This window comes from Lolium perenne, chromosome 6 (assembly GCF_019359855.2).
Source record: "Lolium perenne isolate Kyuss_39 chromosome 6, Kyuss_2.0, whole genome shotgun sequence".
In the NCBI taxonomy this organism is placed as follows: Eukaryota; Viridiplantae; Streptophyta; class Magnoliopsida; order Poales; family Poaceae; genus Lolium; species Lolium perenne.
Genome location: NC_067249.2, coordinates 73359447 through 73422340, shown reverse-complemented (window position 1 = coordinate 73422340; position 62894 = coordinate 73359447). Strand labels below are relative to the sequence as shown.

The window sequence follows — 62894 nt, the reverse complement described above, 5'->3', positions numbered from 1 at the left end:
ACGGCATCTTGAGATGAGAGAGAGGAATAGCATTCTCTCCCAACAAGGGTCTTGACATCAATGGGTACATACGGCATCATGCATTCAATGTACTTCTCCTTGATCCAAGAGTCATTGATGTGGGTGGCACCAATAAGCCGGAAGGAATCGGCAACGATGAGAAGTCTTGAATACATGACTTGATGATCTTCATCCGGTAGCCTCATGAATCCTTCGGCTTGATTCCGAAGAGCATTATACTTGTTCCGTCTCGTGCTCTCACTTCCAATGCAACTAGCGGCCAAACCTTCCCAAGCTTCCTTGGCGGTGGTGTAGTTCCGAACACGAGGCAAATCCTTTGTCCCCACACTAGTTTGAATCATGTGCAAGGCGGTGTTGTTGAGTTGACTATCAACCGCTTCTCTTCTAGTCAACTTGTCGGGGTTGTAAGGGTTGAAGCCTTCCAAGATGATTCTCCAAAGTTCAATGGAGGCACTGCAAACATGAGAGCGAAACTCAAATCGCCAAGTATCAAAATTCTCAACGGAAAACTTAGGTGGGTCGTCCCGAATGTTCAAATGGGGATGGGGAACCGGTATATCGGGTGATTGGAAAGGTGGAGGTACTCGATTGTAGCTCTCACTTCCACTAGTTCCCTTGGGAGATGCAATGGGGGGGTTTGTCAGTGTTTGAGTTATCACCATCCATGGGTGTGGTAGCGGAGGGTAATACCGAAGTATCACCCTCTACAACCGCATCCGTGATATTAACCTCTATGGTGGGAGCCACGGGACGGGGAGGCGTCAAAAGCTCGGAAATCATTTTTCTCATGCTTTCCGTTTGAGCATCCATGTATGACTTCAACGAGTTGATATCATCCATGGTGACCGGCCTAGTCTCCCCTTCCGATGGTCCATCGTCCGGCATACTCTTAGGCGGTTAAGCCCGAAATAAGAGCCGAGGCTCTGATACCAATTGAAAGGATCGTATGCCGCACCTAGAGGGGGGGTGAATAGGTGCTAACCAATTTTTAGTTCTTTTTCAATTTAGGCTTGACACAAAAGGTAAATTCTCTAGATATGCAACTAAGTGAATTTACCTATATGACAAGGCTAACAACTAAGCAAGATATATCTAAGCAATATAGAGATATAATAGGATAGAGGTAACCGAGAGTGGAGCACGCGATGACACGGAGATGATTCCCGTAGTTCCCTTCCTTTGCAAGAAGGTACGTCTACGTTTGGAGGAGTGTGGTTGCTACGAAAGCCAAACCAACAGCCACGAAGGCTTCACTCAGATCTCCGGTGAGCAACGCCACGAAGGCCTAGCCCACTTCCACTAAGGGATTTCCTCGAGGCGGAAACCGGGCCTTTACAAGGTTCTTGGGGCACACATCCACAACCAAATTGGAGGCTCCCAAATCTGTTACAACACAACAATCAACAACAATACATCAACACAAATCAACTAGGGAACCAAATAGGAACACTAGCATGAGATCCCTCAAACAAGAGAGGGGGAAATGAAGAACGCTTCGGTGAGGATGTAGATCGTGGTCTTCTCCTTCGATTCTCCAAAGCACAAGTGATTTGGGTGGTTGAGGGAGGAGATCTGGCGATTTTGGTGTTCTTGGTGGCTCAGCAATGGAGGATGAAGTTCTTAGGGTTTGAGCAAGCTTCCAAGGTAGGTGAAGGGGGGTATTTATACCCCCCCAGCTTTTCTGCCCGTTGGAGATGAAACGCCGGCAGTGCCGGCCATAAATTCGAACCAGCAACCAACAGGCAGGCCGGCAGTGCCGGGCCAGAAACGCCGGCAGTGCCGGGGTGCACTCACCGGCAGTGCCGGCCTGGAATTGCCGGCAGTGCCGGGGTGCACACACCGGCAGTACCGGCCTGGTGTTGCCGGCAGTGCCGGCCTGGGCCAGATTCCAGGAACCTCCTTCTTTTCTTCCTTTTTGAGTGAGTCGAGATTTTCCTGTGATATCTTTTCCTAAACTGTAGACCACTTAGCACACGGTTAAATTGTCACCGGTGTTGTTAACAAACACACAAAACTCAGAGATCATGAAATGTTCTTTCAACCTTGACAACAGGACTGAAGGTATCTTCATAATCAATGCCATAACGTTGTTTGAATCCTTTAGCAACAAGGCGAGCCTTGTATCTGTCAATTGTTCCATCAGCACGCTTCTTAATACGATAGACCCACTTGCAGTCAATAATGTTTTTATTTGAACTTGAAGGAACTAAGTGCCAAGTTTTGTTATGCAGAAGTGCATTATATTCCTCAGACATAGTCTCACACCATCTAGCATCTTTTAGTGCCTCATTAAGTGTCTGTGGTTCCCCCGTTGCTGCAAACATCCCATATCTGATAGTACCATCAGTGTACTATTTTGGCTGACGAATACCCTGTTGAAGTCGTGTGCGAGGACGCAAAGATGTTGTCGGAGGGGGATTACTGGTTGCTGCAGAAGTTACCACAGCTTGGGTGTGCACAGAAGATCCTGGGGAGACAGCAGAGCCAGACAAATCAGCAGTAGGGTCATTATTAGCAGCAGAGAAGCTGCCACTTGTCGCGTCGGGATTGGCAGGCGCTGACGCGGTAGGGCTGTCGCCAGCAGCTCGCGTGTGGTCACGCGCCGGAGAGGGGGACCGTGCAGGGGAGGCAACGTGGCGAGTTGACAGCCGCGGAGAACGCTGCGGCGACAAGGACCGCGCGCACCGGCCACGAGGCGGATCGCCTGACGCCTCGCCTGACATGCCTGCGGTGTCTGTGGCGCGATCCGAGGGCGCATAACCCACAGGTCCCAGGATCGAACCTGGCTCTGATACCATATTAACGATAATGATTCTAGGGTTTAACGACGTACCCTCCAGGGCGTCGGTTCCATGTTAATATAGGATGTAAAGCCCATCAAGCCTTGTACAGGGAGAGTCCTACACGTATTGGACTACTACTCCATATACGGTAGACTAAAACAGAAATAAACAACTAATACAAATATATGTTTAACAAGGAGTACGCAATTGATGTCTGCCCCGAGCGGCGTACGAATTTTTGTCATATTAGACGGTGCGTCACCCGAAAGGTCTGAGGAGGAGACTAGAGTGGGTAAATAGAAACTACTAGATTTACATTTTTATCAAATTTTACTCTTGATAATATATAAATTTCTCTAGATATGCGACTAAGTGAACAACCTATATGACAAGGCACAAATCAAGACCAGTACAAGAGATAAACAAGATACAACATAAGAAAAAGTAAATGATAGAAGTAACCGCCAACAAGAGACACAAGATGTGAGGTTATCAAAATTCATGTACCACTCAATAACCATGCTACCTAGTATCTTTCACTGCTACTGTTATTTCAATCAACTTCTTGAGCCATTATCAAGAAAAGCTCAAAGTTCCACCTATCATTCTACCTACTATCTTCCTTTTAAGGTATCCTGATCAAATTATTCGCAAAATTACAGAAACCTCATTAAGCCTTACATACGGCATCAAGCAAACAATGGGCTGAGAAAAGAAACCAAAACACTATTATTTGTTCCCAATAGCAACAATCCATACAAATATCAATGTGAACAATAAAACTTCATTGACGTGTCTCTGACTGTCTGTTGTGTTGTTAAGATTTTCCAAATCTCTGAAAGTATGAAGGTGGTGTTTGTTTCTTCCCATTCAGTTAAACAGAACACCCCAACCAGTTAATGATTTACCAACTGCAACAATTTAACACTGGCATAGCTTTTCTTTTCTTTTGTGGGGATAACACCGACATGGCTACCTTCTGACGTTTCAGTTTTACTTCAGTGATTCATAAAACGTAATTGCTAACTCAGCGTTCATGCGTGATACATTAATGGTAATTATGCAAAGGTTTCATGGATCAGGAAGAAGAACATAAGGTGGTGTCGTGGTACTATTCCAACTGGAGTAGACAATGTGGAAGATGGGGCTCCATCCTGGCCAATCACAGTGAACTGAGTTCAATCAAACGGCTCCAATGAACTACACTTTGAAGGAAACAGCAATCTTATGTTTCTCAAACAAATCTACATGGCACAACAGAAACCAAAGGATGCACAAAGGTATACGGAATGAGGAATTTAACTAGAAGGCACACTGATAACATGTGTTTTGCTTTCGATTTCCATGCATAGGATAGGGAGCAGCACACAGATACCATAGAAGACAGGCATCTCTGGCTTTATCTCAAGCTGGTTGAGAATTTTTCCCACTGTAGACTGAAGACAGACATCTCTGGCTTGATCTCAAGCTGGTTGAGAATTTTTCCCATTGTAGACTCCAATTTGGCCATCCACGCGGATCTCTGGAAGCAGAGATCGTTTTTTTTTTCTTTTTGAAATGGATAGCAATAGCATAGCAATAGATCGTCCACGTCAAAAGAAAAAAAAGCAATAGATCGTCCTTGAAGTAGTAGCTTAATTTTATGAATTGACAAGCACGCACACCACAGAAGCTTAGTTGGGAAAAAAAGATGACCAAGTTCAGACATGCTCAACTTCACCTGATTATTCAGGTGCAGATGTGACGACCCAAGTTGTGACCGAGCGTTTCATCACTACATGGTTCAATTCGTTATGGGGTGAGAGCGATTCGAACTCGAGACCTCAGAGTCAACACGGTTGTACGTGCTAGCCAACTGAGCCACCACCCTTTGTATGCTACCTGTACGAAACAGTGCTACTTCATAGGCGCTGCGCCTCTGTTGTGACTGAAAAAGAAAAAAAAATACCAATTCTCCGAAGGTGGTGAGAATTGAGTAGTAGCTGCAACTAGTGGCCTATGGCTATTTGATTCTTCCAATTCAGTTAAACAGGACTCATTGAACTGTAGGAGAAAATATTTAACACAACGGTACAAATAATTAGCTATGCTGATTAACTGAATACACCCCAGGTAGTAACAGCTAGACTAGCTACATTAACATAATTGAACCTGAGATCCACGTTAACAAACCATAAGAAATGCAACGATCACTAACATAGCTAACTGCTGCCATTTCAGTTTTGCTTCAGTAATTCACAAACCTTAATTAGTAACTCGGCCTTCATCCATGCGTGATAGATTGATGGTAATTTTGAAAAGAAGATGGTGCTGTTCCAAGCGTGACGCCGCTGGAATCGTCGTCATGTTCAAGGATAGAGTATACTAGCAAAAACAGGGCGCGGCGCCCAGAGTTAAAGAATTATTGATGTTTCTTTTAGAATTAAAGGGGCCACGTCCCCTGGTTTCATTTAAGATGCAACCACAAGTGTGACAGATTTTGTGAAGTACAGGAAGGCAGAAACAAGAAAATGAAGCGGAAACTCGATTTTATAGTTTTTTAGAACTGAAGCTTATGTGCTCGCTGAATGAGTTTCTCAAAGGCAATCTCCTGGCGCCAACGATCAACAGGATTCATCAGTGGGCAGCTGGACGGATTTCCAATGACAGAGCGCAACAGCAGAAAATTCAGGTACATGCAATCTTCAGGAGGCCCCCACGATGATGGTCCAGAAGTAGCAAATTCTTGTTTAGAAGAGCTAAGTGTTTGTCCATGCAAAGAACCTTCCAAGATCTGATTGTACTCCAATTTTTCTCAGGATTTCCTCGACACCTAGCCATTTTACTCCCTGAAAACACATTCTATTACACAATGGCCATATGCATCATAACGTTGCGGAGGAAAAGATGTCCAAAACTGAATTATTATTTTCACTGAAATGTTATGTTCAAAACTGAATAAATGATACTTTAAATCATTTTAAATTACGGCTGATGTGGAAGTCTAATAGTAAACAGATGGTAAACAATGTGCTAAAATAGTTAGAAGTGCCTTGCAAAAAACAATTGAAGTGATTGGGCTATTGTTCTGTATCGTGGGAAGATCCAAGGTATGATTACCTATGTATGTTCGATTGTACATAGGCTGTTGAATTACAGCAGTTTCAAGATCAGTGTCTCTGAAAATTCATTAGAAATATGATAAGGAACATAACATAGTTGTGATACCTAAGTGGATAACGGCATCTGCACTGGATTACATGGTAAATAATATCGTGTCATAAGATGTCGGTTCATATATATACTGGACTGGTCCAGACGGCAATGGAGGATGATTAAGGTGAACATAAGCCAATGGTAAGTACTTAATTTCACAGGATACTGCAACTATATAAGTGCGCCATTTCGAAACAGTGAGGCAGTGCAATGTGGGCTTCCGCAATTTGAACCAAAGAGGCACTGAAAAATAAATTAGTTGCTGCTTAACAAAATGACTCACCTATAATAGGTGGTAGCTAAAATGGAAGGTACAAATGAGTTTCTGCAATATAATTTTAATACTCCCCAAATTGTAAAGAATAGACCATCCTACCAACGCATTTAGATAGGGACTTTCCATGACGATTTAGATTTTTTGAAACATGTTTGAACCCACAGGGAATTGTCTTTACTGAGATAGAAAATGTCTTTACTGAGATAGAACATGAATATCATCAAATAAGGAGCAAGAAATGAGTTCTAACATGACTGAACAGAACCTTATAAACGAGAAGGTTCAGATCCCACGGCACAAAATAGTTCAAGAAAGCAACAGAGCCAAGACATCATTGGGGTGATATCCAAGCAGTTTGAAAACGTTTTCAGCAGAGAAATAGATCTAGTGGAGTAACCAGATATTTGCTTAATTAAGAGAACAGCAGAAAATTGTTTCAAAGAACATTTTGCTAGCTTTCCATAGATGACAATAACAAAATGGTACCACCGGATACACCACAACAGTGCCGCCACAGCACAAACGATGAAACGAAACGAGGCACCACATCCAACAAGGCTTAGAGCTGACTATCATATCTCTGAAATAGAGCTCCAGAACAGAGACTAGGAAGTACGCAGCCTAGGCTCTCTCTCCACGGATGCGGCGGGCGAGCTGGATGTCCTTGGGCATGATGGTGACGCGCTTGGCGTGGATGGCGCAGAGGTTGGTGTCCTCGAAGAGGCCGACGAGGTATGCCTCTGCGGCCTCCTGGAGCGCGGAGACGGCGGAGCTCTGGAAGCGGAGGTCGGTCTTGAAGTCCTGCGCGATCTCCCTGACGAGGCGCTGGAAGGGCAGCTTGCGGATGAGCAGCTCCGTGCTCTTCTGGTACTTGCGGATCTCCCTGAGCGCGACGGTGCCGGGGCGGAAGCGGTGGGGCTTCTTCACGCCGCCGGTGGCCGGCGCGGACTTGCGCGCCGCCTTGGTGGCCAGCTGCTTGCGCGGCGCCTTGCCGCCGGTGGACTTCCTCGCCGTCTGCTTCGTGCGGGCCATCGGGATGGGAGGGGGCGCGGGGTGAGGAAACGGAGAGCTGCTTGTGGGATTTGGGAATTGGATTGTGGAAGAAGAGAAGGAGGGTTGGGGGATTTTTATTGACAGGAGGAGGCGGCCGGTGGGCGCGAGTCTGAAATTTTTGGCGCTGCTTCTGGAGGGGAGGGGAAGTGAGTTTGGGGCGTTCGATTTGAGAAGCATGGACGGTGAGGATTTGGTCTCGGGTGAGGCACGCGGATCGTGAAGCGCGATCCGTGGAGATGGCGGCGTGGCATTCCTGTGGTCTGTTGCCTGGCCAGTGGCTACAGCGTCTCAGAGCATCTCCACTCGTTTGGCCTCCCCATGCCGAAATTCGGACTAAACAGCCACCGGATTGGACGAAATAAAGTCGTGCGGAGAACTATACTTCCAGTCGTCAACCCGGAGTTCGCCAGACATAGTCGAAATTCAAACAAATCGTCGTCCCGCTACAAAAACGGCCAGTTGATCGGCAAAAGGATCAGTCACAGATCGACGATCGGAGGAAAATTACACTGAAGCAGGGGCGTCGGCAGTCCCGCCTGGCACGACGGTGTCCGACGGTTCAGTTTCCTCACACGCCGTGGTCGAAGCGACGGCCGACGTGGAAGCGGCGGCAGTCGACGTCGTAGACGGTGAGGACGGCGAGGTAGGAGCCTGAGACGAAAAAGGACCGGCCGGAGTGGGTCGAAGAATGTCGGTGTGATGGCCCTCGTACCAAATCCTCGTCTCCTCGTCCATCACGTCCGTGTTGCCGCCCATCAGAAACGCCAAGTCTGTGTTCCTCTTCTTCGCCGCCGTCGTCGTCGTCTTCAGCAGGGCGATACGGGCGCCTTGGTTGGCGAGCATCTCCCTCCACCTGTCGTCGAACTTGTCGTCCCTCCCGGCAGCGTGCGTCCTCGCGTCGGCCCAACACTTGTCGAACGACGCCTGCATCCTCTCGGCGGGATGGCCCATCTTTTTGAGGTCTTTCAGCTTCTTCTGGCCGAGTTCCGGGCGGCCATCCAACGAGGCAGGCGACGGAGCGTCGGGGTTGTACTGTTCGGTCTTGCTCTTGGAGAGGTTCTTGCGGGTTTCCGCCCACTTCTCGCACTTCTCGATGCTGGAGAAGACGTTCAGGAACTTGAACGTCAAGCCGGTGTCATCGTGGTACATGTCGAAAGGACGTCGCATCTGGGGAAGAAGAGAATGGCGAGACGGGTCAGCTCACGGCGATCACTACACAGGCAGACACGGCGATGACAGCTAACCTTTTGTTCGAAGTCGGCGCCACTCACTGGGCGAGTCTCGATCTCCTCCTATATGATGTGCCATTTGTTGCACGCCATCTGTATGATCCCCCAATGGTGCCCATGGCCTTGTCTCCCCGGTTCATGATCGTCTTGTTGAAGTAGGGATCGACGAGCTTTCATTTGTCGAACGCCTGCTTCACTCGAAGCCAGTACGTGTCATACGACTGATTGGCCCCGGTTATGCCGTTCATGTACACGGTCATCCAAGCTTCGGCGAGGCGCTCCTCTTCCTTCGGCGTCCATTTGATACGCGGTTCGGCAGGCGTCGAGTCCTTCTTCCTCTTCTTCTTTCCCTTCGTCAGGTTGTCGTCGGCGACCTCGGTTTGAGTTGGCTGTTCTTCTTCTTCTTTGACGGCTTGGCTTCCGTCGGCCACATCTTCCCCCCAGTCGTAGCGCGCCGCGATAGCTGCCGTCGCCCTCGCCTCCTCTTGCGTGAAGAACCCCGGGCTCGCAGCGGCGGCCATGGAGCCGGAGCTGATCATCTCCTCCATCACCTCGTCGTTCGGCGCCACCATCGCACCGAACGGGAGTGGCCCTCGTCGCAGGGCCGGCGAGATGCCCTCGTGCTGGTTCTCGTTCAGGTTGCCGACAGCGAGCTCGGGCGGCGACGGCGTGAACCTGGACGTTTGTCCGTAGGTGGCCTCTTGGAACATCGCAGGCGACGACGGCGAGAAGCTCGAAGGGGAGAAAGTCGACGGGGAAGTGCTTGTACCTTGCATCGGCCATTGGCCGGGGAACATGGCGGCGCCACCACCGCCGCGAGAATGGCCCATGCTCATGGCCATGGAGACCTTCCTCGCTTGTTCGTCCTGGGCGGCCGCCGCCGCCCTCTTCGCGGAGAGTTTTTTCTCCCTCTCCGCCCTGCCGCTTGTTTCGACCTGGCGCCGGAGCTCGTCCGCCGCCCAGTGTGCGTTGGACATACCCGGCGGCCGCTCCTTCGGCGCCCGCGGCTTCCTCGCCTTCGGCGGCATGGTGGTCGACGAGAAGACGAGGAGGAGAATGGAGATGCCTATCCACAAATTCGGCGGGAGAGAATGGGGATATGCTAGCAAGTTGGCGGGAAATGGACAGGATTTGGCTTTCCAGTCGCCTGATACGTCTCAAACGTATCTATAATTTCTTATGTTCCATGCTAGTTTTATGACAATACTCACATGTTTTATATACACTTTATATCATTTTGATGCATTTTCAGGCACTAACCTATTAACAATATGCTGAAGCGTCAGTTCCTGTTTTCTGCTGTTTTTGGTTTCAGAAATTTTACGCAGGAAATATTCTTGGAATTGGACGAAACAAAAGGCCACGTTCTTATTTTTCTAGGGGCTTCACGGAGTCCGAAGGAGAGACGAAGGGGGTCCACGAGGAGCCCACACCATAGGGGGACGCGGGCCACCCCTTGGCCGCACCGCCAGGTAGGGACCCCACCTCGAGACTCCTCCGACTCTGCCCCTTCGCCTATTTATTCTCTTCGTCGCGAAAAACCTATTACCGAGAGCCACGATACGAGAAAAGTTCCAGAGACGCCGCCGCCGCCAATCCTATCTCGGGGGATTCAGGAGATCGCCCCCGGCACCCTGCCGGAGAGGGGAATCATCACCGGAGGGCTCTACATCACCATGCCCGCCTCCGGACTGATGCGTGAGTAGTTCATCCTTGGACTATGGGTCCATATCAGTAGCTAGTTGGTTGTCTTCTCCTCTTGTGCTATCATGTTTATATCTTGTGAGCTGCCTATCATGATCAAGATCATCTATTTGTAATGCTACATGTTGTGTTTGTTGGAATCCGATGAATATGGAATACTATGTCAAGTTGATTATTGATCTATCATATATGTGTTGTTTATGATCTTGCATGCTCTCCGTTGCTAGTAGAGGCTCTGGCCAAGTTGATACTTGTAACTCCAAGAGGGAGTATTTATGCTCGATAGTGGGTTCATGCCTCCATTGAATCTGGGACAGTGACAGAAAGTCTTTAATGCAATTGTCTAAGGATATTTGTATTGTTTACATTACGCACAGTCTTTAATGCAATTGTCTGTTGTTTGCAACTTAATACTGGAAAGGGTGCGGATGCTAACCCGAAGGTGGACTTTTTAGGCATAGATGCATGCTAGATAGCGGTCTATGTTCTTTGTCGTAATGCCCTAAGTAAATCTCATATTAGTCATCATGATATGTATGTGCATTGTTATGCTCTCTCTATTTGTCAATTGCCCAACTGTAATTTGTTCACCCAACATGCTATTTATCTTATTGGAGAGACACCACTAGTGAACTGTGGACCCTGGTCCATTCTTTTACATCTGAAATACAATCTACTGCAATCATTGTTCTCTGTTGTTCTTTGCAAACAAACATCATTCTCCACACCATACGTGTAAACCTTTGTTTACAGCAAGCCGGTGAGATTGACAACCTCACTGTTAAGTTAGGGCAAAGTATTTTGATTGTGTTGTGCAGGTTCCACGTTGGCGCCGGAATCTCTGGTGCTGCGCCGTGATACGCGTACAGCACGCGTCCGTTGGGAACCCCAAGAGGAAGGTGTGATGCGTACAGCGGCAAGTTTTTCCTCAGTAAGAAACCAAAGTTTATCGAACCAGTAGGAGCCAAGAAGCACGTTGAAGGTTGATGGCGGCGGAGTGTAGTGCGGCGCAACACCAGGGATACCGGCGCCAACGTGGAACCTGCACAACACAACCAAGATACTTTGTCCCAACGTAACAGTGAGGTTGTCAATCTCACCGGCTTGCTGTAACAAAGAATTAGATGTATAGTGTGGATGATGATTGTTGCAGAAAACAGTAGAACGAGTATTGCAATTGATTGTATTCGATTAAAAGAATGGACCGGGGTCCACAGTTCACTAGTGGTGTCTCTCCGATAAGAATAAGCATGTTGGGTGAACAAATTACAGTTGGGCAATTGACAAATAAAGAGGGCATGACCATGCACATACATGTTATGATGAGTATTGTGAGATTTAATTGGGCATTACGACAAAGTACATAGACCGCTATCCAGCATGCATCTATGCCTAAAAAGTCCATCTTCAGGTTATCATCCGAACCCCCTCCAGTATTAAGTTGCAAACAACAGACAATTGCATTAAGTATGGTGCGTAATGTAATCAACGAATATATCCTTAGAAATATCATTGATGTTTTATCCCTAGTGGCAACAACACATCCACAACCTTAGAGGTTTCTTTCACGCCCCCAGAATTAATGGAGACATGAACCCACTATCGAGCATAAATACTCCCTCTTGGAGTTACAACCAAAAACTTGGCCATAGCCTCTACTAGCAACGGAGAGCATGCAAGATCATAAACAACACATAGATGATATTGATAATCAACATAACATAGCATTCACTTATTCATCAGATCCCAACAAACACAACATGTAGCATTACAGATAGATGATCTTGATCATGTTAGGCAGCTCACAAGATCCAACAATGATAGCACAATTAGGAGAAGACGACCATCTAGCTACTGCTATGGACCCATAGTCCAGGGGTGAACTACTCACTCATCACTCCAGAGGCGACCATGGCGGTGAAGAGTCCTCCGGGAGATGATTCCCCTCTCCGGCAGGGTGCCGGAGGCGTTCTCCTGAATCCCCCGAGATGGGATTGGCGGCGGCGTCTCTGGAAGGTTTTCCGTATCGTGGCTCTCGGTACTGGAGTTATTCTCGACGAAGGCTTAAGTAGGCGGAAGGGTAGGTCAGGGGGTGCCACGAGGGGCCCACACCACAGGCCGGCATGGCCAGGGCTTGGGCCGCGCCGCCCTAGTGTGTGGCTGCCTCGTCGCCCCACTTCGTTTCCTCTCCGGACTTCTGGAAGCTTCGTGGAAAAATAAGATCTTGGGCATTGATTTCGTCCAATTCCGAGAATATTTCCTTACTAGGATTTCTGAAACTAAAAACAGCAGAAAACAGCAACTGGCTCTTCGGCATCTCGTTAATAGGTTAGTGCCGGAAAATGCATAAATATGACATAAAGTATGTATAAAACATGTAGATATCATCAATAAAGTAGCATGGAACATAAGAAATTATCGATACGTTGGAGACGTATCAGCATCCCCAAGCTTAGTTCCTGCTCGTCCCGAGTAGGTAAACGATAACAAAGATAATTTCTGAAGTGACATGCCATCATAATCTTGATCATACTATTGTAAGCACATGTAATGAATGCAGCGATTCGAAGCAATGGTAATGCAATGAGTAAACAATTGAATCATATAGCAAATACTTTTCATGAATAGTACTTTCAAGACAAGCATCAATAAGTCTTGCATAAGAGTTAACTCATAAAGCAATAAATTCATAGTAGAGGTATTGAAGCAACACAAAGGAAGATTAAGTTTCAGCGGTTGCTTTCAACTTGTAACATGTATATCTCATGGATATTGTCAATGTAAAGTAATATAACAAGTGCAATATGCAAGTATGTAGGAATCAATGCACAGTTCACACAAGTGTTTGTTTCTTGAGATGGGAGAGAAATAGGTGAACTGACTCAACATAAAAGTAGAAGAAAGGCCCTTCGCAGAGGGAAGCATTGATTGCTATATTTGTGCTAGAGCTTTGATTTTGAAAACAAGAAACAATTTTGTCAACGGTAGTAATAAAGCATATGTATCATGTAAATTATATCCTACAAGTTGCAAGCCTCATGCATAGTATACCAATAGTGCCCGCACCTTGTCCTAATTAGCTCGGATTACCAGGATTATCACCGCAATACATATGTTTTAACCAAGTATCACAAAGGGGTACCTCTATGCCGCCTGTACAAAGGTCTAAGGAGAAAGCTCGCATTGGATTTCTCGCTTTTGATTATTCTCAACTTAGACATCCATACCGGGACAACATAGACAACAGATAATGGACTCCTCTTTAATGCTTAAGCATTTAGCAACAATTAATATTCTCATATGAGATTGAGGATATTTGTCCAAAACTGAAACTTCCACCATGGATCATGGCTTTAGTTAGCGGCCCAATGTTCTTCTCTAACAATATGCATGCTCAAATCATTCAACTCATGGTAAATCGCCCTTACTTCAGACAAGACGAACATGCATAGCAACTCACATGATATTCAACAAAGAGTAGTTGAGGGCGTCCCCAGGAACATGGTTATCGCTCAACAAGCAACTTAATAAGAGATAAAATGCATAAGTACATATTCAATACCACAATAGTTTTTAGGCTATTTGTTCCATGAGCTATATATTGCAAAGATAGAGAATGGAAATTTTAAAGGTAGCACTCAAGCAATTTACTTTGGAATGGCGGAGAAATACCACGTAGTAGGTAGGTATGGTGGACACAAGTGGCATAGTGTTTGGCTCAAGGATTTTGGATGCATGAGAAGTATTCCCTCTCGATACAAGGCTTAGGCTAGCAAGGCTATTTGAAACAAACACAAGTATGAAGCGGTACAGCAAAACTCACATAAAAGACATATTGTAAGCATTATAAGACTCTACACCGTCTTCCTTGTTGTTTGACCCTTACTAGAAAATATCTAGACTTTAGAGAGACCAATCATGCAAACCAAATTTTAGCAAGCTCTATGTATTTCTTCATTAATAGGTGCAAAGTATATGATGCAAGAGCTTAAACATGAGCACAACAATTGCCAAGTATCACATTATTCAAGACATTCTACCAATTACTACATGTAGCATTTCCCGTTTCCAACCATATAACAATTTAACGAAGAAGATTCAACCTTCGCCATGAACATTATGAGTAAAGCCTAAGGACATATTTGTCCATATGCAACAGAGGAGCGTGTCTCTCTCCCACACAATGAATGCTAGGATCCATTTTATTCAAACAAAACAAAAACAAAAACAAACAGACGCTCCAAGCAAAGTACATAAGATGTGATGGAATAAAAATATAGTTTCACTAGAGGAACCTGATAATGTTGTCGATGAAGAAGGGGATGCCTTGGGCATCCCCAAGCTTAGACGTTTGAGTCTTCTTTAAATATGCAGGGGTGAACCACCGGGGCATCCCCAAGCTTAGAGCTTTCACTCTCCTTGATCATATTGTATCATCCTCCTCTCTTGATCCTTGAAAACTTCCTCCACACCAAACTTAAAACAACTCATTAGAGGGTTAGTGCACAATCAAAATTCACATGTTCAGAGGTGACATAATCATTCTTAACACTTCTGGACATTGCACAAAGCTACTGAAAGTTAATGAAATAGAAAAATCCATCAAGCATAGCAAAACAAACAATGCAAAATAAAAGGCAGAATCTGTCAAAACAGAACAGTCCGTAAAGACGAATTTCTAAGAGGCACCAGACTTGCTCAAATGAAAATTCTCAAATTTAATGAAAGTTGCGTACATATCTGAGGATCACTCACGTAAATTGGCAGAATTTTCTGAGTTACCTACAGAGAATTAGGCCCAGATTCGTGACAGCAAGAAATCTGTTTCTGCGCAGTAATCCAAATCTAGTATGAACCTTACTATCAAAGACTTTACTTGGCACAACAATGCAACAAAACTAAGATAAGGAGAGGTTGGTACAGTAGTAACAACTTCCAAGACTCAAATATAAAACAAAGGTACAGTAGTAAAATCATGGGTTGTCTCCCATAAGCGCTTTTCTTTAACGCCTTTCAGCTAGGCGCAGAAAGTGTGTATCAAGTGTTATCAAGAGATGATGCATCTACAGCGGGGTTTGGAGTTTTCTCAACCATGAATTGTATTTTATTTATGTAAGTTTCAGAGGCTCCCTTTTCATTAGTCTTAGGCTTGATACTCTCATCAAACAAATTTTCAGGGACAAGCCAAGCATAATTATCATCTAGAGCTTCATGTATTCCTAGGAGCTTGCAAGGTATTGGTGCTTTAATCTCCCCACCATCATTAACATTATTAGTATACTTTATTTTATCCATGTCCATATTTTCAAGTGTTCTTTTAAAATCGGTGAACATACCAAGTCTCTTATACTTAATGAAAACTTTTCTAGCTTCTCTAGCTATATCTTTAAATTCCCTATCAAGGACTTTTAAAACAAAATCTCTCTTTTCTCCCCTCTCCATATCAGAAAGTGTAAGAAACATGTGTTGTATCATGGGGTTGAGACTAATAAATCTAGTTTCCAATAGGTGTACTAAACAGGCGGAGGCACTTTCATAAGTAGGAGCAGCTTTTAATAATGGTATATCTTCAAAATCTTCATCCATGCTAACATGGGTGAAAAATTCTTCTATATTATCTCTTCCAATTATAGACCCATCTCCTACATATATATCTTTTAGAGTGAAATTAGGAGGAAACATGATGAAATAAGTAAAGTAAATGCAAGTAACTATTTTTTTTTGTGTTTTTAATATGGCAAACAAGATAGCAAGTAAAGTAAAACTAGCAACTAATTTTTTTGTGTTTTGTTTTAGTGCAGCAAACAAAGTACTAAATAAAAGTAAAGCAAGACAAAAACAAAGTAAAGAGATTGGAGGTGGAGACTCCCCTTGCAGCGTGTCTTGATCTCCCCGGCAACGGCGCCAGAAAACGGTCTTGATACGCGTACAACACGCGTCCGTTGGGAACCCCAAGAGGAAGGTGTGATGCATACAGCGGCAAGTTTTCCCTCAGTAAGAAACCAAGGTTTATCGAACCAGTAGGAGCCAAGAAGCACGTTGAAGGTGATGGCAGCGGAGTGTAGTGCGGCGCAACACCAGGGATTCCGGCGCCAACGTGGAACCTGCACAACACAACCAAGATACTTTGTCCCAACGTAACAGTGAGGTTGTCAATCTCACCGGCTTGCTGTAACAAAGGATTAGATGTATAGTCTGGATGATGATTGTTGCAGAAAATAGTAGAACGAGTATTGCAGTTGATTGTATTCGATGTAAAAGAATGGACCGGGGTCCACAGTTCACTAGTGGTGTCTCTCCGATAAGAATAAGCATGTTGGGTGAACAAATTACAGTTGGGCAATTGACAAATAAAGAGGGCATGACCATGCACATACATGTTATGATGAGTATTGTGAGATTTAATTGGCATTACGACAAAGTACATAGACCGCTATCCAGCATGCATCTATGCCTAAAAAGTCCACCTTCAGGTTATCATCCGAACCCCCTCCAGTATTAAGTTGCAAACAACATACAATTGCATTAAGTATGGTGCGTAATGTAATCAACAGATATATCCTTAGAAATAGCATTGATGTTTTATCCCTAGTGGCAACAACACATCCACAACCTTAGAGGTTTTTGTCACTCCCCCAGATTTAATGGAGACATGAACCCACTATCGAGCATAAATACTCCCTCTTGGAGTTACAAGCAAAAACTTGGCCAGAGCCTCTACTAGCAACGGAGAGCATGCAAGATCATAAACAACACATAGATGATATTGATAATCAACATAACATAGCATTCACTTATTCATCAGATCCCAACAAACACAACATGTAACATTATAGATAGATGATCTTAATCATGTTAGGCAGCTCACAAGATCCAACAATGATAGCACAATTAGGAGAAGACGACCATCTAGCTACTACTATGGACCCATAGTCCAGGGGTGAACTACTCACTCATCACTCCGGAGGCGACCATGGCGGTGAAGAGTCCTCCGGGAGATGATTCCCCTCTCCGGCAGGGTGCCGGAGGCGATCTCCTGAATCCCTCGAGATGGGATTGGCGGCGGCGGCGTCTCTGGAAGGTTTTCCGTATCGTGGCTCTCGGTACTGGAGTTATTCTCGACGAAGGCTTAAGTAGGCGGAAGGGTAGGTCAGGGGGCGCCACGAGGGGCCCACACCACAGGCCGGCGCGGCCAGGGCTTGGGCCGCACCGCCCTGGTGTGTGGCTGCCTCGTCGCCCCACTTTGTTTCCTCTCCGGACTTCTGGAAGCTTCGTGGAAAAATAAGATCCTGGGCGTTGATTTCGTCCAATTCCGAGAATATTTCCTTACTAGGATTTCTGAAACCAAAAACAGCAGAAAACATCAACTGGCTCTTCGGCATCTCGTTAATAGGTTAGTGCCAGAAAATGCATAAATATGACATAAAGTATGTATAAAACATGTAGATATCATCAATAAAGTAGCATGGAACATAAGAAATTATCGATATGTTGGAGACGTATCACGCCGCACTACACTCCTTCACCAACAACCTTCACGTGGCCTTCATCTCCTACTGGTTCGATAACCTTGGTTTCTTTCTGAGGGAAAACTTACTGATGTGCGCATCACACCTTCCTCTTGGGGTTCCCAACGGACGTGTGCATCACGCGCCATCAAGACTGTTTTCTGGCGCCGTTGCCGGGGAGATCGAGACACGCTGCAAGGGGAGTCTCTCACATCCAATCTCTTTACTTTGTTTATTGTCTTGCTTTACTTTATTTTATTTTCTGTTTTATTTGCTTTCTTTATATCAAAAACACAAAAAATTAGTTACTTGCATTTACTTTACTTAATTTAGTTTGCTTCACCTATTTTTATTATTGCTAAAATGAGTAATCCTGAAGTTGAAGTTCGTTCGTTTAAGCAACAAGGGGGAGAAAGTTTTAAAGATGCTTGGTATAGAATTAGTGATGCTCTTTATAGGTGCACTAAGAAACACTCCACTATTATCCTCCTTAGAAACTTTTATGTTGGTATCTCTAGATGGAATAGGTATGTTCTTGATACTCTTGCGGGAGGTAATTTCCTAGGCACTCTTGCTTTAGAAGCTAGTTGCATTATTGAGAGTCTAGTTGGAATACCACCTGTTAATGAAGCTAAAATTGAAATCTCTCTTGAAGATGTCATGAAACAGTTGGAGGCCATAGAGAAAAATCTTCCAAGTGTTGAAACTAAATTGGGAATATTACTTGATAACACTGATAAACTTGATAAATCTCTAGGAGGAATTAATGAAAGAATTGTTGTCTTAGAAACTTGTGCTATCCATGATAATCAAACTCATATGATTGGTGAACTTGAAGAAGCTATGGGAACCTTGGGTTCAACTTTTTCTTCTCTTAAGTTTAAGGAGAAATCTTATGTGGGTAAAGAGCAAAAGTTCATGTATGTCTCTAAGGTGCCTAAGCCAAAAAAATATTATAAGCCTAAAATTGATAAAGCCCTTAGTACCACTATGGGAAATTTAGATAATGGAGCATCTAAGATACCTATTCTGACAAGTTGTGTTTTTAAGGAAAATCATGATGTTGATGCTTCATCTCTTGATAATACTTGATTTACACTTTCTGTGCCTAGCTGAAAGGCGTTAAAGAAAAGCGCTTATGGGAGACAACCCATTATTTTATTTCTGCAATTTTTGTTTTATATTTGTGTCTTGGAAGTTGTTACTACTGTAGCAACCTCTCCTTATCTTTACTTTATTGCATTGTTGTGCCAAGTAAAGTCTTTGATAGTAAGGTTGATACTAGATTTGGATTTCTGCGAAGAAACATATTTCTAGCTGTCACGAATTTGAGTAGATCTCTCTGTAGGAAACTCAGAAAAATCTGCGAGAAATCATGAGTAATCCTCAGATATGTACGCAACTTTCATTCAATTTGAGCTTCTTCATCTGAGCATGTTAAGTGCCTCGTAAAAATTCGTCTTTACGGACTGTTCTGTTTTGACAGATTCTGCCTTTTATTTCACATTGCCTCTTTTACTGTGTTGAGTGGATTTCTTTGTTCCATTAACTTTCAGTAGCTTTGGGTAATGTTCAGAAGTGTTAGGAATGATTGTGTCCTCTTTGAACATGTGAATTTTTGATTATGCACTAACCCTCTATGAGATTGTTTTGAGTTTGGTGTGGAGGAAGTTTTCAAGGATCAAGAGAGGAGGATGATATAATATGATCAAGAAGAGTGAAAAGTCTAAGCTTGGGGATGCCCCCGTGGTTCATCCATGCATATTTCAAGAAGACTCAAGCATCTAAGCTTGGGGATGCCCAAGGCATCCCCTTCTTCATCGACAACTTATCAGGTCACCTCTAGTGAAACTATATTTTTATTCTGTCACATCTTATGTGCTTTACTTGGAGCGTCTGTATGTTTTTATTTTTGTTTGTGTTTGAATAAAATCGTATCCTAGCATTCTTTGTGTGGGAGAAAGACACGCTCCGCTGTTTCAAATGAACACTGGTGTTCTTAGCTTTACTTTTAATGTTCATGGCGAAAGCTTAAAACCGCTTCGTTCATTGCTATATGGTTGGAAACAGAAAATGCTTCATGTGGTAATTGGTATATGGTCTTGAATAATTTGATACTTGGCGATTGTTTTGAGCTCTCAAATAGATCATGTTTAAGCTCTTGCATCATGTAGTTTCAACCTATTAGTGGAGAATTACTGTAGAGCTTGTTGAAATTTGGATGAACAACAAGGAAGACAGTGTAGAGTCTTATAATGCTTGCAATATGTTCTTATGTAAGTTTTGCTGTACCGGTTCATACTTGTGTTTGCTTCAAACAACCTTGCTAGCCAAAGCCTTGTACTGAGAGGGAATGCTTCTCGTGCATCCAAAACCTTGAGCCAAAACTTATGCCATTTGTGTCCACCATAACTACCTACTATGTGGTATTTTTCTGCCATTCCAAAGTAAATTGCTTGTGTGCTACCTTTAAAATTTCATTCATTGTCTTTGCAATACATAGCTCATGGGAAAGTAGCCTAAAAACTATTGTGGTAAAGAATATGTCGCTTATGTATCTTATTTCTTATAAGTTGCTTGTTGAGCGGTAACCATGTTTCTGGGGATGCCATCAACTGTTACACCTTTGTTGAATATCATGTGAGTTGCTATGCATGTTCGTCTTGTCTGAAGTAAGGGTGATTTGTCATGATTAAATGGTTTGAGTATGCATATTGGTAGAGAAGAACATTGGGCCGCCAACCAAAGCCATGTATCATGGTGGAAGTTTCAGTTTGGACATTATTCCTCAATCTCTTATGAGAATATTATCTGTTGTTGAATGCTTAAGCATTAAAGAGGAGTCCATTATCTGTTTTCTATGTTGTCCCGGTATGGATGTCCTCAAGTTGAGATTTATCAAAAACGAGAAATCAAATGCGATCTATCTCCTTGGACCTTTGTACAGGTTGCATAGAGGTGCCCCTTTGTGACACTTGGTTGAAACATCTGTAATGCAATGATAATCCATGGAAATCCGAGCTAATTAGGACAAGGTGCGAGCACTATTGGTATTCGATGCATGAGGCTTGCAACTTATAGGATGTTTTATGCATAACACATATGAATTATTACTACCATTGACAAAATTGTTTCCATGTTTTCAAAATAAAAGCTCTAGCATATAAGTAATCCCTGCTTCCCTCTGTGAAGGGCCTTTCTTTTACTTTATGTTGAGTCATTTTACCTACTTCTTTCTATCTTAGAAGCAAACACTTGTATCACCTGTGTGCATTGATTCCTACATACTTGCTTATTTGCACTCATCATATTACTTTGTGTTGACAATTATCCATGAGATATACATGTTGAAGTTGAATGCAACTGCTGAAACTTATATCTTCCTTTGTATTGCTTCAAAACCTTCTATTAAGAATCTATTGCTTTATGAGTTAACTCCTATGCAAATCTTTTTGATGCTTGTCTTGAAAGTACTATTCATGAAAAGTCTTTGCTATATGATTCAGTTGTTTAGTCATTATCTTTACCATTGCTTTGAATCACTTCATTCATCTCATATGCTTTACAATAGTATTGATCAATATTATGATAGTAGCATGTCACTTCAGAAATTATCCTTGTTATCGTTTACCTACTCGAGGGCGAGTAGGAACTAAGCTTGGGGATGCTTGATACGTCTCAAACGTATCTATAATTTCTTATGTTCCATGCTAGTTTTATGACAATACTCACATGTTTTATATACACTTTATATCATTTTGATGCATTTTCCGGCACTAACCTATTAACAAGATGTCGAAGCGTCAGTTCCTGTTTTCTGCTGTTTTTGGTTTCAGAAATTTTACACAAGAAATATTCTTGGAATCGGACGAAACAAAAGGCCACGTTCTTATTTTTTCCAGGGCTTCACGGAGTCCGAAGGAGAGACGAAGGGGGGCCACGAGGAGCCCACACCATAGGGGGCGCGGGCCACCCCTTGGCCGCGCCGCCAGGTGGGGACCCCACCTCGGGACTCCTCCGACTCTGCCCCTTCGCCTATTTATTCTCTCTGTCGCGAAAACCCTATTACCGAGAGCCACGATACAAGAAAAGTTCCAGAGACGCCGCCGCCGCCAATCCCATCTCGGGGGATTCAGGAGATCGCCTCCGGCACCCTGCCGGAGAGGGGAATCATCACCGGAGGGCTCTACATCACCATGCCCGCCTCCGAACTGATGTGTGAGTAGTTCATCCTTGGACTATGGGTCCATAGCAATAGCTAGATGGTTGTCTTCTCCTCTTGTGCTATCATGTTTAGATCTTGTGAGCTGCCTATCATGATCAAGATCATCTATTTGTAATGCTACATGTTGTGTTTGTTGGGATCCGATGAATATGGAATACTATGTCAAGTTGATTATTGATCTATCATATATGTGTTGTTTATGATCTTTCATGCTCTCCGTTGCTAGTAGAGGCTCTGGCCAAGTTGATAATTGTAACTCCAAGAGGGAGTATTTATGCTCGATAGTGGGTTCATGCCTCCATTGAATCTGGGACAGTGACAGAAAGTTCTAAGGTTATGGATGTGCTGTTGCCACTAGGGATAAAACAACAATGCTTTGTCTAAGGATATTTGTATTGTTTACATTACGCACAGTACTTAATGCAATTGTCTGTTGTTTGCAACTTAATACTGGAAGGGGTGCGGATGCTAACCCGAAGGTGGACTTTTTAGGCATAGATGCATGCTGGATAGCGGTCTATGTTCTTTGTCGTAATGCCCTAAGTAAATCTCATATTAGTCATCATGATATGTATGTGCATTGTTATGCCCTCTCTATTTGTCAATTGCCCAACTGTAATTTGTTCACCCAACATGCTATTTATCTTATTGGAGAGACACCACTAGTGAACTGTGGACCCCGGTCCATTCTTTTACATCTGAAATACAATCTACTGCAATCATTGTTCTCTGCTGTTCTTTGCAAACAAACATCATTCTCCACACCACGTTTAATCCTTTGTTTACAACAAGCCGGTGAGATTGACAACCTCACTGTTAAGTTGGGGAAAAGTATTTTGATTGTGTTGTGCAGGTTCCACGTTGGTGCTGGAATCCCTGGTGTTACGCCGCACTACACTCCTTCACCAACAATCTTCATGTGGCCTTCATCTCCCACTGGTTCGATAACCTTGGTTTCTTTCCGAGGGAAAACTTACTGCTATGCGCATCACACCTTCCTCTTGGGGTTCCCAACGGACGTGTGCATCACGCGCCATCATCGCCGACTACGAGGGTCCACACGACGTTTTGCACCAAATTCTTTCGTCTGGAGTCCCCGAGCGTGCCTCGGGGGACCAGGGATGGCGTGGGCTCGCCGGATGGATGAAGGGCCAAACCCGGACGAAAACGAGGAATCGGGGTCGCGACTGGGCCGAATTTCGTCGTCCGGATGGGAAAAACGGCGCTCGGGAGCCTCGTCGGGAAGACGAGTAGGGATGCTCTCATTAGTAGGTAGCCTGGACGGTCGACCCATCTCGGGTTTTTTAAAGGCATCGCATGTGTTGTTTGTTTGGATCGGTTCGCAAATGAAAATAATCATTTTTAGAGCATCTCCAGTCGCTTGTCCTCAAACCGCCCCTAAAGAATTTGGGCGCATCAGACAAAAAAATTGTGTCCAATAGTATCCCCCAAATCCTCTTTTTGTCCGGTGCGGCCCGAACAGTGTCCGGCCCCGAACCCGTCCCCGCCCCATAGAGGACGCTCCGCGCACTCCGGACACAACGAAAAGCGAGGCGAGGCGTGGCGGGATCGACACATCAGCGGCACATTCAAGTTTGGACCTAACCGTTGCCTACCTCGCGACGGAAGTTATTGGCGCGCAGTGACACACGACCAAAGCGTCGCAGCTTTGCCTTAATGGCGACGGAGGGGCAGGCGAGACGTCTCGTCGGTGCTGCGCAGCCTCCACGCATCGTTGGCGTTCGCACGCCACCGCGCATTCCTGCGCTTTCTTCCCGCCGCCGCCGTCTATAAACCCCCCCGGCTCAATGGCAGCCACCACAGCCGCCGGCACCCCTTTGTCCGCCACAAGCACAACCATCGTTGCTCGAATACCACTGCGCAATGTTGAACCGCCCCTACGCCGGCCAGTTCCCTCCACCGATGTCTCCAACACCACCTCCACCACCGGATTCATAGTTCGACATCGACGCCGCCACGGAGGAAGAGTTGCGGTGGCGCCAGGCGGGGCTTTCACGTGCAGAGCGGCGGCATCAGCGGGAGGCAATCGAGCAGCGGGAGCGTCAGCAGTGTGAGGTGGCGGTGTCAGCAGCGGGAGACCCGCAGCTGAGGAGAACGCGGCGTGGGAGGAGGCAGCGCTGGCGGACACCACTGTGGAGTTCGACGCCACCACGGCGCAAGAGGCGCGGCGGCGCCGGACGGAGGAAATGGCTGAGCGGTGGTGTGTGGAGCGGCAGCGCCAGCGCATGGAGAGGGAACTCCAGTACCATGAACGACGGGAGGCGATCGAGCGGGAGGCGGTAGAGCGTCAGCAGCAGCAGCAGCCGGCGGAGGAGCGTCAGCGGCGGGAGACGGAACTGGCGGTGATGTCTACGCGCGCTTCTATTCCTGTAGACAGTGTTGGGCCTCCAAGAGCAGAGGTTTGTAGAACAACAACAAGTTTCCCTTAAGTGAATCACCCAAGGTTTATCGAACTCAGGGAGGTAGAGGTCAAAGATATCCCTCTCAAGCAACCCTGCAATTACGATACAAGAAGTCTCTTGTGTCCCCAACACACCTAATACACTTGTCAGATGTATAGGTGCACTAGTTCGGCGAAGAGATAGTGAAATACAAGTAATATGGATGATTGTAAGTAGTAATTGCAATCTGAAATAAAAATGGAAGCAAGCGAACATGTAACAAAACTTGTTGGAAACGGTGTTTCAATGCTTAGAAACAAGGCCTAGGGATCATACTTTCACTAGTGGACACTCTCAACATTGATCACATTACTGAATAAATAAATGCTACTTTCTACACTCTCTTGTTGGATAACAAACACCATTCATTGTGTAGGGCTACAAAAGCACACCTCAAGCCGGAGTAAACAAGCTCCACAACATCCGAAGTTCATATTAAAGTAACCTCTAGAGTGCATAATAGACCGTTGCAATTTAGACCGAGTACTAACATAGCATACACACTGTCAACAATAGCTATGAAAGGGGGAATAGATCGCATCAATACTATCATAGTAATAGTTAACTTCATAATCTACAAGAGATTACAATCATAACCTACGCCAATTACTACATGATGCACACACTGTCAACATTACATCATGGAGGAGGAATAGAATGTTGGAGATATGCCCAAGAGGCAATAATAAAAGTGGTTATTATATATCTTTGTGTTTATGATAAATGTTTATATACCATGCTATAATTGTATTAACCGAAACATTGATACATGTGTGTTATGTAAACAACAATGAGTCCCTAGTAAGCCTATTGTATAACTAGCTTGTTGATTAAAAGATGATCATAGTTTCATGATCATGAACATTGGATGTTATTAATAACAAGGTTATGTCATTATATGAATGATGTAATGGACATACCCAATTAAGCGTAGCATAAGATCACGTCATTAAGTTATTTGCTATAAGCTTTCGATACATAGTTACCTAGTCCTTTCGACCATGAGATCATGTAAATCACTTATACCGGAAAGTTACTTTGATTACATCAAACGCCACTGCGTAAATGGGTGGTTATAAAGGTGGGATTAAGTATCCGGAAAGTATGAGTTGAGGCATATGGATCAACAGTGGGATTTGTCCATCCCGATGACGGATAGATATACTCTGGGCCCTCTCGGTGGAATGCCGTCTATATTAGCTTGCAAGCATATGAATGGTTCATAAGAGACCACATACAATGGTACGAGTAAAGAGTACTTGTCAGGAGACGAGGTTGAACAAGGTATAGAGATACCGATGATCAAACCTCGGACAAGTAAAATATCGCGTGACAAAGGGAATCGGTATCGTATGTGAATGGTTCATTCGATCACTAAAGTCATCGTTGAATATGTGGGAGCCATTATGGATCTCCAGATCCCGCTATTGGTTATTGGTCGGAGAGAGGTCTCAACCATGTCCACATAGTTCGCGAACCGTAGGGTGACACACTTAAGGTTTGATGTCGTATTAGTAGATATTGAATATGGAATGGAGTTCGAATTTTTGTTCGGAGTCTCGGATGGGATCCAGGACATCACGAGGAGTTCCGGAATGGTCCGGAGAATAAGATTCATATATAGGAAGTCATTTTATAAGTTTGAAAATGATCCGGTGCATTTATGGAAGGTTCTAGAAGGTTCTAGAAAAGTCCGGAAGAAATCACTATGGAAGGCGGAGTCCCAGAGGGACTCCACCTAGCATGGCCGGCCAACCCTAGGGGGTAGAGTCCCAGGTGGACTCCACCAAGGGTGGCCGGCCACTCCCCTCATGGAAGGGTGGGAGTCCCACCTCAAGTGGGAATCCCACCTTGGGTAGGTTTCCCTACACATGGAAGGTTTTGGGTTGGGGTCTTATTCGAAGACTTGTAGTCCAACACTTGGGGGTTCCACCTATATAATGCGGAGCAAGGGGAGGGGGACGGCTACACCAAAGCCACCTTGGCCGCACCCCTTAGTGGCCGGCCACCCCCTCTCCCCAAACCCTAGCCGCCCCCTCCTCCTCCACCTCTCCCGCAAACGCTTAGCGAAGCTCTGCCGGAGATCTCCATCGACACCGCCACCACGCCGTCGTGCTGGCGGGATTCAAGGAGGAGCTACTACTTCCGCTGCCCGCTGGAATGGGGAGAAGGACGTCGTCTTCATCAACACCGAACGAGTGACCGAGTACGGAGGTGCTGCCCGATTGTGGCACCGTCAAGATCTTATACGCGCTTTTGAAAGCGGCAAGTGATCATCTTCTGCAACAACAAGAGCCTCCTCTCGTAGGCTTTGGAAATCTTCAAGGGTTAGTCTCTTCATCCCCTCGTTGCTACCGTCTTCTAGATTGCATCTTGGCTTGGATTGCGTTCTTGCGGTAGGAAATTTTTTGTTTTCTATGCTACGAATCCCTACGGTGGTATCAGAGCCGTGTCTATGCATAGATGGTTGCACGAGTAGAACACAATTGTTTTGTGGGCGTTGATGCTTTGTTGTCTTTAGTTTGAGTACTTTGCATCTTTGTGGCATAGTGTGGGATGAAGCGGCTCGGGCTAACTTTACATGACCGCGTTCATGAGATTTGCTCCACGCTCGACATGAAACTTGTATATTGCATAAGTGGCTTTGCGGGTGTCTGTCTCTCCTACTATAGTGAAGATTCAATTTACTCTTCTATTGACAACACTAGTATCACCGTTGTGGTTCATGTTCGTAGGTAGATTAGATCTTACTCGAAAACCCTAAACCACGTAAAATATGCAAACCAAATTAGAGACGTCTAACTTGTTTTTGCAGGGTTTGGTGATGTGATATGGCCATAATGTGATGATGAATATGTATGAGATGATCATTATTGTATTGTGGCAACCGGCAGGAGCCTTATGGTTGTCTTTAAATTTCATGTTGAGTAGTATTTCAAAGAAGTTGTAATAGTTGCTACATGGGAGAACAATCATGAAGACGACGCCATTGACCTTGACGCTACGCCGATGATTATGGAGATCATGCCCGTTGATGATGGAGATCATGTCTGTGCTTTGGAGATGAAGATCAAAGGCGCAAAGACAAAGGGGCCATATCATATCACATATGAATTGCATGTGATGTTAATCCTTTTTATGCATCTTATTTTGCTTAGATCGCGACGGTATCATTATAAGATGATCCATCTCACTAAAATATCAATATAATAAAGTGTTCATCCTTAGTAGCACCGTTACTAATACTTGTCGTTTCGAAACATCTCGTGATGATCGGGTATGATAGATTCAACAAGTGTATACAACGGGTGCAAGCCAGTTTTGCACACGCGGATACTAAGGTTGCCTTGACGAGACTAGCATGTACAGACATGGTCTCGGAACACGTGATACCGACAGGTACAGCATGAATCATATGATTGATATGATGAACACTTTGAGTGTTTGCCATTGAAATTACATCTTGTCTCGTGATGATCGGACTTGGTGTGGTGGATTTGGATCGTGTAATCACCAAGACAATTCGAGGGATATTGTTTTGAGTGGGAGTTCACCTAGTTTTTAATTTTGTTCAATTAAAATTTGAACTCAATTTGTCATACACATTAGTCTAAACTATTGCAAATATATGTTGTAGATCATGGCGTCCCCAATCAATTTTAACCAGTTCCTAGAGAAAGAAAAGCTTAAGAGCAACGGTAGCAACTTCACCGACTGGTTCCGTCATGTGAGGATTTTCCTCGCTGGTGGAAACCTGCAATATGTGCTTGATGCACCACTAGGTAACCCTCCCGCAGAAACTGAAACCGATGAAGTAAAGAATGTTTACGCTACTCGGAAAACTCGGTACTCTCAAGTTCAGTGTGCCATCCTATGCAGTCTGGAAGCCAATCTTCAAAAACGTTTTGAGCACCGCGATCCTCATGAGTTGGTCAATGAGCTGAAAGCTATCTTTGAAACTCATGCGGCCGTGGAATGCTATGAAGCATCGAAACACTTCTTCAGTTGCATGATGGAAGAAGGCAGATCCATTAGTGAGCACATGCTCGCCATGACCGGGCATGCGAAGAAACTCAGTGATCTGGGAATAGTGATTCCTAACAGACTGGGGATTAATCGTGTCCTTCAATCATTGCCACCTAGTTACAAGAACTTTATGATGAACTACAATACGCAGAACATGAACAAAGAGTTACCTGAACTCTTCGCCATGCTGAAATCTGCCGAGATTGAGATTAAGAAAGAGCACCAAGTGTTGATGGTCAACAAGACCACCAGTTTCAAGAAACAGGGCAAGTCTAAAGGAAAATTCAAGAAGGGTGGCAAGAAAGCTGCCACGCCTCCTGTGAAACCTAAGATTGGCCCTAAGCCTGATGCTGAGTGCTATTACTGCAAGGAGAAGGGACACTGGAAGCGTAATTGCTCCAAGTATTTGGCTGATCTGAAGAGCGGCCTTGTCAAGAACAAGAAAGAAGGTATATCTGATATACATGTTATAGATGTTTATCTTACTGGTTCTCGTACTAGTACCTGGGTATTTGATACTGGTTCGGTTGCTCATATTTGTAACTCGAAACAGGAACTAAAGAATAAACGAAGACTATTGAAGGGTGAAGTGACGATGCGCGTTGGAAATGGATCCAAGGTCAATGTGATCGCAGTCGGCACACTCCCTCTACATCTACCTTCGGGATTAGTTTTAAACCTCAATAATTTTTATTTTATACCCGCGTTGAGCATGAACATTATATCTGGATCTTGTTTAATGCAATACGGTTATTCATTCAAGTCTGAGAATAATGGTTGTTCTATTTTTATGAATAATATCTTTTATGGTCGAGCACCTGAGAAGAATGGTTTATTTCTATTAGATCTCGATACTAGTAATACACATGTTCATAACGTTGATGCTAAACGAATTAAATTGAATGATAATACTACTTATATGTGGCACTGTCGTCTTGGTCATATTGGAGTGAAACGCATGAAGAAACTCCATACCGATGGATTACTTGAATCACTTGACTTTGAGTCACTTGATAAATGCGAAGCATGTCTAATGGAAAAATGACTAAGACTCCATTCTCTGGTATTATGGAGCGAGCTACAGACTTATTGGAAATCATACATACCGATGTGTGCAGACCAATGAGTGTAGCCTCGCGCGGTGGTTATCGTTATGTTCTAACCTTCACAGATGATCTGAGTAGATATGGGTATATCTATTTCATGAAACATAAATCTGAAACTTTCGAGAAGTTTAAGGAATTCCAAAGTGAAGTAGAAAATCAACATAACAAGAAGATTAAATTTCTACGATCTGATCGCGGAGGTGAATATCTGAGTTATGAGTTTAGCATGCATTTAAAGAAATGCGGAATACTTTCACAATTGACACCGCCGGGAACACCACAACGAAACGGTGTGTCCGAACGTCGTAATCGAACTCTCTTAGATGTGGTTCGTTCTATGATGTCTCTTACTGATTTGCCGTTATCATTTTGGAGTTATGCATTAGAGACAGCTGCATTCACTTTAAATAGGGCACCATCTAAATCCGTTGAAACGACACCGTATGAATTATGGTTTAATAAGAAACCTAAGCTGTCGTTCCTTAAAGTTTGGGGTTGCGAAGCCTATGTAAAAAAGTTACAACCGGACAAGCTAGAACCCAAAGCGGAGAAATGTGTCTTCATAGGATACCCTAAGGAAACTATAGGGTACACTTTCTATCACAGATCCGAAGGCAAAATCTTTGTTGCTAAGAACGGAACCTTTCTTGAGAAAGAATTTCTCACTAAAGAAGTGACTGGAAGAAAAGTAGAACTCGACGAGATTACTGAATCTTCACTCGTTGATCAGAGTAGCGCAGTACCGGAAGTTGTTCCTGTGCCGCCTACACCGGCAACAGAGGAAGCTAATGATAATGATCATAAAACTTCGAACGAGATAGCTACTGAACCTCGCGGATCGACAAGGGAACGTGCCACTCCTGATTGGTATGATCCTTGTCTAAATGTCATGATTGTGGACAACAATGATGAAGACCCTGCGACGTATGAAGAAGCGATGATGAGCCCAGATTCCAACAAATGGCAAGAAGCCATGAAATCCGAAATGGGATCCATGTATGATAACAAAGTGTGGACTTTGGTAGACTTACCTGATAGCCGCAAGGCTGTCGAGAATAAATGGATCTTCAAAAGAAAAACAAATGTTGATGGTAATATTACTGTCTATAAAGCTCGACTTGTTGCAAAGGGTTACCGACAAATTCAAGGTGTTGACTACGATGAGACTTTCTCACCTGTAGCGAAGCTAAAGTCTGTGAGGATTTTTTTAGCAATAGCTGCATTTTTCGATTATGAGATTTGGCAGATGGATGTCAAAACGGCATTCCTTAATGGAGACATTGAGGAAGAGTTGTATATGGTACAACCCAAAGGTTTTTTCGATCCTAAAAATGCCGACAAAGTGTGCAAACTTCAGCGTTCAATTTATGGACTGAAGCAAGCATCCAGAAGTAGGAACCGACGTTTTGATAAGGTGATCAAAGACTTCGGGTTTATAAAGTGTCATGGAGAGGCCTGTATTTACAAGAAAGTGAGTGGGAGCTCTGTAGCATTCCTGATATTATATGTAGATGACATATTATTGATTGGGAATGATATAGAACTATTAAGCAGTGTAAAAGGTTATTTGAATAATAGTTTTTCAATGGAAGACCGAAGCATCGTACATTTTAGGCATCAAGATTTATAGAGATAGATCAAGACGCCTAATAGGGCTTTCACAAAGTACATATCTGGACAAGATTCTAAAGAAGTTTAGAATGGACGAAAGTAAGAAAGGGTTCTTACCTATGTTCCAGGTAAGGTCTTGAGTAAGACTCAAGGACCAGCTACGACACAAGAAAGAGAAAGGATGAATCAAATCCCCTATGCCTCGGCAGTATGCTCTATCATGTATGCCATGCTATGTACTAGACCGGATATAGCACATGCAGTTAGTTTGACTAGCAGATATCAAAGTGATCCAGGAATGGAACACTGGACATCGGTCAAGAATATTTCCTGAAGTACTTGAAAAGAACTAATGATATGTTTCTTTGTTATGGAGGTGACAAAGAGCTCGTTGTAACCAGTTACACCGATGCAAGTTGGAACACTGATCCTGATGACTCTAAGTCTCAGTCTGGGTACGTGTTTATATTAAATGGTGCTGCAGTAAGCTGGTCAAGCTCGAAGCAGTGCACGGTGGCGAAGTCTTCAACAGAATCGGAGTACATAGCGGCTTCAGAGGCTTCATCAGAAGCGGTATGGATGAAGAGGTTCATTGTAGAGCTCGGTGTGGTTCCTAGTGCATTGGACCCACTAGTCATCTATTGTGACAACATGGGTGCCATCGCCAATGCACAAGAATCAAGGTCACACAAGAGGCTGAAGCATATCAAGCTGCGTTATCATTCGATTCGCTAGTACATCGAAGATGGAGAAGTAAAGGTTTGCAAAGTACACACTGATCTGAATGTAGCAGATCCGCTGACTAAAGCTCTCCCTAGGGCAAAGCATGACCAACACCCGAATGCCATGGGTGTTAGGTACCTTACAATGTAATCTAGATTATTGACTCTAGTGCAAGTGCGAGACTGTTGGAGATATGCCCAAGAGGCAATAATAAAAGTGGTTATTTTATATCTTTGTGTTTATGATAAATGTTTATATACCATGCTATAATTGTATTAACCGAAACATTGATACATGTGTGTTATGTAAACAACAATGAGTCCCTAGTAAGCCTCTTGTATAACTAGCTTGTTGATTAAAAGATGATCATAGTTTCATGATCATGAACATTGGATGTTATTAATAACAAGGTTATGTCATTATATGAATGATGTAATGGACACACCCAATTAAGCGTAGCATAAGATCACGTCATTAAGTTATTTGCTATAAGCTTTCGATACATAGTTACCTAGTCCTTTTGACCATGAGATCATGTAAATCACTTATACCGGAAAGGTACTTTGATTACATCAAACGCCACTGCGTAAATGGGTGGTTATAAAGGTGGGATTAAGTATCCGGAAAGTATGAGTTGAGGCATATGGATCAACAGTGGGATTTGTCCATCCCGATGATGGATAGATATACTCTGGGCCCTCTCGGTGGAATGTCGTCTATATTAGCTTACAAGCATATGAATGGTTCATAAGAGACCAGATACCACGGTATGAGTAAAGAGTACTTGTCAGGAGACGAGGTTGAACAAGGTATAGAGATACCGATGATCAAACCTCGGACAAGTAAAATATCGCGTGGCAAAGGGAATCGGTATCATATGTGAATGGTTCATTCGATCACTAAAGTCATCGTTGAATATGTGGGAGCCATTATGGATCTCCAGATCCCGCTATTGGTTATTGGTCGGAGAGAGGTCTCAACCATGTCCACATAGTTCGCGAACCGTAGGGTGACATACTTAAGGTTTGATGTCGTATTAGTAGATATTGAATATGGAATGGAGTTCGAAGTTTTGTTCGGAGTCTCGGATGGGATCCAGGACATCACGAGGAGTTCCGGAATGGTCCGGAGAATAAGATTCATATATAGGAAGTCATTTTATAAGTTTGAAAATGATCTGGTGCATTTATGGAAGGTTCTAGAAGGTTCTAGAAAAGTCCGGAAGAAATCACTATGGAAGGCGGAGTCCCAGAGGGACTCCACCTAGCATGGCCAGCCAACCCTAGGGGTGGAGTCCCAGGTGGACTCCACCAAGGGTGGCCGGCCACCCCCCCCTCATGGAAGGGTGGGAGTCCCACCTCAAGTGGGAATCCCACCTTGGGTAGGTTTCCCTACACATGGAAGGTTTTGGGTTGGGGTCCTATTCGAAGACTTGTAGTCCAACACTTGGGGGTTCCACCTATATAATGAGGAGCAAGGGGAGGGGGCCGGCCACACCAAAGCCACCTTGGCCGCACCCCTTAGTGGCCGGCCACCCCCTCTCCCCAAACCCTAGCCGCCCCCTCCTCCTCCACCTCTCCCGCAAACGCTTAGCGAAGCTGTAGGATAACGTTGCATAGAAAACAAAAATTTTCCTACGGCGAACACGCAATCCAAGCCAAGATGCAATCTAGAAGACGGTAGCAACGAGGGGGTATCGAGTCTCACCCTTGAAGAGATTCCAAAGCCTACAAGATGAGGCTCTTGTTGCTGCGGTAGACGATCACTTGCCGCTTGCAAAAGCGCGTAGAAGATCTTGATCACGATCGGTTCCGGCGCCACGAACGGGCAGCACCTCCGTACTCGGTCACACGTTCGGTTGTTGATGAAGACGACGTCCACCTCCCCGTTCCAGCGGGCAGCGGAAGTAGTAGCTCCTCTTGAATCCGACAGCACGACGGCGTGGTGTCGGTGGCGGTGTAGAAGTCCGGCGGAGCTTCGCTAAGCAATGCGGGCAATATGGAGTGGAGGAGCTTGGCTAGGGTTTGGGAGGGGGTGGCCGGCCACTCTATGGGGGGCGGCCAGCTTATGGTCTTGGGGTGGCCGGCCTCCTCCCTTGGCCCCTCATTATATAGGTGGATCCCAAGTGTTGGTGTCCAAGTCTTCGAATAAGACCCGAAACCAAAACCTTCCATAGGAGGGGGAAACCTAGCCCAACTAGGACTCCCACCCAAAGGTGGGATTCCCACCTCCCATGTGGGGGGTGGCCGGCCCCCTATGGTGGAGTCCACTTGGGACTCCACCCCATCTAGGGCTGGCCGGCCATGGAGGTGGAGTCCCTTGTGGACTCCACCTTCCTTGGTGGTTTCTTCCGGACTTTTCTAGAACCTTCTAGAACCTTCCATAGAACCTTCCGCGACATTTTATTTCACATAAAATGACATCCTATATATGAATCTTATTCTCCGGACCATTCCGGAACTCCTCGTGATGTCCGGGATCTCATCCGGGACTCCGAACAAATATTCGAACTCCATTCCATAATTCAAGTGCTACCATTTCAACATCCAACTTTAAGTGTGTCACCCTACGGTTCGAGAACTATGCGGACATGGTTGAGTACTCACTCCGACCAATAACCAATAGCGGGATCTGGAGATCCATAATGGCTCCCACATATTCAACGATGACTTTAGTGATCGAATGAACCATACACATATATTACCAATTCCCTTTGTCTCGCGATATTTTACTTGTCCGAGGTTTGATCTTGTATCACTCTATACCTTGTTCAACCTCGTCTCCCGACAAGTACTCTTTACTCGTACCGTGGTATGTGGTCTCTTATGAACTCATTCATATGCTTGCAAGACATTAGACGACATTCCACCGAGAGGGCCGAGTATATCTATCCGTCATCGGGATGGACAAATCCCACCGTTGATCCATATGCCTCAACTCATACTTTCCGGATACTTAATCCCACCTTTATAGCCACCCATTTACGCAGTGGTGTTTGGTGTAATCAAAGTACCTTTCGGTATAAGTGATTTACATGATCTCATGGTCATAAGGACTAGGTAACTATGTATCGAAAGCTTATAGCAAATAACTTAATGACGAGATCTTATGCTACGCTTAATTGGGTGTGTCCATTATATCATTCACACAATGACATAACCTTGTTATTAATAACATCCAATGTTCATGATTATGAAACTAATCATCCATTAATCAACAAGCTAGTTTAAGAGGCATACTAGGGACTTCTTGTTTGTCTACATATCACACATGTACTAATGTTTCGGTTAATACAATTCTAGCATGATATATAAACATTTATCATAAACATAAAGATATAAATAATAACCACTTTATTATTGCCTCTAGGGCATATCTCCTTCAGTCTCCCACTTGCACTAGAGTCAATAATCTAGATTACATTGTAATATACCTAACACCCATGGCATTCTGGTGTTGGTCATGTTTTGCCCTAGGGAGAGCTTTAGTCAACGGATCTGCTACATTCGGATCGGTGTGTACTTTGCAAATCTTTACTTCTCCATCTTCGATGTACTCGCGAATCGAGTGGTAACGCAGCTTGATATGCTTCAGCCTCTTGTGTGACCTTGACTCTTGTGCATTGGCGATGGCACCCATGTTATCACAATAAATGATTAATGGGTCCAATGCACTAGGAACCACACCGAGCTCTACAATGAACCTCTTCATCCATACCGCTTCGATGAAGCCTCTGAAAGCCGCTATGTACTCTGATTCTGTTGAAGACTTCGCCACCGTGCACCGCTTCGAGCTTGCCCAGCTTATCGCAGCACCATTCAATATAAACACGTACCCAGACTGTGACTTAGAGTCATCAGGATCAGTGTTCCAACTTGCATCGGTGTAACCGTTTACAACGAGCTCTTGGTCACCTCCATAACAAAGAAACATATCCTTAGTTCTTTTCAAGTACTTCAGGATATTCTTGACCGCTGTCCAGTGTTCCATTCCTGGATCACTTTGATATCTGCTAGTCAAACTAATAGCATGTGCTATATCCGGTCTAGTACATAGCATGGCATACATGATAGATCCTACTGCCGAGGCATAGGGATGTTACACATCCTTTCTCTTTCTTCTGCCGTAGCCGGTCCTTGAGTTTTACTCAATACCTTGCACAGTAACATAGGTAAGAACCCTTTCTTACTTTCGTCCATTCTAAACTTCTTTAGAATCTTGTCCAGATATGTACTGTGATAGCCCTATTAGGCGTCTTGATCTATCTCTATAAATCTTGATGCCTAATATATACGATGCTTCACCAAGGTCTTTCATTGAAAAACTATTATTCAAATAACCCTTAACACTGCTTAATAGTTCTATATCATTCCCGATCAATAATATGTCATCTACATATAATATCAGGAATGCTACAGAGCTCCCACTCACTTTCTTGTAAATACAGGCCTCTCCATGACATCGTATAAACCCGAAGTCTTTGATCACCTTATCAAAGCGTCGGTTCCAACTTCTTGATGCTTGCTTCAGTCCATAGATTGAACGCTGAAGTTTGCATACTTTGTCAGCATTTTTAGGATCGACAAAACCTTTGGGTTGTACCATATACAACTCTTCCTCAATATCTCCATTAAGGAACGCCGTTTTGACATCCATCTGCCAAATCTCATAATCGAAAAATGCAGCTATTGCTAACAAAATCCTCACAGATTTTAGCTTCGCTACAGTGAGAAAGTCTCATCGTAGTCAACTCCTTGAATTTGTCGGAAACCCTTTGCGACAAGTCGAGCTTATAGACAGTAATTTTACCATCAGCATCTGTTTTTCTCTTGAAGATCCATTTATTCTCGACAGCATTTCGTCTATCATGTAAGTCTACCAAAGTCCATACTTTGTTATCATACATGGATCCCATTTCGGATTTCATGGCTTCTTGCCATTTGTTGGAATCTGGGCTCATCATCGCTTCTTCATACGTCGCAGGGTCCTCATCATTGTTATCTACAATCATGACATTTAGACAAGGATCATACCAATCAGGAGTGGCACGTTCCCTTGTCGATCCGCGAGGTTCGCAGTTTCCTCGTTCGAAGTTTCATGATCATTATCATTAGCTTCCTCTGTTGCGGTGTAGGCGATGCAGTACAACTTCCGCATCGCGCTACTCGATCAACGAGTATAGATTCATCAATCTCATCGAGTTCTACTTTTCTTCCAGTCACTTCTTTAGTGAGAAATTCTTTCTCAAGAAAGGTTCCGTTCTTAGCAACAAAGATTTTGCCTTCGGATTTGTGATAGAAAGTGTACCCTATAGTTTCCTTAGGGTATCCTATGAAGACGCATTTCTCCGCTTTGGGTTCTAGCTTGTCCGGTTGTAACTTCTTTACATAGGCTTCGCAACCCCAAACTTTCAGGAACGATAACTTAGGTTTCTTATTAAACCATAATTCATACGGTGTCGTTTCTACGGATTTTGATGGTGCTCTATTTAAAGTGAATGCGGCTGTCTCTAATGCATAACTCCAAAATGATAACGGCAAATCAGTAAGAGACATCATACTACGAACCATATCTAAGAGAGTTCGATTACGACGTTCGACACACCGTTTCGTTGAGGTGTTCCCGGCGGTGTCAATTGTGAAAGTATTCCGCATTTCTTTAAATGCATGCCAAACTCATAACTCAGATATTCACCTCCACGATCAGATCGTAGAAATTTGATCTTCTTGTTACGTTGATTTTCTACTTCACTTTGAAATTCCTTAAACTTCTCGAAAGTTTCGGATTTATGTTTCATGAAATAGATATACCCATATCTACTCAGATCATCTGTGAAGGTTAGAACATAACGATAACCACCGCGCGATGCTACGCTCATTGGTCCACATACATCTGTATGTATGATTTCCAATAAGTCAGTAGCTCGCTCCATCATACCAGAAAATGGAGTCTTTGTCATTTTACCCATTAGACATGCTTCGCATCTATCAAGTGACTCAAAGTCAAGTGATTCAAGTAATCCATCAGTATGGAGTTTCTTCATGCGTTTCACTCCAATATGACCAAGACGTGATTGGCACATATAAGTAGAATTATCATTAAGTTTAATTCGCTTAGCATCAATGTTATGTATATGCGTATCACTACTATCGAGATCTAATAGAAATAAGCCATTCTTTTGTGGTGCTCGACCATAAAAGATATTATTCATAAAAATAGAACAACCATTATTCTCAGACTTGAATGAATAACCATCTTGCATTAAACAAGATCCAGATATAATGTTCATGCTCAACGCAGGTACATAATAGCAATTATTTAGGCTTAAAACTAATCCCGAAGGTAGATGTAGAGGAAGTGTGCCGACTGCGATCACATTGACCTTGGATCCGTTTCCAACGCGCATCGTCACTTCATCTTTCAGCAGTTGTCGTTTATTCTTTAGTTCCTGTTTCGAGTTACAAATATGAGCAACCGAACCAAGATCAAATACCCGTGTACTAGAACGAGAACCAGTGAAATGAACATCTATAACATGTATATCAAATATACCTTCTTTCTTCTTCTTGACAAGGCCGCTCTTCAGATCAGCCAGATACTTGGAGCAATTACGCTTCCAGTGTCCCTTCTCCTTGCAGTAATAGCACTCAGCATCAGGCTTAGGGCCGTTCTTAGGTTTCATCGGAGGCGTGGCAGCTTTCTTGCCACCCTTCTTGAATTTTCCCTTAGACTTGCCCTGTTTCTTGAAACTGGTGGTCTTGTTGACCATCAACACTTGGTGCTCTTTCTTGATCTCAATCTCAGCAGCTTTTAGCATGCCAAAAAGTTCAGGTAACTCCTTGTTCATGTTCTCGCATATTGTAGTTCATCACAAAGTTCTTGTAACTTGGTGGCGATGATTGAAGGACACGATTAATCCCGATCTGTTAGGAATCACTATTCCCAAGTCATCGAGTTTCTTCGCATGCCCGGTCATGGCGAGCATGTGCTCACTAACGGAGCTGCCTTCTTCCATCATACAGCTGAAGAAATGTTTCGATGCTTCATAGCATTCCACTGCCGCATGAGTCTCGAATATAGCTTTCAGCTCATTCATCAACTCATGAGGATCATGGTGCTCAAAACGTTTTTGAAGATCGGATTGAAGACTGCACAGATGGCACACCGAACTTGAGAGTACCGAGTTTTCCGAGTCGCGTAAACGGCTTTTACTTCATCGGATTCATCTTCTGCAGGAGGGTCACCTAGCGGTGCATCAAGCACAAATTGCAGATTTCCGCCGAGAGAGGAAGATCCTCACATGACGGAACCAAATCGGTGAAGTTGCTACCGTTGCTCTTAAGTTTCTCTTTCTCTAGGAACTGATTAAAATTGATTGGGGACGCCATCTCTACAACATATATTTGCAATAGTTTAGACTAAGTTTATGACAAATGGAGTTCAAATTTTAATTCAACATAATTAAAAACCTAAGTGAACTCCCACTCAAAACAATATCCCTCGCATTGTCTTAGTGATCACACGAACCAAAACCACCGCACCTAAACCCGATCATCACGAGAAAAGGTGTGATTTCAATGGCGAACACTCAAAGTGTTCATCATATCAACCATATGATTCATGCTCTACCTTTCGGTATCACGTGTTCCGAGACCATGTCTGTACATGCTAGGCTCGTCAAGGCCACCTTAGTATCCGCATGTGCAAAACTGTCTTGCACCCGTTATATGTACTTATTGAATCTATCACACCCGATCATCACGAGGTGCTTCGAAACGACAAGACTTGGCAACGGTGCTACTAAGGATGAACACTTTATTATCTTGAGATTTTAGTGAGGGATCATCTTATAATGCTACCGTCGCGATCTAAGCAAAATAAGATGCATAAAAAGGATTAACATCACATGCAGTTCATATGTGATATGATATGGCCCTTTTGTTCTTGCGCCTTTGATCTTCATCTCCAAAACACGGATATGATCTCCATCATCTTCGGGCATGATCTCCATCATCGTCGGCGTAGCGTCAAGGTCAATGGCGCCGTCTTCATGATTGTCCTCCATGTACCAACTATTACAACTACTTTGAAATACTACTCAACATGAAATTTAAAGACAACCATAAGGCTCCTGCAGTTGCCACAATACAATAATGATCATCTCATACATATTCATCATCACATTATGGCCATATCACATCACCAAACCCTGCAAAAACAAGTTAGACGTCTCTAATTTGGTTTGCATATTTTACGTGGTTTAGGGTTTTCGAGAGAGATCTAATCTACCTACGAACATGAACCACAACGTTGATACTAATGTTTTCAATAGAAGAGTAAATTGAATCTTTACTATAGTAGGAGAGACAGACACCCGCAAAGCCTCTTATGCAATGCAAGTTGCATGTCGAACGAGGAACAAGTCTCATGAACGCGGTCATGTAAAGTTAGTCCGAGCCGCTTCATCCCACTATGCCATAAAGATGCAAAGTACTCAAACTAAAGATAACAAGAGCATCAACGCCCACAAACCATTGTGTTCTACTCGTGCAACCATCTATGCATAGACACGGCTCTGATACCACTGTAGGATAACGTTGCATAGAAAACAAAAATTTTCCTACGGCGAACACGCAATCCAAGCCAAGATGCAATCTAGAAGACGGTAGCAACGAGGGGGTATCGAGTCTCACCCTTGAAGAGATTCCAAAGCCTACAAGATGAGGCTCTTGTTGCTGCGGTAGACGATCACTTGCCGCTTGCAAAAGCGCGTAGAAGATCTTGATCACGATCGGTTCCGGCGCCACGAACGGGCAGCACCTCCGTACTCGGTCACACGTTCGGTTGTTGATGAAGACGACGTCCACCTCCCCGTTCCAGCGGGCAGCGGAAGTAGTAGCTCCTCTTGAATCCGACAGCACGACGGCGTGGTGTCGGTGGCGGTGTAGAAGTCCGGCGGAGCTTCGCTAAGCAATGCGGGCAATATGGAGTGGAGGAGCTTGGCTAGGGTTTGGGGGGGTGGCCGGCCACTCTATGGGGGCGGCCAGCTTATGGTCTTGGGGTGGCCGGCCCCCTCCCTTGGCCCCTCATTATATAGGTGGATCCCAAGTGTTGGTGTCCAAGTCTTCGAATAAGACCCGAAACCAAAACCTTCCATAGGAGGGAAACCTAGCCCAACTAGGACTCCCACCCAAAGGTGGGATTCCCACCTCCCATGTGGGGGTGGCCGGCCCCCTATGGTGGAGTCCACTTGGGACTCCACCCCATCTAGGGCTGGCCGGCCATGGAGGTGGAGTCCCTTGTGGACTCCACCTTCCTTGGTGGTTTCTTCCGGACTTTTCTAGAACCTTCTAGAACCTTCCATAGAACCTTCCGCGACATTTTATTTCACATAAAATGACATCCTATATATGAATCTTATTCTCCGGACCATTCCGGAACTCCTCGTGATGTCCGGGATCTCATCCGGGACTCCGAACAAATATTCGAACTCCATTCCATAATTCAAGTGCTACCATTTCAACATCCAACTTTAAGTGTGTCACCCTACGGTTCGAGAACTATGCGGACATGGTTGAGTACTCACTCCGACCAATAACCAATAGCGGGATCTGGAGATCCATAATGGCTCCCACATATTCAACGATGACTTTAGTGATCGAATGAACCATACACATATATTACCAATTCCCTTTGTCTCGCGATATTTTACTTGTCCGAGGTTTGATCTTCGGTATCACTCTATACCTTGTTCAACCTCGTCTCCTGACAAGTACTCTTTACTCGTACCGTGGTATGTGGTCTCTTATGAACTCATTCATATGCTTGCAAGACATTAGACGACATTCCACCGAGAGGGCCCAGAGTATATCTATCCGTCATCGGGATGGACAAATCCCACTGTTGATCCATATGCCTCAACTCATACTTTCCGGATACTTAATCCCACCTTTATAGCCACCCATTTACGCAGTGGTGTTTGGTGTAATCAAAGTACCTTTCCGGTATAAGTGATTTACATGATCTCATGGTCATAAGGACTAGGTAACTATGTATCGAAAGCTTATAGCAAATAACTTAATGACGAGATCTTATGCTACGCTTAATTGGGTGTGTCCATTATATCATTCACACAATGACATAACCTTGTTATTAATAGCATCCAATGTTCATGATTATGAAACTAATCATCCATTAATCAACAAGCTAGTTTAAGAGGCATACTAGGGACTTCTTGTTTGTCTACATATCACACATGTACTAATGTTTCGGTTAATACAATTCTAGCATGATATATAAACATTTATCATAAACATAAAGATATAAATAATAACCACTTTATTATTGCCTCTAGGGCATATCTCCTTCAGAAGCTCCGCCGGAGATCTCCATCGACACCGCCACCACGCCGTCATGCTGCCGGGATTCAAGGAGGAGCTACCACTTCCGCTGCCCACTGGAACGGGGAGAAGGACGTCGTCTTCATCAACACCGAACGTGTGACCGAGTACGGAGGTGCTGCCCGATTGTGGCACCGTCAAGATCTTCTACGCGCTTTTGAAAGCGGCAAGTGATCATCTTCTGCAACAACGAGAGCCTCCTCTCGTAGGCTTTGGAAATCTTCAAGGGTTAGTCTCATTCATACCCTCGTTGCCACCGTCTTCTAGATTGCATCTTGGCTTGGATTGCGTTCTTGCGGTAGGATTTTTTTTGTTTTCTATGCAACGAATCCCTACATAGAATACTTTAATAACATCACTAGAGTAGCACATAGATTAATAGTGATACAAAGCTCGTGATCACATAAAGATCACATCATGGGAGAGAGAGATGAACCACATAGCTACCGGTAGAGCCCTCAGCCTCGGGGGAGAACTACTCCCTCCTCATCATGGGAGACAGCAACGACGATGAAGATGGCGGTGGTGTCGATGGAGATGACTCCGGGGGCAATTCCCCGTCCCGGCGGCGTGCCGGAACAGAGACTTCTGTCCCCCGAAACGGAGTTTCGCGATGGCGGCGGCACCCCTGGAGTCTTTCTGGAGTTTCGTAGATTCGTGTCGAGTTTTTAGGTCACGAGGGACTTTATAGGCGAAGAGGCTGAGTCGGAGGGGCCAGGGGGCCCCATCCCCATAGGCTGGCGTGGCCAGGGGGCCACCCACGCCGCCTTATGGTGTGGGTCCCCTGCTGCCCGCCTCCGACTCTCCTTCGGTGTTCTGGAACCTTCCGGGGAAAATAAGATATTTGGCCTTTGTTTCGTCGAATTCCAAGAATATTGCCTGAACAGCCTTTTTGGAACCAAAAACAGCAGAAAACAGGAACTGGCACTTCGGCATCTTGTTAATAGGTTAGTTCCGGAAAATGCATGAAATCATTATAAAGTGTGAGCAAAACATGTAGGTATTGTCATAAAACTAGCATGGAACATAAGAAATTATAGATACGTTTTAGACGTATCAAGCATCCCCAAGCTTAGTTCCTACTCGCCCTCGAGTAGGTAAACGATAACAAGGATAATTTCTGAAGTGACATGCTACTATCATAATCTTGATCAATACTATTGTAAAGCATATGAGATGAATGAAGTGATTCGAAGCAATGGTAAAGACAATGACTAAACAACTGAATCATATGGCAAAGACTTTTCATGAATAGTACTTTCAAGACAAGCATCAATAAGACTTGCATAGGAGTTAACTCATAAAGCAATAGATTCTTAGTAGAAGGTTTTGAAGCAATACAAAGGAAGATATAAGTTTCAGCAGTTGCTTTCAACTTCAACATGTATATCTCATGGTTAATTGTCATCACAAAGTGATATGATGAGTGCAAATAAGCAAGCATGTAAGAATCAATGCACACAGTTGACACAAGTGTTTGCTTCTAAGATAGAAAGAAGTAGGTAAACTGACTCAACATAAAATTAAAAGAAAGGTCCTTCGCAGAGGGAAGGAGGGATTACTATTTTTGTGCTAGAGCTTTTATTTTGAAATCATAGAAACAATTTTGTCAACGGTAGTAATAATTCATATGTGTTATGCATAAGACATCCTATAAGTTGCAAGCCTAATGCATAGAATACCAATAGTGCTCGCACCTTGTCCTAATTAGCTTGGATTTCCATGGATTATCATTGCATTACATATGTTTCAACCAAGTGTCACAAAGGGGTACCTCTATGCCGCCTGTACAAAGGTCCAAGGAGATAGATTGCATTTGATTTCTCATTTTTGATAGATCTCAACTACGGACATCCATACCGGGACAACATAGAAAACAAATAATGGACTCCTCTTTAATGCATAAGCATTCAACAACAGATAATATTCTCATAAGAGATTGAGGATTAATGTCCAAACTGAAACTTCCACCATGATACATGGCTTTAGTTAGCGGACCAATGTTCTTCTCTAACAATATGCATACTCAAACCATTTGATCATGATAAATCACCCTTACTTCAGACAAGAAGAACATGCACCGCAACTCACATGATATTCAACAAAGGTGAAATAGTTGATGGCGTCCCCAGAAACATGGTTACCGCTCAACAAGCAACTTATAAGAAATAAGATACATAAGCTACATATTCTTTACCACAATATTTTTTAAGCTGTCTTCCCATGAGCTATATATTGCAAAGACAAGGAATGAAATTTTAAAGGTAGCACTCAAGAAATTTACTTTGGAATGGCAGAGAAATACCACATAGTAGGTAGGTATGGTGGACACAAATGGCATAGGTTTTGCTCAAGGTTTTGGATGCACGAGAAGAATTCCCCTCTCAGTACAAGGCTTTGGCTAGCAAGGTTGTTTGAAGCAAACACAAGTATGAACCGGTACAGCAAAACTTACATAAGAACATATTGCAAGCATTATAAGACTCTACACTGTCTTCCTTGTTGTTCAAACACCTCACCAGAAAATATCTAGACTTTAGAGAGACCAATCATGCAAACCAAATTTCAACAAGCTCTATGGTAGTTCTTCATTAATAGGTGCAAAGTACATGATGCAAGAGCTTAAACATGATCTATTCGAGCACAACAATTGCCAAGTATCAAATTATTCAAGACATTATACCAATTACCACATGCAGCATTTTCTGTTTCCAACCAAATAACAATGAATGAAGCAGTTTCAACCTTCGCCATGAACATTAAAAGTAAAGCTAAGAACACCAGTGTTCATATGAACAAGCGGAGAATGTCTCTCTCCCAAACAAAGAATGCTAGGATCCGATTTTATTCAAACACAAACAAAAATAAAAACATACAGACGCTCCAAGTAAAGCACATAAGATGTGACGAAATAAAAATATAGTTTCACTAGAGGTGACCTGATAAGTTGTCGATGAAGAAGGGGATGCCTTGGGCATCCCCAAGCTTAGATGCTTGAGTATTCTTGAAATATGCAGGGATGAACCACGGGGGCATTCCCAAGCTTAGACTGTTCACTCTTCTTGATCATATTGTATCATCCTCCTCTCTTGACCCTTAAAACTTCCTTCACACCAAACTTCTCATAAACTTCATTAGAGGGGTTAGTGCATAATCAAAAATTCACATATTCAGAGGTGACATAATCATTCTTAACACTTCTGGACATTGTACAAAGCTACTGAAAGTTAATGAAACAAAGAAATCCATCCAACATAGCAAAAGAGGCAATGCGAAATAAAAGGCAGAATCTGTCAAAACAGAACAGTCCGTAAAGACGAATTTTTTAGAGGCCCTTAACTTGATCATATGAAAATGCTCAAATTGAATGAAAGTTGCGTACATATTTTAGGATCACTCACGTAAATTGGCAGATTTTTCTGAGTTATCTACAGAGGGGGCTACTCAAATCCGTGACAGCAAGAAATCTGTTTCTGCGCAGTAATCCAAATCTAGTATCAACCTTACTATCAAAGACTTTACTTGGCACTACAATGCAATAAAATAAAGATAAGGAGAGGTTGCTACAGTAGTAACAACTTCCAAGACACAACAAAACAGTAGCAAAATAAAAACATGGGTTATCTCCCAAGAAGTGCTTTTTTTATAGCCATTAAGATGGGCTCAGTAATTTTAATGACGCTCACATACGAATGAGAATTGAAGCAAAGAGAGCATCAAAAAGCAAGTATGAAACAAATTTAAGCCTAACCCACTTCCTATGAAAAGGAATCTTGTAAATAAACAAGTCATGTAAGCATAACGCAACAAGCATAGAAAGGCAACACAAGCGCAACTTCAAGATTCTCAACATAAAGAGGGGAAACTTAATATTATTAAGATGCATATAACCATGTTTCCCTCTCTCATAATAACTTTCAGTAGCATCATGAACAAACTCAACAATATAACTATCACATAAAGCATTCTTATTCACATGCATAAAAGTATCATTACTCTCCACATAAGCAATTTTATTAGTAATAGCGGGAGTAAAACTATCACAACCATCATTGTAATCATCATAAATTGCAGGCATGGTATAATCATAATAAACTTTATCCTCCATAGTAGGTGGCACCAAAATACCACTATCATTATAATCATCATAAATGGGAGGCAAAGTATCATCAAAGTAAATTTTCTCCTCCATACTTGGGGGACTAAAAATATCACAACCAGCTTCCCCAAGCTTAAATTCTTCCATAGCATTATCAATAATAGTGTTCAAAGAGTTCATGCTAATAACATTGCTACAACTATTTTGCAAACAAAGTTCCATGGGTTTTCTAATTCTCTCTTCAAACACATCATGTCCTAATTCAATATAAAGTTCATAAAGATCTCTAATTTTGTTGTTGTTTTCCATTAAGCCTAACTAGTGAAAATAAAAACAAGAAACAAAAAGATGCAATTGCAGAATCTAAAGGAAATAACTTCGAGCACTCACACACCGGCAACAGTCCTAGGAAATAGCTTAGTAGTCGGAGGATGTGAATACCTTTTACCTTACCTCCCCTGCAACGGCGCCAGAAAATAATTTGCTGGCGTGCAGTTGACGTGGGAGTTAGAAATCTCTGTGGTGTAATTTTCCTTCACGTCCCCGGCAACGGCGCCAGAAAATAGCTTGATGTCTACACGCGCTTCTATTCCTGTAGACAGTGTTGGGCCTCCAGGAGCAGAGGTTTGTAGAACAGCAGCAAGTTTCCCTTAAGTGAATCACCCAAGGTTTATCGAACTCAGGGAGGTAGAGGTCAAAGATATCCCTCTCAAGCAATCCTGCAATTACGATACAAGAAGTCTCTTGTGTCCCCAACACACCTAATACACTTGTCAGATGTATAGGTGCACTAGTTCGGCGAAGAGATAGTGAAATACAAGTAATATGGATGATTGTAAGTAGTAATTGCAATCTGAAATAAAAATGGAAGCAAGCGAACATGTAACAGAACTTGTTGGAAACGGTGTTTCAATGCTTAGAAACAAGGCCTAGGGATCATACTTTCACTAGTGGACACTCTCAACATTGATCACATTACTGAATAAATAAATGCTACTTTCTACACTCTCTTGTTGGATAACAAACACCATTCATTGTGTAGGGCTACAAAAGCACACCTCAAGCCGGAGTAAACAAGCTCCACAACATCCGAAGTTCATATTAAAGTAACCTCTAGAGTGCATAATAGACCGTTGAAATTTAGGCCGAGTACTAACATAGCATACACACTTGTAGGGATTCGTTGCATAGAAAACAAAAAAATTCCTACCGCGAGAACGCAATCCAAGCCAAGATGCAATCTAGAAGACGGGAGCAACGAGGGGATAAACGAGACTCACCCTTGAAGATTTCCAAAGCCTACAAGATGGGGCTCTTGTTGCTGCGGTAAACGATCACTTGCCGCTTTCAAAAGCGCGTAGAAGATCTTGACGGTGCCACAATCGGGCAGCACCTCCGTACTCGGTCACACGTTCGGTGTTGATGAAGACGATGTCCTTCTCCCTGTTCCAGCGGGCAGCGGAAGTAGTAGCTCCTCCTTGAATCCGGCAGCACGACGGTGTGGTGGCGGTGGCGATGGAGATCTCCTGCGGAGCTTCGCTAAGCGTTGCGGGAGAGGGGGAGGAGTGGGGCGGCTAGGTTTTGGGGAGAGGGGGTGGCCGGCCTCCTTGGGGTGCGGCCAAGGTGGTGGTGTTGTGGTGGCCGGCCCCCTCCCCTTGGCCCCTCATTATATAGGTGGAACCCCCAAGTGTTGGACTACAAGTCTTCGAATAAGACCCCAACCCAAAACCTTCCGTGTGTAGGGAAACCTACCCAAGGTGGGACTCCCACCTCAAGTGGGATTCCCACCCTTCCATGTGGGGGGGTGGCCGGCCCCCTTGGTGGAGTCCACCTTGGACTCCCCCCTCTAGGGTTGGCCGGCCATGGGTGGTGGAGTCCCTCCGGGACTCGGCCTTCCAAAGTGATTTCTTCCGGACTTTTCTAGAACCTTCCATAAATTCACCGGATCATTTTCAAACTTATAAAATGACTTCCTATATATGAATCTTATTCTCCGGACCATTCCGGAACTCCTCGTGTTGTCCGGGATCCCATCTGAGACTCCGAACAAAACTTCGAACTCCATTCCATATTTAAGTTCTACTATTACGACATCAAACCTTAAGTGTGTCACCCTACGGTTCGTGAACTATGTGGACATGGTTGAGACTTCTCTCCAACCAATAACCAATAGCGGGATCTGGAGATCCATAATGGCTACCACATATTCAACGATGACTTAGTGATCGAATGAACCATTCACATACGATACCAATTCCCTTTGTCACGCGATATTTTACTTGTCCGAGGTTTGATCATCGGTATCTCTCTATACCTTGTTCAACCTCGTCTCCTGACAAGTACTCTTTACTCGTACCGTGGTATGTGGTCTCTTATGAACTTATTCATATGCTTGCAAGCTATTTAGACGACATTCCACCGAGAGGGCCCAGAGTATATCTATCCGTCATCAGGATGGACAAATCCCAATGTTGATCCATATGCCTCAACTCATACTTTCCGGATACTTAATCCCACCTTTATAACCACCCATTTACGCAGTGGCGTTTGATGTAATCAAAGTACCTTTCCGGTATAAGTGATTTACATGATCTCATGGTCGAAAGGACTAGGTAACTATGTATCGAAAGCTTATAGCAAATAACTTAATGACGTGATCTTATGCTACGCTTAATTGGGTGTGTCCATTACATCATTCATATAATGATATAACCTTGTTATTAATAACATCCAATGTTCATGATTATGAAACTAATCATCTATTAATCAACAAACTAGTTAAGAGGCTTACTAGGGACTCATTGTTGTTTACATAACACACATGTATCAATGTTTCGGTTAATACAATTATAGCATGGTATATAAACATTTATCATAAACATAAAGATATATAATAATTACTTTTATTATTGCCTCTTGGGCATATCTCCAACAGTCTCCCACTTGCACTAGAGTCAATAATCTAGATTACATTGTAAGGTACCTAACACCCATGGCATTCTGGTGTTGGTCATGCTTTGCCGTAGGGAGAGCTTTAGTCAACGGATCTGCTACATTCAGATCAGTGTGTACTTTGCAAATCTTTACTTCTCCATCTTCGATGTACTCGCTAATCGAATGATAACGCAGCTTGATATGCTTCAGCCTCTTGTGTGACCTTGGTTCTTGTGCATTGGCGATGGCACCCATGTTGTCACAGTAGATGACTAGTGGGTCCAATGCACTAGGAACCACACCGAGCTCTACAATGAACCTCTTCATCCATACCGCTTCTGATGAAGCCTCTGAAGCCGCTATGTACTCTGATTCTATTGAAGACTTCGCCACCGTGCACTGCTTCGAGCTTGCCCAGCTTACTGCAGCACCATTCAATATAAACACGTACCCAGACTGAGACTTAGAGTCATCAGGATCAGTGTTCCAACTTGCATCGATGTAACTGGTTACAACGAGCTCTTGGTCACCTCCATAACAAAGAAACATATCCTTAGTTCTTTTCAAGTACTTCAGGATATTCTTGACCGTTGTCCAGTGTTCCATTCCTGGATCACTTTGATATCTGCTAGTCAAACTAACAGCATGTGCTATATCCGGTCTAGTACATAGCATGACATACATGATAGAGCCTACTGCCGAGGCATAGGGGATCTGACTCATCCTTTCTCTTTCTTCTGCCGTTGCCGGACCTTGAGTCTTACTCAAGACCTTGCCTGGTAACATAGGTAAGAATCCTTTCTTACTTTCGTCCATTCTAAACTTCTTTAGAATCTTGTCCAGGTATGTACTCTGTGATAGCCCTATTAGACGTCTTGATCTATCTCTATAAATCTTGATGACTAGTATGTACGATGCTTCACCAAGGTCTTTCATTGAAAAAATATTATTCAAATAACCTTTTACACTGCTTAATAGTTCTATATCATTCCCAATCAATAATATGTCATCTACATATAATATCAGGAACGCTACAGAGCTCCCACTCACTTTCTTGTAAATACAGGCCTCTCCATGACACTGTACAAACCCGAAGTCTTTGATCACCTTATCAAAGCGTCGGTTCCAACTTCTCGATGCTTGCTTCAGTCCATAAATTGAACGCTGAAGTTTGCATACTTTGTCAGCATTTTTAGGATCGACAAAACCTTTGGGTTGTACCATATACAACTCTTCCTCAATGTCTCCATTAAGGAACGCTGTTTTGACATCCATCTGCCAAATCTCATAATTGAAAAATGCAGCTATTGCTAACAAAATCCTCACAGATTTTAGCTTCGCTACAGGTGAGAAAGTCTCATCGTAGTCAACACCTTGAATTTGTCGGAAACCCTTTGCGACAAGCCGATCTTTATAGACAGTAATATTACCATGAACATCTGTTTTTCTCTTGAAGATCCATTTATTCTCGACAGCCTTGCGGCTATCAGGTAAGTCTACCAAAGTCCACACTTTGTTATCATACATGGATCCCATTTCGGATTTCATGGCTTCTTGCCATTTGTTGGAATCTGGGCTCATCATCGCTTCTTCATACGTCGCAGGGTCTTCATCATTGTTGTCCACAATCATGACATTTAGACAAGATCATACCAATCAGGAGTGGCACGTTCCCTTGTCGATCTGCGAGGTTCAGTAGCTATCTCGTTCGAAGTTTTATGATCATTATCATTAGCTTCCTCTGTTGCCGGTGTAGGCGGCACAGGATCAACGAGTGAAGTTTCAGTAATCTCGTCGAGTTCTACTTTTCTTCCAGTCACTTCTTTAGTGAGAAATTCTTTCTCAAGAAAGGTTCCGTTCTTAGCAACAAAGATTTTGCCTTCGGATCTGTGATAGAAAGTGTACCCTATCGTTTCCTTAGGGTATCCTATGAAGACGCATTTCTCCGCTTTGGGTTCTTGCTTGTCCGGTTGTAACTTTTTTACATAGGCTTCGCAACCCCAAACTTTAAGGAACGACAGCTTAGGTTTCTTATTAAACCATAATTCATACGGTGTCGTTTCAACGGATTTTGATGGTGCTCTATTTAAAGTGAATGCGGCTGTCTCTAATGCATAACTCCAAAATGATAACGGCAAATCAGTAAGATACATCATAGAACGAACCATATCTAAGAGAGTTTGATTACGACGTTCGGACACACCGTTTCGTTGTGTTGTTCCCGGCGGTGTCAATTGTGAAAGTATTCCGCATTTCTTTAAATGCATGCCAAACTCATAACTCAGATATTCACCTCCGCGATCAGATCGTAGAAATTTAATCTTCTTGTTACGTTGATTTTCTACTTCACTTTGGAATTCCTTAAACTTCTCGAAAGTTTTGGATTTATGTTTCATGAAATAGATATACCCATATCTACTCAGATCATCTGTGAAGGTTAGAACATAACGATAACCACCGTGTGATGCTACACTCATTGGTCCGCACACGTCGGTATGTATGATTTCCAATAAGTCATTAGCTCGCTCCATAATACCAGAGAATGGAGTCTTAGTCATTTTACCCATCAGACATGCTTCGCATTTATCAAGTGACTCAAAGTCAAGTGATTCAAGTAATCCATCGGTATGGAGTTTCTTCATGCGTTTCACTCCAATATGACCAAGACGACAGTGCCACATATAAGTAGAATTATCATTTAATCTAATTCGCTTAGCATCAATGTTATGAATATGTGTATCACTACTATCGAGATCTAACAGAAATAAACCATTCTTTTCAGGTGCTCTACCATAAAAGATATTATTCATAAAAATAGAACAACCATTATTCTCAGACTTGAATGAATAACCGTCTTGCATTAAACAAGATCCAGATATAATGTTCATGCTCAACGTGGGTACAAAATAACAATTATTGAGGTTTAAAACTAATCCCGAAGGTAGATGTAGAGGAAGTGTGCCGACAGCGATCACATCGACTTTGGATCCATTTCCAACGCGCATCGTCACTTCATCCTTCAATAGTCTTCGTTTATTCTTTAGTTCTTGTTTCGAGTTACAAATATGAGCAACCGAACCAGTATCAAATACCCAGGTACTAGTACGAGAACCAGTAAGATAAACATCTATAACATGTATATCAGATATACCTTCTTTCTTCTTCTTGACAAGGCCGCTCTTCAGATCAGCCAAATACTTGGAGCAATTACGCTTCCAGTGTCCCTTCTCCTTGCAGTAATAGCACTCAGCATCAGGCTTACTGCCAGTCTTAGGTTTCACAGGAGGCGTGGCAGCTTTCTTGCCACCCTTCTTGAATTTGCCTTTGGACTTGCCCTGTTTCTTGAAACTGGTGGTCTTGTTGACCATCAACACTTGGTGCTCTTTCTTGATCTCAATCTCAGCAGATTTTAGCATGGCGAAGAGTTCAGGTAACTCTTTGTTCATGTTCTGCATATTGTAGTTCATCACAAAGTTCTTGTAACTAGGTGGCAGTGATTGAAGGACACGATTAATCCCCAGTCTGTTAGGAATCACTATTCCCAAGTCACTGAGTTTCTTCGCATGCCCGGTCATGGCGAGCATGTGCTCACTAACGGAGCTGCCTTCTTCCATCATGCAGCTGAAGAAGTGTTTCGATGATTCATAGCATTCCACGGTCGCATGAGTTTCAAAGATAGCTTTCAGCTCATTGACCAACTCATGAGGATCGTGGTGCTCAAAACATTTTTGAAGATCGTCTTCCAGACTGCATAGGATGGCACACTGAACTTGAGAGTACCGAGTTTTCCGAGTCGCGTAAACATTCTTTACTTCATCGGTTTCAGTTTCTGCAGGAGGGTCACCTAGCGGTGCATCAAGCACATATTGCAGGTTTCCACCAGCGAGGAAAATCCTCACATGATGGAACCAGTCGGTGAAGTTGCTACCGTTGCTCTTAAGCTTTTCTTTCTCTAGGAACTGGTTAAAATTGATTGGGGACGCCATATCTACAACATATATTTGCAATAGTTTAGACTAAGTTTATGACAAATTGAGTTCAAATTTTAATTCAACATAATTAAAAACTAAGTGAACTCCCACTCAAAATAATATCCCTTGAATTGTCTTAGTGATCACACGAACCAAATCCACCACACGAAGTCCGATCATCACGAGACAAGATGTAACTTCAATGGCGAACACACAAAGTGTTTATCATATCAATCATATGATTCATGCTCTACCTTTCGGTATCACGTGTTCCGAGACCATATCTGTACATGCTAGGCTCGTCAAGGCAACCTTAGTATCCGCATGTGCAAAACTGGCTTGCACCCGTTGTATGCACTTGTTGATTCTATCACACCCGATCATCACGAGATGCTTCGAAACGACAAGTCTTGGCAACGGTGCTACTAAGGATGAACACTTTATTATCTTGATATTTTAGTGAGAGGGATCATCTTATAATGCTACCGTCGCGATCTAAGCAAAATAAGATGCATAAAAGGATTAACATCACATGCAGTTCATATGTGATATGATATGGCCCTTTTGTCTTTGCGCCTTTGATCTTCATCTCCAAAGCACGGACATGATCTCCATCATCAACGGGCATGATCTCCATCATCGTCGGCGTAGCGTCAAGGTCAATGGCGCCGTCTTCATGATTGTTCTCCCATGTAGCAACTATTACAACTACTTTGAAATACTACTCAACATGAAATTTAAAGACAACCATAAGGCTCCTGCCGGTTGCCACAATACAATAATGATCATCTCATACATATTCATCATCACATTATGGCCATATCACATCACCAAACCCTACAAAAACAAGTTAGACGTCTCTAATTTGGTTTGCATATTTTACGTGGTTTAGGGTTTTTGAGTGAGATCTAATCTACCTACGAACATGAACCACAACGGTGATACTAGTGTTGTCAATAGAAGAGTAAATTGAATCTTCACTATAGTAGGAGAGACAGACACCCGCAAAGCCACTTATGCAATACAAGTTGCATGTCAAACGTGGAGCAAGTCTCATGAACGCGGTCATGTAAAGTTAGCCCGAGCCGCTTCATCCCACTATGCCACAAAGATGCAAAGTACTCAAACTAAAGACAACATAAGCATCAACGCCCACAAAACCATTGTGTTCTACTCGTGCAACCATCTATGCATAGACACGGCTCTGATACCACTGTAGGGATTCGTTGCATAGAAAACAAAAAATTTCCTACCGCGAGAACGCAATCCAAGCCAAGATGCAATCTAGAAGACGGGAGAAACGAGGGGATGAATGAGACTCACCCTTGAAGATTTCCAAAGCCTACAAGATGAGGCTCTTGTTGCTGCGGTAGACGATCACTTGCCGCTTTCAAAAGCGCGTGGAAGATCTTGGCGGTGCCACAATCGGGCAGCACCTCCGTACTCGATCACACGTTCGGTGTTGATGAAGACGATGTCCTTCTCCCCGTTCCAGCGGGCAGCGGAAGTAGTAGCTCCTCCTTGAATCTGGCAGCACGACGGCGTGGTGGCGGTGGCGATGGAGATCTCCAGCGGAGCTTCGCTAAGCGTTGCGGGAGAGGGGGAGGAGTGGGACGGCTAGGGTTTGGGGAGAGGGGGTGGCCGGCCTCCTTGGGGTGCGGCCAAGGTGGTGGTGTTTTGGTGGCCGGCCCCCTCCCCTTGGCCCCTCATTATATAGGTGGAACCTGATACGTCTCCGACGTATCGATAATTTCTTATGTTCCATGCCACATTATTGATGATATCTACATGTTTTATGCATACTTTATGTCATATTTATGCATTTTCCGGCACTAACCTATTAACGAGATGCCGAAGAGCCAGTTGTTGTTTTCTGCTGTTTTTGGTTTTAGAAATCCTAGTAAGGAAATATTCTCGGAATTGGACGAAATCAACGCCCAGGGGCCTATTTTCGCACGAAGCTTCCAGAAGACCGAAGATGATACGAAGTGGGGCCACGAGGTGGCCAAACACTAGGGCGGCGCGGCCTGGGCCTTGGCCGCGCCGGCCTGTTGTGTGGGGCCCTCGTGTGGCCCCCTGACCTATCTCCTTCGCCTACTTATAGCCTTCGTCGCGAAACCCCCAGTACCGAGAGCCACGATACGGAAAACCTTCCAGAGACGCCGCCGCCGCCAATCCCATCTCGGGGGATTCAGGAGATCGCCTCCGGCACCCTGCCGGAGAGGGGAATCATCTCCCGGAGGACTCTTCACCGCCATGGTCGCCTCCGAAGTGATGAGTGAGTAGTTCACCCCTGGACTATGGGTCCATAGCAGTAACTAGATGGTCGTCTTCTCCTAATTGTGCTTCATTGTCGGATCTTGTGAGCTGCCTAACATGATCAAGATCATCTATCTGTAATGCTATATGTTGTGTTTGTTGGGATCCGATGGATAGAGAATACTATGTTATGTTGATTATCAATCTATTACCTATGTGTTGTTTATGATCTTGCATGCTCTCCGTTATTAGTAGAGGCTCTGGCCAAGTTTTTACTCTTAACTCCAAGAGGGAGTATTTATGCTCGATAGTGGGTTCATGCCTCCATTAAATCTGGGATAGTGACAGAAAGTTCTAAGGTTGTGGATGTGCTGTTGCCACTAGGGATAAAACATTGATGCTATGTCCGAGGATGTAGTTATTGATTACATTACGCACCATACTTAATGCAATTGTCTGTTGTTTGCAACTTAATACTGGAAGGGGTTCAGATGATAACCTGAAGGTGGACTTTTTAGGCATAGATGCATGCTGGATAGCGGTCTATGTACTTTGTTGTAATGCCCAATTAAATCTCACAATACTCATCATATCATGTATGTGCATGGTCATGCCCTCTCTATTTGTCAATTACCCAACTGTAATTTGTTCACCCAACATGCTATTTATCTTATGGGAGAGACACCTCTAGTGAACTGTGGACCCCGGTCCATTCTTTTAATCGAATACAATCTACTGCAATACTTGTTCTACTGTTTTCTGCAAACAATCATCATCCACACTATACATCTAATCCTTTGTTACAGCAAGCCGGTGAGATTGACAACCTCACTGTTTCGTTGGGGCAAAGTACTTTGGTTGTGTTGTGCAGGTTCCACGTTGGCGCCGGAATCCCTGGTGTTGCGCCGCACTACATCTCGCCGCCATCAACCTTCAACGTGCTTCTTGGCTCCTACTGGTTCGATAAACCTTGGTTTCTTACTGAGGGAAAACTTGCCGCTGTACGCATCACACCTTCCTCTTGGGGTTCCCAACGGACGCGTGCTGTACGCGTATCAGAACCCCCAAGTGTTGGACTACAAGTCTTCGAATAAGACCCCAACCCAAAACCTTCCATGTGTAGGGAAACCTACCCAAGGTGGGACTCCCACCTCAAGTGGGATTCCCACCCTTCCATGTGGGGGGGTGGCCGCCCCCCTTGGTGGAGTCCACCTTGGACTCCCCCCTCTAGGATGCTTTTATTGGTAGATATTATCCCCCTGCTAAAATTATATCTTTGAGGAGTAGCATAATGAATTTTAAACAATTGGATAATGAGCATGTTGCACAAGCATGGGAAAGAATGAAATCTTTGGTTAAAAATTGCCCAACCCATGGACTGACTACTTGGATGATCATCCAAACCTTTTATGCAGGACTGAATTTTTCTTCGCGGAACCTATTGGATTCAGCTGCTGGAGGCACCTTTATGTCCATCACACTTGGCAAAGCAACAAAGCTTCTTGATAATATGATGATTAATTACTCTGAATGGCACACGAAAAGAGCTCCACAAGGTAAGAAGGTAAATTCTGTCGAAGAAACATCTTCCTTGAATGATAAGATTGATGCTATTATGTCTATGCTTGTGAGTGGTAGGACAAATATTGATCCTAATAATGTTCCGTTAGCTTCATTGGTTGCCCAAGAAGAACATGTTGATGTAAACTACATTAAAAATAATAATTTCAACAACAATGCTTATCGGAACAATTCTAGTAACAACTATAGGCCATATCCTTATAATAATGGCAAAGGCTATGGTAATTCTTATGGGAATTCTTACAACAATAATAGGAATACACCCCCTGGACTTGAAGCTATGCTTAAAGAATTTATTAGTACACAAACTGCTTTTAACAAATCTGTTGAAGAAAAGCTTGGGAAAATTGATATACTTGCTTCTAAAGTCGATAGTCTTGCTGCTGATGTTGGTCTTTTGAAATCGAAAGTTATGCCTAATGAAAATCATAAAATTGTTACTACAGCAAATGCCATCCAAGTTAGAATTAATGGGAATATAAGATTGATGGCCGAATTGCGTGCTAGGTGGGAGAAAGAAGAAAATGAAAAAGAAGATAATATAGCTAAAGTTTGGACTATTACCACCACTAGTAATGCTAATGCTACACATGTTGCTGCACCTCCTACTATTAATGGTAAAATAATTGGTGTTGGCAATGTTTCCACTTCTAATGCAAAGCGTGAAAAACTGCCTGAAACTGCTAAAAGATAAAACTGCTGAAATTTTTTCCAACATTGGGGATAATGATCCCATTGCTTTAGATTATAATGGTTTGGATTTTGATGATTGCCACATCTCTGAAGTTATAAAGTTCTTACAAAAACTTGCTAAGAGTCCTCATGCTAGTGCTATAAATTTGGCTTTCACGAAACATATTACAAATGCTCTCATAAAAGCTAGAGAAGAGAAACTAGAACGCGAAACTTCTATTCCTAGGAAGCTAGAGGATGGTTGGGAGCCCATCATTAAGATGAAGGTCAATGACTTTGATTGTAATGCTTTATGTGATCTTGGTGCAAGTATTTCCGTTATGCCTAAGAAGATCTATAATATGCTTGACTTGGCACCATTGAAAAATTGTTATTTGGATGTTAATCTTGCTGATAATTCTACAAAGAAACATCTGGGGAGAGTTGATAATGTTCGCATTACCGTTAACAATAACCTTGTCCCCGTTGATTTTGTTGTCTTGGATATTGAATGCAATGCATCTTGTCCCATTATATTGGGAAGACCTTTTCTTCGAACTGTTGGTGCTATCATTGATATGAAGGAAGGTAATATTAAATATCAATTTCCTCTCAAGAAAGGTATGGAACACTTCCCTAGAAAGAGAATCAAGTTACCTTTTGATTCTATTATTAGAACAAGTTATGATGTTGACACTTCGTCTCTTGATAATACTTGATACACACTTTCTGCGCCTAGCTGAAAGGCGTTAAAGAAAAGCGCTTATGGGAGACAACCCATGTTTTTACTACAGTACTTTTATTTTATATTTGAGTCTTTGTAATGTCCCAGGTTTAGAGGCGATCGAGGGGTAGATTTTAGAAAGGGATGTGCATTGCATTGTAAATTACGGGGAAATTTCGCGCTTTTAAAACAAAACTGCACCGAAGGGGGACAGGTTTCTCTCTCGACACCTTACAGGGTTAGGGTTTCGAGAGTGCGATGAACTTGTTCCTACTTATCTAAATTAGGGTTTTGAGAAGAGAGAAGTGATATTACATTGAAATCTTAAGTTGCATGATTGAATTACAAGTTAAGTCGTATGATTGAATTCAAACCAAATTTGAATTTGAATTTCAAATTCAAACATCAAATGGTTATCACATAATTCAAATTTGAGATAATTTAACAAATAATTATCATTAAGCAAGAATATAAGTAATACAACTATTTCATAAAGCTCATTAAGGAAAACTTGAGATTTATTGATAATCACACACATAATACATTGTCTTTACAATATTTAGAATAGATATATAAATTTACAACACATTACAAGAATTGAACAAGTAGAAAAAGAAAAAGGAAAATTACAAGTCAATTAAATGTCCTAAGCTACATTGTTGATCATCATGTAATTCTTGATCAAGAAGATCCTGATCTTCATCTTGATCATCACATTGTACCTGCACACACACAAAGACCAAACAAGGGTTAAGCCAAGTGGCAAAGCCACTTGGCAGGTTAGCAAATAAATGAGATGGAATGGATATGAACAAGGTTCAGCCGAGCTGATCCATTCCAACCCAAGTCCCAAGCCACACACACACAGGCAGCACACAAGGACTGCTGCATGTGTAACAACACACAAGGCCAGGGGGAGTCACCAAAACAGCCAGGCAGTGCTGTCGACCAGGAGAGCAAGTAGAGGACCAGATATAAGCTTTTCACCAGCAAACTTGCTTCATTCATCGACGGGCATCAGAGTAAGTGCTAGTTAGCAAGAACAGCAAACCAAGAACACAAGAACAGGAAGAACAGCTTCCCTGTTCAACCTGCTCCATAACACCACCAGAAACAAATCAAGCTTCACAAGCTCACCAGGAGGAGCAGGGCAAGCAAATCAACCAAACCAGAAGATCAACACAGCAGCTAATCCTCTACATCAACTATAATTCTTGGAGCTGGAGTGAGGTATACAAATCATCATGAACAAACCAGATGGTTTTGTTCATAAATAAGCATATGCACCAATCACACACCAGCAAAAGGGTGTGATACCCTATTTGTGTCATCATCTTGCTACTAAGCCATATGGTGCAAACAAAGGTAGTAAAGGCCACTAGGAAATCATCTTATGGGAACAGCAGCTAGGGAAATCAATCCATAACTGAAGAAATCCAGCAAGAGATGAAGACACAGCTAGCCTAGCTACTCACTTAGCACCTACAGCTAGCTAGGCCATCAGACATAGACAAATTATTGTCTATTTGATTTCAACATCAAAAGCTACTGGCAATCCAACAAAAGGATCACCCAGAAAGTATCTAGTGAGCCACAGCAAGCCAACAAGAGGGGAGCTACCCTAGGGCAGCATATGATTACTGCCAGGGTCACCTTAACCACTAAAATAGCCAAACCACCAAGCCAAGCACTTGTATCATCACCCAGATTGGGTTCAAAGTGGAGCTAGGGTCCCCAACCACTGTTGGCATCCCTCTAGCTCAATCAAGCTAATTAGAAGAGTCATCACTGCAAGCAGTTCATCTCATTTATCCAATAAACAAGGACAAGCTATACAGATAAATGAAATTCATAAATCTCCAGTAACTGGAACACTTACACATGATCCAATTGATCACTGCAAGCAACAGCAATTGCTTGAGCCAACCACAACACACACCAGCACAAGGCATGGTGATGCACAGTCACCAGAATAAGCCCAGACAGGCACATGCAGTAAGTAAAGCAAGCAATAAACAAGCAACTGATGACCACTGGATCACCAGAGCTTGCTAAAGCATGCTAGAACCAATTCTAGCCTCACATTGACCATATAAATTAAACAGACACATTACATAATGAATTGCATCACAGATAAGCAAATGAGCTAAACACAATTATACCCAAACAGCACACCATCACTGGATGGTGCTGCCTAGTCAATCAACAGATTCTATTGAGCATTTCCATGTATTATAACACAAGGGATAGCACACCAGGAGCACTGGCTCTTGCAAAATTGCAAGAATTACACACAGTAATTAAGCCAGGGCAAGGAAGTGAATACACTTGAGGATCTAGCAGTAGTAGCATCAGAACAGAGTAACAGGGATAGTTTCAAGCCAGAAATGCAAGCTTAAGCAAGCATATGGCTTTAGAAAGATTGCACAGAAGCATGCATAACAGGGAGCACAGCCATAGCAGCTAGCATCAACCAACAGTAGCAGCAGCAGCATAAGCACAGGCATGGCCACAGAAGCTGTGGTCATGGCAAGCAGAGCGCAGCAGTAAGCGCAGCAGCAATAGCTAGAAGCCTACCACAGAAGCAGTAGCAGCATGGCATGGCGGCATCTCCAACAGGAGGAGAAGCCATGGCTAGAGCGAGAACAGGAAGAAGGAAGGCAGGCATAAGAGAGAGGGAGGCGCACACACCTGGGCAGTAGCAACGCAGCGTGCCCATGGCGGCACGGGCCGATCACGGCAGCACCAGGCCGCAGCCAGGCCAGGCGTCACCGGGCGCCAGAGCCCCAGCAGCACCACAGCAAGGCACACGGCCGCGCCGTGACGCCAGGATCGTCGACGGCGGCGAATCGCCATGAATCGCCACGGCCAGGGTCGCAGATGAGTTGAGGACGCGCGGTGGCGAGGACGAAAACCAAATCGGCGCGGACCACCGTGTTCGCCGTCGAGAGGCGGATCAGATCCACCTGATCTCGCCGGCGGCGACGGCCGGAGCTGGCCGGAACAATCCCGAGAAGACGGCGGCGACGCGAATCGCCAGAGAGGGTTAGGGTTCGGACACGCGCGCGAGAGAGAGGGAGAGAGTGAGTGGGTTGGGCCGGACCAGGTGGGTCGGCCAACCTAAACCGTTGGGCCACCCTGACAGGTGGGCCCAAGGGGCAAAACAGTCTTTTCATAAATCCATTAAAAACCAGAAACTTTGAAATTAAATAGAAAATTGATAAGAGCTCTAAAAAAATAATTAAAAATATGAAAATTGATCAGCATAAAATTCTCTATTTAAATAAAATATCAAAGAGAATTTTTGAAGACAAATAAGAACAAGTCTTAATTTGATGATTTAAATAAGGATTTAAATCACACATATTATTTTCACTAAAGAAAATAAGTCCATTAATGCATTTGGACTTTAAAAAACACCTTGACAACATTTCAAGGTTGTATTTACCCTAAATATAGTATCTCCAAATTATTATTAGTAATTACCTCTCACATGAAATAACAAGACATCGGAAAGGGGGGGAACAAACCCTAAAACTGGAATCATGCATAATTGCTTCTTTAACCATTGCCCTTATCGGACAATGATGCTATTTTTCAGAAACAGAGGACAAGGGTCAGTCCACACCATCCAACTGCAAAACTTTGCAGTGTTCAGGCAAGTTCATCACTTGCTCATGTCATTTGTGTATTTCTATCAAATTACTTGCAAAGTACTATGGTTATCACTATCGCATAAAAACCAAAACCACTATTTTCATAACTATGAATATGACTATGTGGTTGGCAATGGAACCATGGATTGTGTTGATATGGTGGAGGTTCCATTGCAAGGGTTATATCCATCTAGGATTAAACAACAAATGTCGCCAGTGATTCTTGTGCCGTAATACCCGTGTTCATAAGATCCGGAGTGGGACGGAGTAGTCAAAAGTGTTTCCACCTCTCGTTCATCAACGGATGCGCTTTACCGTAGTACACTTGTAATCCAAGGGGGCAAGCTGGTGAGGCTGGGGAGTCCTAAGTCCCCACGACATTGTCCGTAGTACACTTGTCGCCCGAAGGAGCAAGATGGTGAGGCTGGGGAGTCCTAAGTCCCCACGGTATTGCGGTCTATGATGGGTTGCAGCTACCGGCGAAGGAGTTTGGTTCGATCCCAGACTGTCGTCGTGGTCGGGGTCCACCCTGAAATATATGGGAATCATGGGACCGGCGAGGACCCAGGGTCGGGGCATGCAACAAAGGGTGGGTGTTCGAGGTAGCGGAGGAACATGATTGGCTAGACCTTATACCGGGCCTCACACCGAAGGAAGTGTGGACGGGAAAGCTGC

At 43.5% G+C, this 62894-nt stretch overlaps 1 protein-coding gene across 1 annotated transcript; it reads right to left on the bottom strand.

Annotated features, from left to right (window-relative positions):
- Positions 1–6707: 6707 nt before the first annotated feature.
- Positions 6708–7378, bottom strand: LOC127307681 (histone H3.2). Its single transcript, XM_051338433.2, has one exon. It carries the CDS (start codon positions 7306–7308, stop codon positions 6898–6900), a length of 411 nt encoding a protein of 136 aa, XP_051194393.1. The 5' UTR covers positions 7309–7378; the 3' UTR covers positions 6708–6897.
- Positions 7379–62894: the final 55516 nt, after the last annotated feature.

Coding starts and splice junctions, on each gene's coding strand:
- LOC127307681 (XM_051338433.2), bottom strand. CDS start 7,308: ATGGCCCGCACGAAGCAGACGGCGAGGAAGTCCACCGGCGGCAAGGCG.